This window comes from Rhinopithecus roxellana, chromosome 9 (genome assembly GCF_007565055.1).
Source record: "Rhinopithecus roxellana isolate Shanxi Qingling chromosome 9, ASM756505v1, whole genome shotgun sequence".
Taxonomy (NCBI): domain Eukaryota; kingdom Metazoa; phylum Chordata; class Mammalia; order Primates; family Cercopithecidae; genus Rhinopithecus; species Rhinopithecus roxellana.
In genome coordinates this window covers 96621918-96694006 of record NC_044557.1, presented here as the reverse complement: position 1 = coordinate 96694006, position 72089 = coordinate 96621918, and the positions used below count along the sequence as shown (strand labels likewise).

The 72089-nt window shown below is 42.1% G+C and overlaps 1 pseudogene; it reads left to right on the top strand.

Moving 5' to 3' along the window:
* The first annotated feature begins 26996 nt into the window (after positions 1 to 26996).
* On the top strand, positions 26997 to 71800 carry LOC104669225 (annotated as a pseudogene).
* The last annotated feature ends 289 nt before the right edge of the window (positions 71801 to 72089 follow it).

The window sequence follows — 72089 nt, the reverse complement described above, 5'->3', positions numbered from 1 at the left end:
TAGCTTAAAACACAAATACATTGTACAGCTGTACAAAAAATTCTTTCTTTATGTCCATATTCTATTTCTTCTATTTGAAAAATTGTTTTTTATCCTTTAAACTTTTTGTTAAAAACTAAGACACAAATGCACACATTAGCCTAGACCTACACAGGATCAGTATTAGGAGCATCAATATCACTGTTCCACCTCCACATCCTGTTCCACTGGAAGGTCCTCAGAGGCAATAACACACATAGAGCTGTCATCTTCTAGGATGATAATGCCTTCTTCTGGATACCTCGTGAAGGACTTACTTAAGGATGTTTTACCATTAACTTTTTTATGCATAAGTAGAAGGAATACACTCTAAAATAGTGACTAAAAATATAGTTTGATAAATACATAAGCCTGTAACATAGTCATTTATTATCAAGTACTATATACTGTACATAATTGTATGTGTTATACTTTTATATGAGTGTCAGCACAGTAGGTTTGTTTATAGCAGCATCACAATGAACACGAGTAATGCATTGTGCTATGACACTACATTGGCTGTGATGTTACCAGGTGATAAGAATTTTTCAGCTCCACTACAATCTTATGGGACCACTGTTGTATATGTTGTCTGTCATTGACCAAAACATCATCATGCAGCACATGACTGTACTTCTTTATACTTTTACATTTTATTCTCTAAATTCCCTAGAGTGAATATGCATTAATTTTGTAATCAGATAATAAATTTATTACATAATCAGAAGTTACTTAGGAACTTCTCTTCCACATTTCAAAGTGCTATGTGAATGCCAGGAGGAGTTTATCAGATAATTATAAAAGCAAGTCAATGCAATCATTTTACCAATAGGACATTAACTGCAGATGACCCAAATGGGCCAATCAGAGCCCTTCCCTGGTTTTTTACAACTAGCGACCTAACAGACCAAGTCTCAGTTGCTCCCCGGTGATGGAAAGTGGGACTCTAACACTATGTTCCTTTACCAGGTGGAGAATTCAGACTAAGGTAGGAGGTGATAAGACTGGTACACAGACAGGAGAAAGAACACAGTAGGAAAAGCAAACCTTGGTGATGTTTCCCTTACCTTTGGCCTGAATACGTGCTTCACTCCCCTCAGTCACATAAGCTATCCCCAAAACTCCCCTTTTAGCCTAAAACTGCTGAAGTTGGGTTTCTGTCACTTGCAACCCAGAGTCTGGCCTTGGCTTTTACACAGAGAAACTCCCTGACCCGATTCAAGCCTGTGGGAAGTCAGTGGCACATTTACCTGGTTTCTAGCTAGTCATTCTCAAAGTGGATCAGATTAGGTGATCAGTAAATGATAAGTTGAATTCTTGAAATGACAAAATAAGAGATGAATGATTAGTGGTTGCCAGGGGTTGGGGGAGGTGGGGAGTGCGATCCTTACAGGGATGGGACAGTTCTTTATCTTGATTGCAGGGGTAGTTACACAAATATACATGTGACAAATGATGCAGGACTATCCACCCACATTGCACCACTGTCAAAGTCTTGGTTGGAATACTGTATTATAATCATGTAAGATGTAACCACTGAGAGAAACTGGATGAAGGGTACATGGAACCACTATCTTTACAACTTCCTATGAATCTGTAATTATTTCAAAATATAAAGTTAGGAAAAAAAGAAAGCAACAGCTGTAAGTCCAGCATGGCATCCTAGATTGGATCTTGAAGCAGAAAAAAGATGTTATTGGGAAAAATGGTAAAATCCAAATATACTCTGTAGTTAATAGTAAAAAAAAAAAAAAAAAGATATCTAGAACTGGACTGAAATAAAATGAATCAGATTTAATTGAATTGAAAAATTACAAGTAAGGTAAACATAGAAGGTATTAAATTAATATCATTTCATTTATTTTGTCTCCCCAAACAATAAGCACTAGACATCTCTTTGTATTACTGTGAGGGTAGGAGATGAGATGTGAAATGTCCCAATTACTACATTATCCTCAGTGTCTACTATAGGGCCTAGCACATACTTGCAACCCAATGACGAGAAAATAAATGAATATATGTTATCTTCTCTATCCATAGGTTGCTAGAAATATATTGTACCCAGTTATATGGGATGTGAACATCACCATGTCCTCCCATGGCTTAATAAATTATGATCAAAGCTAATATAATAACTAACTGCTGACTGCGTAACTTTACTGATACTCCCTATCGGCTGAATATGCAAAGTGAATGTAGTATGTTACCTGCAACTTCCTCCTTAAATGAAGGAATATTAAAATCTCAAATGACTCTGTTAATGGAAATTGAATAGTACAATGGCTATTTAATTTTCTAAATAGCTGCTATTTCAGTGCCATGGATGCCTGCTATTAGGTAAAATCAGAAATACATTAGACTCATTGCACTCACTGAGAAATCCAGTGAGGGAAAAAAAAAAAACAAAAGGAGTGTGAGTGACTAGATGTCACAGAGGATCAATTTAATACACAAGAGGGAAACATCATTCTTATATCACAATAGAAAGTTTTAGGCAAGGTTCTTTCTGAAAAGTGGGAAACTCTATGTTTGAACACCCTGCCCTCTACATTATATTCCATTAGGTCCATGTGATTCCTTCAGTAGCATTTATTGATTACCTAATATGTGTCAAGTACTGTTTTCTCAAGGAAACCCTTCAATGACATTGTAAGTGAGAGACTATTATTATCTTTGTGTTACAGATGAAGAAACTGAGGTACTGAGAAGCTCAATGACTTGCCTATGATCAAACAGATTGTCAGGAGTACACCTGAGATTTGAACCCAGGAACTACAATATATTGCCTCTTAATCATAAAACTTAAAACATCTTTCAGTAACTGTTTACCTATCAATGTCCTTCACAAAACTATAAGCTCTTAAAGAGCAGAGACTGTGCTCAGTTGATTATCCAGCACCTAGTGTCTCATGCAGAGTTTGTGCTCAGTGAATGACTGGAAATGTGAACTTCTTAATTTAAAGATTTTTCTTGATTTTTTTATTCATAAGAAATCAATACAGTATTGAATGAGCTTAGAATTCAGAATTTTAAAATACAGACTGTTCATCTCTGTATCTTCAAGTTCTGGCACTGTATCTTCAAGTTTTTTGATGTGTTCTCAAACAAAAGAGACTGAATGAAGAGGTTTTTTGAGTAGCCTTCATGTCCATGATCATAAGAGCACTTCAGTTAATACATAAAATCTGCAGTGAAAGACACAGATGGAAATGAGTCTGTCTAATTGAGCCATGAGTGGCTAACCACACTAACACCCAAAGCCATCCCTCAAATTTCTTTCTACATAAGAAAAAACAAATTGAGGCCAGGCATGGTGGTTCACACCTGTAATCTCAACAGTTTGGGAGGATGAGAAGGGAGGATCACATAAGGCCATGAGTTCAAGATGAGCCTGGTCAACATAGCAAGATCCCATCTCTACAAAAAAATATATTTTTAAAAAATATATTTTTAAATGTATTTTTTTAAAATGTGTATTTTTTTTAATGTATATTTTAACTGGGACATGTCTATAGTACTAGCTACTTGGGAGGTCAAGGTGGGAGGATCGCTTGAGCCCAGGCTGCAGTGGCTAAGATCCCACCACTACACTCCAGCCTGGGTGACAGAGAAAGACCCTGTTGCTAAAACATATATACGTTTTTTTAAGTAGTGTACTTCTAATCATCAGAAATTTGCTTATCTTTCCCTCAAGTTACAATAAAATTCGACCTTTGTGTTACTAGTTTTTGAAATTTACTATATATTGCTCACTTACTTTGGAAAAAATAATTAAAGTTTGAGTTATCAGAATAGGTGATATATAAACAAAGCGCGTTTAAAAATAAAATCATAGGGGACTGGAGGTTATATAAAGAAAAAAGGCTGACAATACTGTAGGCTTCTCCATTCAAACCTAAAAATAAACCTAACATGGTCATATCCCCTTCTTTAGATCTTCTTTGACGTTTGCATATCTTTTATGGTTCTTCTAACCTTCAACTGTTAGGTGTAGGAGGTGAATTCCTCAGAACTCTCCTGTAAGATCAGAAGTCTGCATGGGTGGGACTCTGTCTTGTTTGTCTCTGCATTCTCAAGCATGAAGCACTTGGCCTTGGGCATAACTAGCTAGTCAAGAATTTGAGGGCTGTTAAGCTCTTCTTGGATAGTTTCTATATTCCTGTAACATAGCACAATGCCTGCCACACAAGAGGTGCCTAATCAGTATCTGTTGGGTTAGTTGATTGAGTTGAACTGAATTGTCAAAATGTTGGTATCTATACTTTGACTTCATTGCACTCTGTTCCTTCAAGCTCCTTCATGAAAACTAAATGTAGTCTTCCTCACATTCCACATCTTGACTAGTCATCCAAAGTCAGTCAATGTTATCCCTAAAATGTTCACTGGAACCATGAAAGGTGGGTCCCAGTTTCTTCTTTTTCAAGATGAAAAGACAGAGGCAAAAGAGGTTGACTGTGTTTTCCAAGCCCATACAGACACTAAGTGACACATACAGGTTTGGAACAATAATCCGTATGGAAGTAGAACCTCATATTGTCCATTTTGCCTCACTATTTTCTCATTCCAGAACACACAAATGTACATATGCATGTGAACATACATATAGCACCCAATTCATTTTTGCCTGCAAGAAATAAGGGTCAAAAGACCTATGCTCCTAGAGTCAAAACCAGTCACAATGTCCTGTGTTCCTTCATTGACTAAGTTCAGTTGACAAATATTTATTCAGAACCACCATGTGCGCAGAACTTTATTAGGTGCTGGGGAATTGGCAGTGAACAAGACAGGTAAGTAGTGGAGGGAGACAGAACAGGTGTCAGTACATTTTTCTGTAAAGGGCCAGATACTAAATAATTTAGGCTTTGCAGTCCAGATGGTCTCTGTCACCATTATTCAGTAATGCCCTTATAGATCCAAAGCAGCCATTGACAATGCATAAACAAACAGGCCAGGCCATGTTCCACTATAACTATTTACAAAACCAGTCAGGCTTGATTTGACCCACAGTAGTTTGCAAACCCCTGAAATAGAAAATAAACAGGGAAATAAATGGAAATAGACAAAAGCATAGAGATATGCTTAGTTAGCAAACCCCTGAAATAGAAAATAAACAGGGAAATAAATGGAAATAGACAAAAGCATAGAGATATGCTTAGTTATGCATATGCTTATATGCATAGGTCAGTTCTATGAAAAAAAAATACAGCAGTGTAACAGGATAGAGACAGAATGAGAGGCAACTTTAGATGGGGTAGCAAGGCCGGAGATGATATTTGAGATGAGATCAGAAAACTGATGAACTGGCCAGGCCAGAATCCTGAGAAAGAGCTTTCCAAGTAGCAAGAAGACCTAGAACAAAGAGCCTAAGGCAAAGTGTGTTTGAGGAACAGAAGGAAGGCCAGCATGTCAGGAATAGGAGTGATAGGAGATCAAGTCAAAAGGTTGACAGAACCAGATCGCATCAGGTCTTGAAGACACAGGGAGGAGATGGGATCCTCTAAGTGCAGCAGAAAGCATTTAAAGGTTTTTAGCAGCACAGTGGTATGCTTTAATTTGTAAGTTTGAAAGTGTTAATTCTAGCTCCTGTATGGTGAATGGGCACTAGAGACAGAAGAGTAAATTAAGAAAAACTGGAAGGGGACTTGCATGGAAAGGTAGCAGAGCAGAGAGGAAGAAGTGGTTGTATTCCAGAGAGGTTTTGGAGGTGCTGGTACCACCAAAAATTTCTGGGGACTGCATGCAGAGTAAAGACAATGGAGGATTCCAGCATGGGTTCATTTGGTTTCACATACTGACACAGAACAATTGCTGGGCATTGGAGACTTAGGTCAAAGGGAAGTGGTGAAAGTGAAAAACACTATTGGGTTGGGTGCTCTGAAGGTTGACCCTAACTGACCTCAAGGTGGCTTTACTCAGCACAATCTGATAAGAGACCAGTGCAGAGCCTACCAGGTAATGCCTATTGTATCATATAGGTTTCTGCAACATGCTAACCAGACAAGGAAGAACTATTTTAAAAGTATTCCCATTTCTTATCACCAAAACACCAAACTGGGGAAGCAAAAATACATGGCCCAGCTCAGCAGGGACCGATCTGACGAAAGGACAAAACCTCAAATATTCTAGTGCCTTCTCCACCAGACATTCCTCTTTGGGCTCTGAAGGACCACATATTTAGATGTTAAAAGTGTTTCTGAGGAATGTGAACATCAACCATTCCCTAGGGGAGGGGTTGCAAAGAACCATGACTGGGGATACAGTCTGAGGCTGTCTGAGGAAATCAGTCAGTACTCTAACGCTCTAAACGGCTGAAGACCAGACTCATTCTCCTGCAAGAAGCTTAAAGCCTTTCTCTCAAAGACAGGCATACTTTCTGTTCTCCTCATTATCAGAAATGCTGTCAGGCACATAGTAAGAGTTATGTAATAGGAAGCAATACTTTCCGGCCATTTCTCCATCCTCCTGTTATATAATAGTCATGCCAAGATGAAGTGGCCAACGTCTAAGCCACAGAGATGCAACCCTGTCAAGTAAATTTATAGTTTATACTTCCTTTTCTTTTTTTTTAGCAAGTACCCCCCACCCCCAACTACTCCTCTTGGTTCCCCTTCCCTCATGCCTCCCCAAGATGCCAGTTCCCAAGCTGACTTTTTTTCTCATTAGGTAGACCTCTTCCATTCATGAAAAAAGAGAGAAAGGCTACTTTAATATATTCACTCACTTATTCATGCAACCAATCAGTTGACAACTATTTAATAGCCTACCATGTAAAAGATTCTGCAACAAGGTGGAAAGATAATACACTTTAAATAATGGATTTGGACCTATCGGTGAGGTGACCTGGGACAAAAGACTCGACCTTTCTGAACTTCGTCTGTAACAGTCTAAGAAGGCCAACCTAATGGGGTTTGGGGGAGCATTCGAGATAATGGAAGCAAAGCACCTCTCTTATAGCTATTATTGTTCTTCTTAATATTATCAAGCATTTGGCACCAGGCTTACCACAAACAAAGTCTCAGCTCTTAGAAAGCTCAAATCCAGTTAGGCAGATGCTAAGATAAAAAAAAGGAAAGCAACAGTTGTCATTTGGTGTAAAGGGTACATTGCTAAAAGAAGAGGGTGTCATGGAAGAAGTGAGAAGCAGTACCCAACTCAACCAGGTCACTCTTATATCACATGGCAGCATCTCATGTCTGGTATGCCATTGTAGGGTCCAAGAAATAATCAGCCTTATAGCTGAATCAAAAAGAAGCCAGGGCCGGGCATGGTGGCTCACACTCGTAATCCCAGCACTTTGGGAGGCTGAGGCAGGTGGATCAGTTGAGGTCAGGACTTTGAGACCAGCCTGGCTAACATGGTAAAACCTCATCTCTACTAAAAATACAAAAATTATCTGGGTGTGGTGGCACACACTTGTTTTCCCAGCTACTGAAGAGGCTCAGGCAGAAGAATTGCTTGAACTCGGGAGGCAGAGGTTGCAGTGAGCCAAGATTATGCCACTACACTCCAGCCTGGGTGACAGACCAAGACTCTGTCTCAAAAAAAAAAAAAAAAAAAGGGAAGTCAGGAACCCAGCTCAGCTTGGGAGGAATTTAATACAGGATGTACAAACTGTGACTCCCAGGAATTCAACTCCTTTGAAGTTCAAAATTAATTAATACAATTCACCATATCAACAGAATAAAGAGAAAAAACATGACCAATTCTACTGAGACAGAAAAAGCATTTGACAAATGTCAAAACCTCCTCATCATAAAAAAAAAGTCAACAAACTAGAAATAGAAGGAAATTCATCAAGCAGATAAAGAACATCTATGAAAAACCTACTCTAACATCATATATAATAAGACTAAGTGTTCACCTCTGAGTTTTTGGAACAAGACAAAGATATATTCTTTTCAACAAATGGTACAAGCTAGATATTTATGTGGAAAAATAAAAATCCCTTAACATCTACCTAACACTATCCACAAAAATTAACTTGAAATGAATTATATTCCTAACCATAACCACTAAAATTATAAAGAACATAGGAGAGAGAATCTGTGGCATTGATTGGGTTAGGCAAAGATAGCTTATGCCCAAGAAAATGAAGCATAAAGAAAAAACTAATATGTTAGATTCCATTAACATTTTAAAACTTCTATCTTTCAAAGACATCATTGAGAAAATACCTGGAAAATCCTCAAAAATTCACAACACATATATCTGATGATGAATTTGCATTCAGAATATAGAAAGAACTTGCAATTCAGTAATAAGCAAAATAGCTAAACCAAAAAAAGAACAAAATATTTGAATAAGCATTTCACAAAGTCTACAAATGACCAATAAGTATTTTTTAATGCCCCAAAGTATTAGTTATCATGGAAAAGCAAACTATGGTCACAATAAGATACTACTACACATCTTACATGGTTTGGCTGTGTCCCCACCCAAATCTTATCCTGAATTGGAGCTCCCATAATTCCCACATGTTGAGGGAAGGACCTGGTGGGAGATAATTCAGTCATGGGGGTGGCTCCCCCATACTGTTCTCATGTTAGTGAGTAAGTCTCATGAGATCTGATGGTTTTATAAGGGATTTCCCCTTTCACTTGGCTCTTACTCTCTCTCTTGCCTGCTGCCATGTAAGACATGCCTTCTGCTTTCCACCATGATTGTGAGGCCTTCCCAGCCACATGGAACTGTGAGTCCATTAAGCCTCTTTTTCTTTATAAATTGCCCAGATTCAGGTATGTCTTTATTAGCAGCATGAGAACAGACTAATACAGTAAATTGGTATCAGGTAGTGGGGCACTGTCATAAAGGTACCCAAAAATATGGAAGCAACTTTGGAACTGGGTAACAGGCAGAGGGGTTAGAACAGTCTTGAGGGCTCAGAAGACAGGAAGATGTGGAAAAGTTTGGAACTTCCTAGAGACTTGTATGGTTTTGACCAAAATGCTGATAATGATATGGACAATTAAATCCAGGCTGAGTTGGTCTTACATGCAGATGAGGAACTTGTTGGGAACTGGAATAAAGGTGACTCTTGCTATGTTTTAGCAGAGAGACTAGTGGACTTTTATCCCTGCCCTAGAGATTTGTGAAACTTTGAACTTGAGGGAGATGATTTAGAGTATCTGGTAGAAGAAATTTCTAAGCAGCAAAGCATTCAAGAGGTGACTTGGGTGCTGTTAAAAGCAACCAGTTTTACAAGGGAAACAGAGCAGAAAGGTTTGGAAAATTCGCAGCCTGATGATGCAATAGAAAAGAAAAAACTATTTTCTGAGGAGAAATTCAAGCCAGCTGCAGAAATTTGCATACATAACAAGGAGCCAAATGTTAATCACCAAGACAATGGAGAAAATATCTCCACAGCATGTGAGAGACCTTTGTGGAAGTCCCTCCCATTACAGGCCCGGCTAGGAGGAAAAAATGGTTTCATGGGTCAGGCCCAGGGTCCCCCTGCTGTGTGCAGCCCAGGAACTTGGTGCCCTGCATCCCAGCCACTCTAGCCATGGCTAAAAGGAGCCATGATACAGCTCAGGCCATGGTTTCAGATGGTGCAAGCCCTAAGCCTTGGCAGTTTCCATGTGGTGTTGAGACTGCAGGTGCACAGAAGTCAAGAATTGGGGTTTGGGAACCTCCACCTAGACTTCAGAGGATGTATGGAATTGCCTGGATGTCCAAGCAGAAGTTTGCTGCAAGGGCAGAGCCTTCATGGAGAACCTCTGCTAGGGCAATGTGGAAGGGTAATGTGGAGTTGAAGCCCCCACACAGAGTGCCCAGTGGAGCTCTGAGAAGAGGGCCACAATCCTCCAGACCCCAGAATGGTAGATCCACTGAGAGCTTGCCGCATGTACTACTCAACACCAGCCCATGACGGAAGCTGGGAGAGAGGCTGTATCCTGCAAAGCCACGGGCATGGAGCTGCCCAATGATGTGAACACCCACCTCTTGCATCAGTGTGCCCTGGATGTGAGACATGGAGTCAAAGGAGATCATTTTGGAACTTTAAGATTTGACTGCCCCGCAGGATTTCAGACTTGCATGAGGGCTTTAGCCCTTTCATTTTGGCCCATTTCTCCCATTTGGAATGGATGTATTTATCCAATGCCTGTACCCTCCATTGTACTTGGGAAGTAACTAACTTGCTCTTCATTTTACAGGCTTATAGGTAGGAAAGGACTTGTCTTGTCTTAGATGAGACTTTGGACTGTGGACTTCTGAGTTAATGCTGAAATGAGTTAAGACTTTGGGGGACTGATGGGAAGGCATGATTGGTTTTGAAATGTGAAGACATGAGATTTAGGAGGAGCCAGGGTAGAATGACATGGTTTGGCTCTGTGTCCCCACCCAAATCTCATCTTGAATTGTAACTCCCATATTTCCCACATGTTGTGGGAGGGACCAGTTGGGAGATAACTGAATCATGGGGACAGTTCCTCCCTACTGTTCTTGTGGTGGTGAATACGTCTCATGAGATCTGATGGTTTTATAAGAGATTTCCCTTTTCAGTTGGCTCTCATTCTTTCTTGCCTGCTGCCATGTAAGACATGCCTTTTGCCTTCCACCAAGATTATGAGGTCTCCCCAGCCACATGGAACTATGAGTCCATTAAACCCCTTTTTCTTTATAGATTACCCAGTCTCGGGTATGTCTTTATCAGCAGCATGAAAACGGACTAATACAACATCCATTAGAATGTTTAAAATTGAGCTAAGCATGGTGCTGCAAGCCTGTAGTCCCAGCTTCTTGGGAGGCTGCAGTAGGAGTTCAAGGCTGCAGTGAGCTATGATTACTTCACTATACTCCAGCCTGGGTGACAGAGCAAGAATTCATCTCTTTAAAAAAAATTTGTCTAAAATTAACAAGACTGACAATATGAGTGCTGGCAAGGAAGTAACTGATATTCTTGCACATTGTTGGTGAGAATGTAAAATGATACAAACAGTTTGGAGAACTGCTTGGCACATTCTTGTAAAGCTAAACACACACTTATCATATAATCTAGCAGTTTCATTCTTAGATATTTACCTAAGAAAAATGAAAACATGTCCACACGACGACTTTTGCCTGAGTGTTAATATCACCTCTATTTATAATAGGCAAAAAACTGAAAAGAACCCTAAATGTCCATCAATACATGAATGAATCAACACATAGCAATAACAAGGAATAAACTATTGCAACAAAATGGAATAATCTCCAAAACAATATTCTAAGCAAGAAAAGCCAAACATGAAAGAATTTGTACTGTATGATTTTATTAATATGAATTGCCAACAAAGATAGATCTAATCTGCGGTGACAGAAAACAGATCAGCCATTGCCTAGGGCTGGAATTGAGTAGGAAGGGGAATAAGGAAATATTTTACAGTAATGGAAATGTTCTATATCTCAGTTGTCACAATGGTTTCATGGGCATATATATTTTTCAAAACTCATTGAACTGTACCTTTTAAAATAGATGTGTTTTCTTGCCTTAAAACTTTCCCTCAATAAAGTCAATTTAAAATAAAGACAAGGGAAAGAAAGCTAGGTTTGGTTAAGGACTGAGCACAGGGGCTACAAATTTCCAGTCCCTTAGAGTTAGGGAGAATTGTAATATCAGCACTGAAGACCAAAACTGGTTGAAAGTTCAGCTACAAAAGAGGTCCTATAAACACTTCCATGAATCTAAAATGAGATGTAATACCAAGTCATATGATGTCTGCACAATCCAGTCTATTGGATGGCATACTCAAAAGATAAATGGAAGAGAGTTTCATGGAGGAAGTGTTTGTAAAGGTGTAACCAAAGTTAGGAGAACCAGAAAAGGATGGTGTAGAATCCAAGGACAAGCAGCAGTGGGGAGCCATTGCCACACTGAGGCCTGAGCAGGGACAGTTACCAAACCTAGTGAAAGTAAAAGCCTGGGGGAGAACTCCAATAGCAGCTACAGACTTAGGTGATGAAAAGAGCTCTGGCCAACCTGGCCCAGCAAGGATTAGGCAAGTGGTACCAGGTACCCTGACTTCTCTCTCTTTCTCTCATCCTCTGATCCACATGTTCCTTCCATTGGCCAAACTGAACTAGAAACCAGAGAACAAAAAAGCCCAGGCAATACAGGTGCTAGAGGTCAGTTTCATGGGGCAGAGGAGGTGGAGAAGGGTAGGAAATGGATCTGGAGGGCAAACCATGATTATCCAACACAAGATCCAAGTTGTGCTTCAGAATTCAGTGAATCAAGCACATGTTTATCATATTCTTGTTTTATGCCTATCTTGGTACTTGGCTCTGCAGAAGATATTTTAATGGAATAAAAGGATAATACTTTGTTATATAAAAATGCTTTTTGATCCCACATTTATTGGATTTTCACAAAAGCCTCATGAGAAAGGAAGAGCAGGGATTATTACAGATCAAGAAAGGAACTCTCACGGGGAGAAATGTTTTGCCCAAGGTAACAGTGCCAACAACTGATGGAGCTACGTGTCCTGATGCCCACAATGCTATCCAATCTTATCTACTGACTGAGCAGACCACAAGTGAAGAACTGAGTGTCCCTCTAGTCACTTTGCTGGTCCATCTGCTTGGAAAATGGACAGAACAGTCAAACATTTAAATATACTAATTCCACCCTCTGCGCTGTGATGGCCAAAATGCTTATTCTAAAATGTAGATCTGACTCCTTCACTCCCCTAACATCCTTCAATGTTCCCTTACCATTTCAGGCCTTCCATGACGTGACCTCTGCTATCATCTCCAGATTTATCTCCCATGCTCCCTGGAAGCCTAGCTGAAGCCATAACTCACTCTTCAGATTGCTTATATCTCACAGCCCCTTTCTTGTCTTCAATCCCTTGCTGTTGTCTCTGCTTTCTCAGGCTCCAAAGACTCCAGACCCACAGAACACTTCTGCTTTGCCTCTTGACAGCAGCTACCTTTTCAGACAGGAGTACAAGGAATACTTCATTAGTCTAATTTTATCAAGAAAGAGATATTTCTGATGAATGATTTATTTCAAACTAAAATAAAAACTTTTAAGTATAATTAAATATCTTGGTTATTTTGGAAGGAAACATGTCTTATCTCCCTTATCTTTGTAAATTGAGATAATAAGACATAATTTTAGTCCTGTTCAGTGACCAACGGTCATTATTACTTATACTGCAAAAGCCATGGGAATTACTGAGCTATCATACACTATTGTCCTTGCACAGAATGCCAGAAGGTTGGCACCTACTGAGTCTTCTCTACTTCTTGCTATTTGTTCTCTGCCAGGCTCTCTGGATTTTATGCAGCTTGCCTGAGCAGAACCTTGCGGCCCCTTCCTCTTCACACTTTTTAAATTTTCTGTATCTAATCTGCTATGTCTTAGGAAACCAGATTGCCAAGTGAGGACTGTTTCTAAGAATAAATAAGTTCTGTTTCAAAGCCAGAAGCATGTTGCTTTATTCCATGGGATTTTTTTTCCTTAGAGAAAGAGTCTCCCTGTGTTGTTCAGGCTGGGCTTGAACTCCTGGGTTCAAGCTATCCTCCCACTTCAGCCTCCTGAGTAGCTGGAATTACAGGCTTAAGCCACCGCATACCTGGCCCTCCACTGACTTTTTGATACTGACACCGTCATCTCTAAGTCTTTTTTGCCCATTTCCTGGTTCTCCATGTTTGTCACAATAAGTGGCCTTTGAATAAGGAATGTCTTATCAACATCCCAGTACATTGTTGGGAGTGATCTCCAGTGCTGGCTCATTAAACCGTTCAGACTAATGTTCACATCTGGTCTCATACCTCAGGGGCACTTTCCAGAAGGTTACTCTCTCTCTTTCTGCCTTCTTAGCAAAACTGAATTATTTCAGGACAGAAATATGTTGAGGTAGGCACAATCTTGTCATTCTGCACAAAGGAACCATTCTTAATCAGGGTCATCCCAGCTTCTGCAAGTTTCCAGGGTTTACTCTCATGGACAACTCAAAAGGGGGACATCCATTGGTCTGCATCTCCCCAAAGACCAGGGTGTGTATATGCTGAAGAACATAAAGGTATCCTCCCTGGAAAAAGCATAATTGACCCTTCAGTAAAAATTATAAGGGGAATGTGTTTGGGACTAGTAATGATGAAGGGAGGGAGGAAATCAAATTTTTTCAGCATTCACTGTGTGTTAGACTCTCCAATCTCAGTTTCAGCTTCACTCTGAATCTTTCCTGAATGCAATCTACAATTCTCCCATTTTCAATTAACTCTTTCTCTCATTTGCCCTCCCTGTCATCTGTACACCCAAACCACTGGGATGCCTTCTTAAATTTATGTATTCAACACTCTGACTCTCCCACTAGTTTCTGAATGCCTTTGAAGGATAAGAATCGGATCTTGGTCATCATTGCATTCCCAGAACCAGCACAGTGCCAACATACATAGATGTTTAATTTATGTTTAAATTCTGGAATGAAGCATGCTTTCATAAAACTTAAGCTGCCTCTTTGTTTTGTTTACTTGGTCTAAGCAGCCTGGATGAGTTAGTAACTTGGGGCTCAGATCTTCTGGTTACTATTGTCTTCAAGCCCTTCTTCTATCTTCTGATTTTTAAGAAAATCTTTGCTGGAATGATTATCATGAGCTACTATATTTCAATGTCAATGAATTAGGTTTGAATGCCTGAAAGACTCTTGAAATTTTATGGGGGATAGAAAACAGAAGAACCTAACTTTTATTTCATCTCCTCTGTTTACAAGCCTTTTGACCTCAGACAAATAGCTTGAATTCTCAGAATCCTAGGGGTTTGTTTCACTGTAAAATAGAGATAATTCTGTCTTCCTTAACCTTACAGAATTGAGAGGATCATATTAGCTAACAAGTGCTAAAGCCATTTATGATAACTAAAATTTTATATAGCTACAAGGGATTATCACTTTATAAATCATAGGTAAAGCTAAAGAAATCAATAATTTGCCCAAGGGTATGGAAAAATGGCAAAATGAGATTCTTGAACCAAGTCTTTATCTCTGTCTATAATACTGCTCTCTCACCTACAGCCCCTGTCGGGGCAGAAGGGATTGAAAAGATGGTACACAGCAGAGAGGTTCTGAATCTGTTTTGCCTTGTCTCGTAACTTTGCCCCCATCTGCCCCACTCTCCAGTTAACTTCTCAAAGAATCATGCCATGCAACCAAATGGACACACAGTTACCATGCACAAGTACCATTTCTTCTTCCAGGATAATGGCCACCAGGCCAGGACGGAGAAACCAAAGCCAATGCATATTTGCATGGTCCATTCACCCTTCCTTAAGACGAACTCTTCTCTCAAGAGTCAAGATGTGAACATTCATCTTTTTGGTTTCTTCAACTATTAGTGCCTAGGACTGTTCACAGGTCATATATCACGGCACTGAAGACAGGAGGTACAGACTAAAGTTGTCACTTGTATTGATATGGTGTGAAGAGGATGATTAATGGAAGTCACACATGACCACCCAGCTTCTGACTTACCCAAGCTCACTGGAAGTGCTGACTTCGTTATTCTTCATGAGCCATCTTTCCCATCCCGTTCCCCACTGCTGCTTTCAATAATAACATCAGCTTTTGGAGTCTTATTTTGATGGAAGGGAGGGAAAAAGTCGTCACCCAAACCATGCCAGTGTGTCTGAGAAGCCTGCATGTGTGACTTTCTATTCTCTGATTTCCACGCCTTTTGTTGAATTTGAAATTCATTCACTCATTCAACAAATATTTAGGAGTTCTTACTCTCGGTGCTTGGGGATACAGCAGTGAGTAAAACAGACAAAAATCCATGCCCTGGTGAACCTTACATTCTTGTAATAGAAGACAGGTGTGTCTAAGTAAATTGTAAAATGTGCGACAGGGTGTCAAGTGTGATGGAGAACACAGAGCAGAGAATGGGGGAAGTACCAGGGTAAGGGATTTGTTACAATTTTAATTAGAGTAGTCAAAGGAAGCCTCATTGATCAGGTGATTTTGATCAGATTTTGAGCAAAGCTTGAAAGAGGTGAAAGGATTAGCTGAGCAGCTATCTGAAGGAAGAAGAGAACTCGAAAGACTGGAAACGACCATTGCAAAAGCCTGAAGGTAGAAACAAGTCCAAATTGCTTGAAGAATAGCAACAAAGCAAGTGTGGCAGGAGAAGCAAGCCTGGGGGATGTAAAAGGGTGGATGAGGTCATAGAGGAAAAGAGGGGCTGGATCACAAAGGACCTTGTACATCATTATCATGTCATCAGCTTTTTTTCTTTATAAGATGGGAAGTCATTGGAAGGTTTTGATCTAGTTTGTGCTTTAAAAGATCCACCCTGGCTGTCATTTGAGAATAGATGACAGATTGTAAGGGAGAGGCAGGGAGACCATGGCAGTCTTCCAGGTGAGCAATCGGGGTGACTTTGATCAGGTGTTAATGTGGAGGGCTGAGAAATGGCCAAATACTGGATGTGTCATATCTCACTAAAGCCAACATGCCTCTGTTTGTGGGCCACATCCCTAATTTGGAGATATTGTTATAAAAGGTGACATAATCTCTATCTTGGTATTGAGGAACTACGGTATTTCAAAGTTGAACTAAAGGGTTTGCTGGCAGAACAGAAGTGAGGGTGAGAGATAGGACGACTCACAGATGCCTCTAGAGTTTGAGATCTGAGCAACCGAGGATGGAGTTGCCCTCAGTTGGGATGGGGAAGTGCTGGGAGGAACCGATCAGAAAGGGTGGGCGAGGCTTAGGCCAGAGTGCAGTTTAAGACAAGTTTCCATGTCTATTAAAAATATAAGTGAACAGGCCGGGAGCGGTGGCTCACGCCTGTAATCCCAACACTTTGGAAGGCCAAGGCAGGAGGATCACGAGGTCAGGAGATGGAGACCATCTCTACTAAAAACACAAAAAATTAGCTGGGTGTGGTGGAGAGCACCTGTAGTCCCAGCTACTCAGGAGGCTGAGGCAGGAGAATGGTGTGAACCTAGGAGGCGGAGCTTGCAGTGGGCCAAGATCACACCACTGCACTCCAGCCTGGGTGACAGAGCAAGACTCCAATTAAAAAAAATATATATATATATGTGTGTGTGTGTGTGTGTGTGTGTGTGTGTGTGTGTGTGTGTATATATGTGTATATATATATGAGTGAATAAGCCCTACAGGTACTTGAATATGGGAGTTCAAGAGAGAAGTTTGGGACAGAGATATAAATTTGAGGGTCATAAAATGTAAATAATATTTGAGCTCAAAGACCGAATGAGATCACCAAGGGAAGGAATTTAGACTAAAGAAAAGAGAACGCAGTGTGGAGCCCTGTGTCTTCCCATATAAGAGGTCTGAGGGGAAAAAAGAAACCAGCAAAGGAGACAGAGCAGAAGCAACCAGTGAGATAAGATAAAATAACACAAATAAATGAAAATGGCCAAGAGTTCTGGACTGGTTTGGAGAGAAGTAAAAAACAACCTACTTATAAGCTTGTGAAATAAATATCATAAAAATGGCTCATATCTATGCTCAGTAAATGACTGAGCAGCCAGAATGGGGTTAATGTGGAAATGACCGTAACAAAGAGATGGTAAAGAGTAGAAAGAATTTAAGATAAAAAGATAAGGGGGACAGGGTGCAGTGGCTCATGCCTGTAATTCCAAAGCTTTAAGAGGCTGAGGTAGAAGGATTGCTTGAGGCCAGGAGTTTGAGGCCAGCTTGGGCAACATAGCAAGATCCCGTCTCTACAAAAAACATACAAAATATTAGCCAGGTCTGCTGGTGTGTGCCTGTAGTCCCAGATACTCAGGCAGCTGATGCTGGAGTATCACTTGAGCCCAGGAGTTAGAGCCTTCAATGAGCTATGATTGCCACTGCACTCTATCCAGCCTGGGCGACAGAGTAAGACCCTGTTGCAAAAAAAAAAATTAAAGATAAAGGAATCATATAAATGATTATACTGTTTATTTCTTTATGTAATGTGTTTCTTTACAAGCTGCCTTGTTCTAGGAAATAGTTGAAGTGGTTTGTGAGAAATTGGCTTGCTTGCATCAGGTATTTTCAACTTTCCAAGGCAATTTTACCTTCCATTATAATGTACTCCCTATCACCCATTCGGCACTTTCTGTGCCACATTCATTCATTCATTCATTTGTGCCACCAATACTTACTCACAGCACAGTAAGCCAGTGTTCCTGGCCAGGTGTCCTGGGCCAACTTGAAGACACATGGCTCCAACCCGCTTTTCAAGCTTGAAGCCAACTCAGGATACAAGACTAAGTATTTCACAACTAATTTGTCAGGTACTCATGAACCCTATTTTTAAATCTGAAAAAAGCAGACACACAACGGATAGGTAGCCAGGCTAGCAGACTCCAAAACCTCCCATGCTAAATCAGGGTCCACACTGCCACTAACTCACTTCTCCTTTCAGAAGTAGGCAGGGAAAGTAGGAAGTCACCCAACAGTAGTGACAACCAACGTGTGCAATGCCTTTCAGGTTGAACTCCATGTTCTCATCTTGCCTTTACGTTACACAATACAGCGGTGTTGGTGGGTGAGCATAGCCAGTCTTGGATGAGGAAGCAGAGGCTCTAGGGAGGTGAGGTGGCTTCCCCAGGGAATAGCCAGAAGGCAGCTCAGCTGGAACTTGAGCCCAGGTCTCCAAATCTTTACAGCCAGCAGTGGGTTGCATGCTTGGGGGAAGCTCCAAACGGATAAACGGTAAAAGGCCTGACACGAAAATAAGAGCAACTATCACAGGAGAAAGCAGGCAATCAATGGGGCCAGGAAACAGCTGGAAGGAGACAAGGCTCAGAGCAGTTCCAGAGAGCAGGCACTTGGAGACAGATAGGGAGGAGCATAGCAAGTCCCTAAGGGGGTTCGGCGGGGAGCCCAAACCACGTACGGCTGCCAAGAGAGGCATCGAGGGAGCTTCTCTGTTTGCAGGGCACAGCAGAAAGAACCCAACAGACGTGGATACTAGGCTGGCCAAACTTCTCGGCTTACCTAGGACTGAAGTGGTTGCTGGGATAAGGTACTTTCCATCTTAAAACCAGCAAAGCCCCAGCCACGCCAGGATGAGTTGATCACCCTAGTTAGAATTCCAGCCCTGTCACTTCCTAGCTATGTAAACCTTGGGCAAACTACCTCCCCTCTTCTGATCCTAACCACCACTAAAGTAGGGGTAACAATGTGACTCTGGCAGGTTGATCATGAGATTTAAGTGAAATAAGTGAAAAAAAAACTCTAACATACCATCCTGCACTTGGAAGGCAATCAGTACATGGCAGACATTATTATTACTACAAAGTTATTAAAATGAGATTTTCAACTGTACTTTTCTCACCATTCTTGAAGTTGAAATGCAGCCTTCGGCATTCTCCCAGAAACAATTCTCAGGAGTTGGGTTTGCAGCCAGCTGTTACGGATCTTCATAAACACCACAAACTTTGAGAAGTCGAGGCAACGCTGTACAAGGATTAAGTGAAAACCCCAGCTGTGAGCTCCTGGGTCCTGTTGCTACTTCTTGGAAGTTTCTGTAACTTGTGAGATTGACATACCCCAGATAAACTTGGCTGCTAAGTTGGTGCGTGCATCACACCAGGTTGACCCTGAGAGTAACAGTGAAGCCTTTCCTCATGACCTCCCAGACACCAGGTACTAGGTGCTCTTAACCTTCCCTGTTATCCCAGACTATGCCCACGCCCACTGTCCACCCAGCCCTCCCCATCACATTCCCCAAGGGGGCTGAAAGGAGTCATTGGCTAATCTGGTAACATCACAATAACTGACCCCAGCATACAAAATCTCAGTATCCCCTCTATGAACATCATTTTAATTTCCAGGAGTACTTGATGCATTAATCACAGCTCTATTATAAGCAGAAATTTCAGGCTCATGCTGTCTCTTGCTTGCGCTCTCTCTCTCTCTCTCTCTCCCTCTCTCTCCCTCTGTAAAAGTCCTTACTTTGAGACTCTGCATTATATTGTAAGCTATTTGATCTTTGAGTATCAACTGTCATTGTACTTACTGCACTGTAGTGTCATAATCTGTCTATGTGTCCTGAACTCAACAGAACTCTTGAAAGACAAAAACCATGTGTCATCCATGGAAACAATATAGTATAGCTGTTAAGAATACCACGTCCCAACTGTTCATGGGTACAGGTTTATTTTGGGGGGATAAGGCATGTTATGAGACATGTTCTAAAATTGACTGTGATGTTTGCTCACCTCTGTCAAATATACTAAAAACCATTGAATTATACACTATAAATAGGCAAATTATGGAGTACATGACTTATAACTCAGTAAAGCTGTTTTGAAAAAGAAAAAGGATGCTACTGCCTCCCTTTAAATTCTGGCTTCACTACTTACTGTAGCAAGTTACATAATTTCTCTGTGCCTCAGTTTCTTCACCTGTAAACTGGGTTAAAGCAATACCTACCTCAAAGGGCTATTAAGAGGAATTAAATCAGCAATTATTTTTAAAGTCATTACAACAGTTTCTGGAACATATAGAGCAGTATGCAAGGATAGTTATTTATTTTTCACCTCTGTATTCTCAGAACATGGTTTAGTGCCTGACATATAGTGAGTAAATGATAAAGATTTTTGAAATGTATAACCCAGTAAGTACCTACAGAAACTCAAATATGGGGCATGTTAGTTGCTATGCCTTACTCAATAGAAAGGACAGAACTGAGTTGCCAAATGACTTGGGTTTGAGGCTGGGCACAGTGGCTCACACCTGTAATCCCAGCACTTTGGCAGGCCAAGGCAGGCAGATTACTTGAGGTCAGGAGTTCGAGATCAGCCCGGCCAACATAGTAAAACTCCGTTTCTACTAAAAATACAAAAATTAGCCAGGCATAGTGCCTGTAATCCCAGCTACTCAGGAGGCTAAGGCAGGAGAATTACTTGAACCCAGAAGACAGAGGCTGCAAGAACATACCACTGCACTCCAATCTGGGTGGCAGAGCAAGACTTAGTAAATAAATAAATAAATAAATAAATAAATAAATAAATAACTTGGGTTTGAGTTCTGATCACCACGTTAGAGCAAGCTGACTTTAAAAAATCACTTTCCCATTTACCCTGAGACTCTGCATCCTCATCTACTGAAATTGACAATTTTGCTTCTACCGAACTCAAAGGGTAATTTCAAAGATGAAATGAATCAATGTATATGAAAGCTCTTTTAAAACCATCATGTGCCAATATAAGTTCCTCCGAGAAATTGGTGTTGTCCTAAAGATGGCCCGGGTTGCTCTCTTACCCTAAAAGTCCTCTTATTCACTCCCAGCCCGCCTCACTCATTCATCATTGCAGGAAAATGTGCCAAAGATCAAAAACAGGTGAGATCTGACCCCAGGGATAGAGCAAAGAAGTAACTGGACTATAAGCACCAGCTGCTCCTGTTCTGCCCTGCCCTCGTAGAACTGTGAACAGCTAAGAAGTGCTGTTCCTTTAAACTTTGCCCCTTTGTGGCTCACAGATGAGTAGATTCAGGCAGCAGCTGTCAGCTCTGCAGGCAGCAGAGAATCTTTCCAGAGCAGCATTCCCAGCAGTGTCAGGGTGGGAGGATGAAATGAAGTGAGCCAAGCGACCTGAAAGTCCTCATTCAAAAGCCTCTACTGCCATCTACTGGCTCGCTGAAGAACTCATTGGCAAAAAGCCAAGAAAAGACTGCAATGGAGGCGGAGTAGAGAGACGCTTTAGCAATAGACTGAATTGTCTGCATCAATTAGCCCACCCCTCATTCTCCAGCTGGGGAAAATGAGACCCAAAGAGGTAAAGGGGCTTATCTGAAGTCACTCTTCTAACCCATGGCAGCCCATCATCTCTTGGATACATGTATTAGCTCTGTCCCACCCCACACTGTTTCTGTCTGAATGTATAAACTATCAGTAAAGCTGGCCTAGAGCAAAGAGGTTGGTGTGGTGGTTGTTATTGAGACATAGTCTCACTATGTTGACCAGGCTGGTCTTGAACTCCTGGCCTCAAGTGCTCCTCCAGCATCAGCCTCCCAAAGTGTTGGAATGACAGGCACAAGACATCACGCCCAGCCAGAGGAAAGAGCTTCTGCCAGGTACCCTTTTCCTCTCCGTTTTTGGTTCCACCTTCTCCGCTTTGCACCAGAAGCCTCAGACTGGACCTGTTTTATCCATCTAGAACCCAGTGTCTCATACTGTCCAGCAGTCCCTTTCAGGGAGAAAACATTGAGCCGTTCACTTGAAAGCATTTGCTTTCTTTTTTTTTTTTTTTCAAGAACATGAAGAGTAGAACAAATCCTGTTTAGTAGACACTCAACACCTCCATACTACAGAAAAGAAACTAAGGCTCAGGTACCTCAAAGAACTGGCTCCTAATGTGCGTGACATTAGGATCACCTGGGTATCTTTTCCAAACTCCAAAGCTCAAGCCACACGCAGACCTATTGAATCAGAATCTCTGGGGTAGAAAACAGGCATCAGTAGTTTTTGAAGTTCCCCCACACCCAGGTGATTCCAACGTGTAGGTGGGTTTGGGAACCACTGACTTATGTTCTCCTAATTAGTAGGTTAAATGGCAGGGACCCAAGTCTTTCAACTTCCAGGCCAGTGAAGAAAAGTGATGTCCATAGTTTAGTTGTTTGCATCACCCTTTGACGATTTTTGCCACTTCCACACACTAACTATATTAATATATTAAGTGACCCCATATTTTTTTACTTAAAGCAATGTATTTTTAAAACAACACCGTTAGTCTCAAGAATAGAAAAACAATCTCCTGTCACAAAACAAAAATCAGCCTTTAAAGACATACACTAAAACCCAAAAGTTAAAGTGAAAATGTACATCCATGTATGAAACAAAGTTATCTCACTTTCTAATTTGGGGGAACCATTGCAAAGAAAGGTACCCTCTTTGCTCCTGATTAGACTGAAAGAAATGCGGCAAAAACACACTTTGGGGCAGAGAGTTTCTGTGTTCATTCACTCCACACTCCTCCATGTGTACGCACCATTTTCTCTGTCATTGTCTCTCTAGCCTCGCTACTAAGCTCGGGAGGAACTCCCACCAGCATCCCCTGTGTTGTAAGACCTGAGCCCAGGACTGCGGGTTCTGGCCAAATTGTAATTGTGACAGCATCCTGCCCAGGGCTTACCCGACAGCTGGAGAACTGTCACTCATTACTAAGAGCAACAGACGTTCTTTCGGCATTGTCCTGGCCCTCTCCTGATAGGCTGGCCCGCGTGTTGGGGTGGAACCGTGGCACCACCAGCTCTTTGTGACCCCACCTGTGACTGCAGCCCAACTCCATGACCCCATTTCCGCTTCCTGCAGGTGAGTGTCATCACGCTGCTTGCTCAGAACACAGCTGTTTGGCAAGGGCAAGCAGTAGATGTGGAGTCCGGGCCCCAACTGTGCCGGGCAATGTCCTTTTCAGTGCCACAGACCCACTGGTGGCTGACTGGGGTTGTCTCCACTGACAAAAAGAAAAAAAACATTAGTTAACAGTGACTCCTGAAAACATCATTTGTGCCTGTTTTTAAATTATATGGGAATGCGTCTTTTGAACAACCATTTGAAAGAAAGCTGATTATTCCATTTTTTTCCCAATCACTTAGAATCATCACCTTTACTCCTTTAAGAGAAAGAACTTTTTAAAACTCATTACCACATTAATATATGGTCAATTTAGATATTTAAGTAAAAGAAGAAAAGCAACAAGAAAAAACTTGAAAGGACTTGTAGTCCCACCACCTACAGAAGACCACTATTAACCATATGTGATCATTCTTCTCTATTGTGTACTCTGCATTTTTTTACAAATTGAGTTCATACAAAACATACTACTTGTATCATTTGTCTAACATAGCAATATATTACTATCATCTTTCTATCATTCAATGTTCCTATATGACATCATTTATGAGGAATGTAGAATATTGTTTACAAATGACTAAGATGAAGAGAGTGAAACAATTAATGTATTAAGGACCCTAAATGTTAGATATTATAATGCCCCTTTTAAAGATGTGAAAATGAAGGTAAGTGAGCAGCCAGTTAACCGTAGAACAGAGATGCCCACCAGGTCTACGTGGTTTCAGGCCTAAACTCCTTCTCCCATACTCATGTTTCCTCCGAATGCCTTGTCATAAGACTCACCTTGGAAATCTGCATTATCAACATGTAATACATTTTATTAAAAACTGAATTCCAATTGAGAACCTACGAAGAGCTACCTGAGGTCAGATCATGATTCAGAAGGAACAAGTTAACAAGATTGTGCCTCTGATGGAGACCAGACATGGTCAGATATGGTTTCTCACAACCTTACATGTCAAGAGGAAAGAACTCTAGATGTCAGGAGATCCAGGTTGTATTCTCACCTCCTCCAGTCACCAGCCACATCATTGAATGGCCACATCATTCAATTTATCTGAGCCTCAGTTTTCTAATCTATACATTGGGATAACACAACCTTCCCTGTCAAACTGAATAGATTCTAAATAGCAAAGGAAATAATGAAGCAATATACAAACATAAGAGACCTTTATGAATCCTACTATGGATCCATCAGTGGTGAATTTTCCGGCCCTCTAAAACACATCAAAGAATTGTAAACAGAGAAGGAAACTCTGGGCCCAACTAATTTTGGAGACAGAGAGACTGACTTCCTGGGAAGGAAGTCAGCTTGCCTACAGATCAGAGTGAGTTAGGAACCCAGCTAACACTAGAAGCCCGTGTCTAGATTCACACAGGAATATTCCTTTTATAAGACCACCTTTACGGTGATAAATGTCCCAGACGCGTTCACATAAACACGTTGACAGCAATTCAGTTTAGTTCCGTTTATTTCAGTTAAGTAAAGATAAGCTGAGGGTTTGTTTGCCACGTACAATGACCTCTTCAGTCAAGGAATTCCAGCTCTTGTTTTTGTCTTAACTTCTTTCAACTTTGAGGGTTTCTTTGCATGTTCCTTACCTAACAAGACCAGCCTGAAAAGAGTAGAAAAAAAAAAAAACATAAACTTGGGGTCTGAATTTTCCACACGCTGGGAGCTCTCACACCCAATTCCAGATACAGCACTCTCCTGAATGTGACCTGATGTGGTTTCGCCAATTGATCACATCCCAGGAATTTGGAGAGCTTCCAGGGCAGGGAAAATTAGTTACAGAGTCACAGAGCGGTGCGGCCTGTCACATGAAAGTCACTTCCAGCTTGGAACGGATTGCACATTCCTGCCTTCTGAGTGGTGTTTCAGATGACTAGGATCTGGCCTGTCTGTGGACAGTCCCCAAAGCAGCAGAAGGAAGCCAGGGGGCAGGGGCATTCCAACACTGTGCCCGAGACCCACAGTCACAGGAAAGGAGAACTTCCTGAGGCTCCTCCAAGCCTTGCCTCAACTTAATGGTATTTGAGCAAAAACATCAAGTTTCAATTTACCTCCATTTTGAAACACTGAAAGCATTTGTTATTAAATAACGTGATGACTCTCCTGCCTCAACTCAGAGCTTTGCCAAACTGTTCACATGGCATAAACAAGGATGACAGGGTTTCCTACACATATATCAGAACTTCTAAATGCTTCTTATATGCCAAGTACCATTATATACCATGCCTTGACTCATCTAATCCTTACAGACAACCTCGGGAGAGAGGTGCTCTGTATCACTATCACAGCCAAGGAACCTGTGGCTCAGGATGGTTAACTAACTTGTACAAGGTCAAAAACTGGCAAACGACAATGCGCGAACTTAACACAGATCTGTCTGACTCCAAATCCCAGGTCTACACTGGCTGGATAAATATGAGGCAGAGGCCACATGTAGTAGCTCATGCCTGTAATTAATCCCAGCACCTTGGAAGGCCGAGGTGGGTGGCTAACCTGAGGTCAGAAGTTCAAGACTAGCTTGGCCAACGTAGTGAAACCTCATCTTTACTAAAAATACAAAAATTAGCCTAAACATGGTGGTGCATGCCTGTAATCCCAGCTACTTGGGAGACTGAGACAGGAGAATCACTTGAACCCGGGAGGCGGAGGTTGCAGTGAGCCAGGATAGCGCCATTGCACTCTAGCCTGGGTGACAAGACTAAAACTCCATCTCAGTAAAAAAAAATGTATATATGAGGCAGAATGACCTTCAAATAATACACAAGGGTTTAAGAGTCTGGCCATTGTTTTGTTGATTGCAAGGCCCTGTCATATTTCCAAGTCACTTATTGCCAGATTTCACAGCTTTAATGGTTTGAAAAGTCTTTCTTACGTCAAAATGTTTCATCAGGCTTCGTTCCCGTCCTCTGCACCCCACAGTCCTCTTCCTTCCCAAACTCTCCTCTGAGAAGTCTGTCTCAGCCCCCATTCCCATGAAATACATCTGCTGACATCACAAAGGGATTCTTGTCTAACTTCCATCTCTCTAATTGAAGTTTAAGCAAAATGTTTCTTGCCCTAATCCAAGTAAAAGAGCATGATTGTCCTCTATTTCATGTTTTTCTCAGTTACAATATGTGCTTACATCTGCTGGTGCAAAATATGATTAACTTTTTTTTCTAAAACCCTAGGACTAGGAGGAGCTTAGAAATTCTATCTTTTACTTCCCCTTGCCTTCAGACAGGACCCCTGTATGTCAACAAAGCATGAAAACACCCTGTGAAATCTATTAGTAGCCGCACTTTATATACTAGGAAATTGAGGCAGGGTGATGGATCTGAATTCCCTCAAGCAAATTGTGACTACAGCAAGAAGGGAGACATGGACCTGAATCTCTCAGAGGAATCCCTGTCTTCCCATACAGCCTTTTCCCATAGCATCTATGCACTAACTATAAGCTACCGACCCTATAAAGGTCCACGGACATATGAGAACATTATCTTCTTCTAGGCATTCAGTTTCACTTATCTGACATTTCCTGCACTGTCCTAAAGATATAGAGGCAGGTAGATTAATTCACTACGCCCTAGAAGTCCTGGTCAAGGTCTCAGAATCAAGAACCACCTCTATAACAGACAGACATTGAGCACCCTCTGTAGGCAAGGCAGAGTCTTGCAAGCTGGCCCCAATGACTGTCCTGCATCTGCCTGGTCCACATACTCCCTGGACCCTGGACGTCTGTGTGACAGGCTCTGTAGAAGACAAGCATAAAGCAGGCCTGAAGGTGAGTCCCAGCCCAGCTCTGCCACTCACCAGCGGTGTGGCCATGAGCAAGTTACCTCCATGGACTGGACCTGGGCTTTCTTATCTTTAAGTTGGTGTTAATAACAAGTTGGGGTTAAATACTGTCCCCCACCCCAATATATAGGTTCACATCTTAATCCTTAGGACCTCTGAATGTGACCATATTTGATAAAAAAGGGTCTTGGCAGATGTAATTATGTAAAGGTTCTTGAGATGAGATCATCCTATATTATCCAAGTGGTCTCTAAATCCAGTGACAAATGTCCTTATGACACCAGAAAGAGAGGCACCGGGAGAAGAAAAGTCCACGCAAAGAAAGATGAAGGTGGAGGTAGGAGTTATCCAGCCACAAGCCACAGAATGCCTGGAACCTCCCTGAGCTGAAGAGGTTAAGACAAAGTCCCCTCGAGAGCCATCAGAGTGAGTGTGGCCCTGCCAGCACCTTGAGTTTGTACTCTGGCCTCCAGGACTCGAAGCAAATAAATTTCTGGGGGATTTTTTTTTTTTTTTTTTTTGAGATGGAGTCTCGCTCTGTCGCCCAGGCTGGAGTGCAATGGCATAATCTCGGCTCACTGCAAGCTCCACCTCCTGGGTTCACACCATTCTCCTGCCTCAGCCTCCCGAGTAGCTGGGACTACAGGCACCCGCCAACACGCCCGGCTAATTTTTTATATTTTTAGTAGAGATGGGGTTTCACCATGTTAGCCAGGATGGTTTCGATCTCCTGACCTTGTGATCCACCTGCCTCGGGATTTTTTAAGCCATGAATCTTGTGATCATTTGTTAAAACAGCCCTAGGAAACTAGTATCCGCCTATTTCATGGCATGTTAAGCATGGAACCTATTCCAGAGTAAGTACTTCATCATATCATTGGTGTTATTCTTGCCCTTGCCATGCTCCAAGTTAACTTAAGACCCTTTTCATTCTGCCAGTACTTCCTGGAGACCACCCAGCCATCCAAAGCTCCAGAATCAAGGTTTCAGTATTTTGATTCAGTATTTTGGGGCTGCCTATTTGTTAGGAGGAGGGGATGCACATACCTATTTCCTATTTTTCAAAATAATAGCCCTAAATTTTGATCCAAGTGAAGCTGGATAGACCCTGAAGGATGTATTTGTTAAAAATTTCACAGCTCATTCTGATATGAAACTGGTACTGATATTCAACCAATGCACGCTGACCAGCATCCTCTCTGATTTGTCTGGGATTGGGTCCTCTGGTGAAATATTTGGCCTCTCTCCGCACACCAGCACTGCTCTCCCGTCACCAATGACATGGGGAAAATCAGCCAAGCTGACTGGTAGGCCCAGAACACAAAACTGCAGACAAAGCTAGTCCAGCGGGCTTAAAATGTGTTGGGGAAGGGCTGGGCGCGGTGGCTCACATCTGTAATCCCAGCACTTTGGGAGGCCAAAGCGGGCGAATCACAAGGTCAGGAGATCGAGAACATCCTGGCTAACACGGTGAAACCCCGCCTCTACTATAAATACAAAAAAATTAGCTGGGCATGGTGGCAGGTGCCTGTAGTCCCAGCTACTAGGGAGGCTGAGGCAGGAGAATGGTGTGAATCCAGGAGGAGGAGCTTACAGTGAGCCGAGATCATGCCACTGCACTCCAGCCTGGGCAACAGAGTGAGATTCCGTGTCAGAAAAAAAATGTGCTGGGGAAGCCAGGTTTGCATGGACATGTCCCGGGGAACAGAACAGGCATGGCAGCAGGGAATGACAGGAAGGACCTGGGCATAGGCCCCTGGTGGCCCAAACTCCTCCATACAGGACTGTTCTTTTTGTCTGTTTTATCAACTGGGAATATGCATATAATTCTTTTTGGAAAAAAAGTTTTAAAGCATACTGATGATTTTTTTAAAAAATTAAAAACCACTGATAGGACATACTTATTTTCTAGGCAAGAAACTGAGTTCCAACGAGATTAAGTGACATGCCCAGGATCACACAGTGAGGAACTGATGGCCAAGATCAGAATCTTGAACTCTGGGTCTTGTCCAGGGCCCATCAGCTTCACCAGCAGCAGCCTTGCCCACCAGCCCCAGCACTGAGGCCCCGAAGCACTGACTTCTCAGGCTGCAGTGCCTCTCTCTAGGTGCAGTAGCCCCCACATCCCTCAGAAGGTCCATGCCTGGCAGGGAAGAGGATGCCTGGGTAATGCTGTCAGCCTCTCCTTTGGGAATGGCCTTGATCTCAGTCTGCACCAAGGCAGCCCAGTTTCTAGGCCATTGCTGCCAGAGGTGGTGTCATTGCTTGTGAAATCTTCATGCTGATCAGAACTTCCTCTCCACTGTACCTTTTCCCCTCCTTAGAGCCAACATCCAGGCCTTATCTCAGATGAGGAAATGTTTAGGGCACAGGACCGTTGAGATATTTCTCAGAACACAAATTACGAGGCACATGTTTTCACAGAGAAGAAAATAAAGAGAAGACACACAGTGATCACCATGCTGGTTCTGAGAATAAGCCCTTATCTGCTCTGACCCAGCTCTGGACTCACAGGCTGATGTCGGCCTCACAACTGGTCAATGAGGCAGCCAGGAAAAGTCCAAAGCTTTAGGTGGGGGAGTTCATCAACCAAAGGCAAAGGTACAAAAAAAAAAAACACTTAAGAGAGAGCTGTAGCCTCAAAGCCCTGGGCTGCACCAGGCCGACGTACCACAGCAAAAAGTCAGTGAAGTCCTACAAAATGTAAGCACCTCACCAAGCTGCTGGCATGGTAGGATTGCACATTAAAACTCTGGTCATGTTACAAATATCTGTGCAGGGTCTTCTTGCCAGGAAACCCCAATGCGGTGGGGAGGATACCACGCATGTTTAAAAAGCTAAGCAGCCATGAGATTACGGTAATCATTCCAAGCAGGACAAAAAGAAAGAAAATATGAGGTGATGCAAAGTACTACATGGTCAGTGAATGACCAGATAAATGATGGAATCAATAATTACTAAAAGAGTTCAGAGGGAAAAGTTCAGGTAGAAAGGAGTACCAAGACTTAGCTTAATAATATCTATCATTCATTAAATACCTACTGTCTGCCAGAATTTGAGAATTTTTCTTTCAACGACTTCACAAGGTCTGTGTAAGTATCTCCACTTCACCAAGGGGAAGGCTGAAATGTGGAGAAGCCAAATGACCTCCCACAGTAACTCAGCTGTAGGAACCAGGGTGAGTTCTGTTCATTCTCCTGAGCAATTGCGTGAGTTTCCTTAGCAATAGAGGACAAGGAGAGCTTCAATAAAGCCACATGGAAGGAGAGGGATCATTGCAGGCAGGTGAAAGGAGCAGCTGAAATCACAGAGGCAGGAAAGTCAAAAGCACATGTGCGGCTGTTAACAGAGATGAATTTAGCTAGGATGGAGGTTTCTGGAATGGATAGAACTTATTGAGTACTTACTGTGCTAAGCAAAGTTCTAAGAACTTTACATAGATAATCTGATTTAACCCTCACAACAACCCTGTGAGGTATGGAGCATTATTATTCCCAAAGTATGGATAAGGAAGTCAAGGCATAGAGAGGTTAAGTAACTTGCCCAAGATCACACAGCTTGAGGTAAGACAGCAGCAGAGGTAAGACTTGAACATAGTCAGGATTGAAAGTCCATGCCCTTAATCACTACAATGTACTTGAAGGAGTGTGTCATAGAATGCTGGAAAAGCTGGATTCCCTGGGGGGTTGCCTTGACTGCCAAGTGTTTGTACTTAATCTTTCTGCAGAAAAAAAAAAAAAGGAATTATAACAAAATAAGTGTTTCTATACAAACAAAACAAAGCAAGCGCAGAGAAGCTCTCAAGACAAAGTCCAGCCAAATAAAAGGCTGCAGCCTCCTCACCCCTTGGGGTTCTCTGTATGTTTCACTTCCACAGCAATCATGTGATCAAAGCAGGAAGGTTCTTTTAGCTGTGGTGAGAAAGGTGGACTGGGAGGAGGAAAGAACAGTCAGATGCTAGCGCCAGAGGCAAAGCAGGAAGCAATGAAGGCATGCAGTATGCAGGAGCTACAGGAAGGCTGGAACAGTGGAGGTGGATGGGAGAGCAATGGAGAAGGAAGGATCAAAAGGCTTTGATGAACCATTAGAGAAAAGTAGTCGTTACTGGTTGTGGCTTATGTTAACCTACCATGAACCCATTTTCTGACCCAAGAACCAGGCTGACAGGTCCCTATAAGAATGAAGCAGAATGTCTGAAGCTATCTCTGCTCCAGAAAGCCAAGGACAGTCTGTCTTTGTGTTTGTGCCTGTCACTTTCTGCATACTTCTGGCAAAGGAGTTCCTTTCCCAAGGAGCCCTCCAGGGGAAGGCCAGTCCAGAGACTTAGAACCAGGAGAAAGACAGGACACTGGGAGAGGCTCAGATCCTCCCAGAGATCAGCCTTAAGAGCCCCCAGACTCTCCTATGTAGAAACCTACATGGGATTCCCCTGGCATTTATGGAGGGCATTACCTATTATAAGGAGATTTCATATATATTACCATCCTTGATTCCATTCACCCCTTCCAAGAAAAAACAGAGCCATGGAGTGTGGGGCAAAGAATGAGCATTTGCTAGAGGCTGACTCTGTTCCAGGTAGCATGCTCTGTACTCTCCCGCAGCTGTTTTAGACCATCCTCACACTCTGTGGGACATGCTTTTACTTCCCCCACATTAAAAATGAGGATGAAATGACTTCTCACGATCATACAACTGAGAAGGAATAGGCTCAAGATGGAGCCTATTGCCTTTGCCTTTTCCCTGCGACAGGAAGGCAGAACTAACCTCAGCATCTCACGGGTAAGGAAATAATCAAGGCCCCAAAAGACCATGCAGATCAATGCCAGAGCGAGACTAAAATCCAGAGCTCACAATTTCCAGTCCTGTGTTCGTTTTGCATTTCGTTATGTTATTTGAGCACATTTGTGTTTTGGCAAGTTCAGCTCCTTAAGGAAAGGGTCCAGGTCTTTACATCTTGACATCCCTGCAGTGGCCAACACCATGGATGGCCTCTGAAGACATGAAGCGTGTATCACTGATTTGTGGAATGAATCAACTGCTATAATCATCTCTTTGGTGCCAGCGTCTCACTTCTTCAATGCATTCTTCATGCTACTTCTAGAAGTACGGAGCTAAAGCATTTCTCCTCTTCTTCAACAAATGTAATCCTTTTCCACCTTAAGACCCAGCTCCAATGCCATCCTCCCCATGAAGCCTTCTTCAATCTCACCATGATAATGCCCTGTCTCTGCCTCTCCCACACTACTTGGCTAGTCCCTCTGCTATGCACTCATGGGCAGCTCCTCCATGATGTCATCCATTCCTTGAGGAACTGTCAGTCATCTCTGCACTCTGAACAAACGTTGATGAGCAAACACATAAAGGAATGCATGAATGGATGGATGGACTCATTAATAAATAAAGACATAGAGAAATAACAGGGTGGAGAGGTGAAATATTGGGACTCACTAGTTAAAAGCAGTGAACTTTATGTCAGAGCATCCAACCCTACACAGAGCTTTACTCCTGACTTGCTGTGGAATCTAGGTAAAGTCGCCTCCCCTCTCTTAGCCTCTTTTTGCTTGTGTTTTAAAAGAAAGAGTTAGACTAGAATTGCTGCAATTCCCCATTCTCTAACTCTGTGAATGAAAAGTTCATCCTTGGACAAACCCCATTAACGGATGTTTTGTATCTCCTCCCTTGAAAACAACAATTATGCCTCTACCAGCATCTTATCTGAAGCAAACCTTCTCTGCTTCATCCCCACCAGGAGCTTTGCTATCTCTTAAGGGACCTCCTCAGGGTGTTTGTGAACAAAAGCGAGTGTCTTATCTGGTCACTCTCTCCTGCACTATCCTGCCCTTGGAAAATGTGAATGGATTTGCAGAAAACATAGCCTCTGATAGTCTTTCCACCCCAGGAATGGCTAGAAAGGCAGCCTCGGCTTTCTTGAAAAGACTGTGTAATTTCATGCTACTATCAGAGCTGACAAGGAGGCAACCCCTAGCCCTGGACCCTTCAGCTAAGTTCAACTCCAGGTCAAGTCAGGGGCCCCCAGCAGCTCAGGGGCACAGGATCCACGAGGAAGAAATTCCAGGATGTTGCCAGAAGCTAACAACAGTTCCCAGCTGTTCCCAGTCGCCTCTTGCCATTGAAGTAGTTTGGAGTGGGGGTCTTCACACAGACACAGCAGAAGGAGGGTCAAATGAATGACTGTGCCTCTGGGCCAGGGTGGAAGACTGGCCAGTGAGAACAGAAGGCTCTTTGTTATTGGCAGCTCCTGCACATGGCCCCTAGACCCTTGATGGAGACCTCCCTCTCCCTCAAACCTTGGGGACCTTGACATCGGTGGTATTGATGCAGCTCTCCTCATGTAATGACGGTAAACTGCTGCTTGCAGCTTGCCTAGGGCCTGGAGCCTCGCTCTGCAATTCCTTTTGGACCACAGGCTGTGAAACTCTCTTATTAAAAGGTAGTTCCAGAACCGATCTCCCTTGAGTGGAACAAAAACAACATCTACCTTAGAACTGATTTTGTGTGGAATGCCTGCTCCCGCCTCTCCACACCTCCCCACCCACCCATATTCCCCCAGCCTCACTCTTTGTCTGGCAACCCCCTGCTCATCATTCAGGTCTCAGTTTTGATGTCCCTGCTCAGAAATGCCTCCCCTGCCCACCTTTCACAGACCAAATTTTGCCCCTCCTCTTAACACATTCATCCATTTTGCCTGTTTTTTTTTTTCCTTCCTAGAACTCCCTACAGCTTGCACTTGTGCATGTGTGTGTCTGTGCAATGATTATGTCCGCAACTAGTACTTCAGTCTCCTGATGATAGAGGCTGTGTTTGTTTTTTCATCACCAAGAACTCACATACCTGCCTGGTACACTGTAAGTGATCAACAAATAGTTGTTTTTTAAAAAAATGAATAGATATATGAATGAATGAATGAATGAATGAATGAATGAATGATTTAATATAGAAGAGTATCATCTTCAGAATCCTAGAAGAGATGCTTTACATTTATTAAGAGTTACGAAGCCCTTAATACATGGTATCTTAACTGTTTTTTTATTTTTATGTAAAAAAACATATATAAATGAAGATGAGGAAGACACTTGGTCCCCAAGGAGTTCACAGGCTACTAGGGGGGCTGGACATGTAATTTGTCAATTCCAAATGCTACGTTCTCATTAAATCCCTACCTGTGGGGTAAGCATTATGATTTGCATTTGACAAGGAAACATTAAGATGCTCAGAATCATTAAGTTCTTTGCTCAAACCACAGAGCTAGTGAGTGCCAGACCTAGAAGCCAGGTCTCCCGAATCCTGGGACAACAGGTGTTCCACCAGCTGTCCTCCTGCCTTCTGGACTTGGCCTGTTTTTCAATTCTTGCATTTGAAAGCAGATAGGTCCAGAATTCTGGGAAAACACACTATTCACCAGGAGTGACTCTGGCAGGACCAGGAGGTGGTCTTGCTTCAGCAGCCTGACACCCTGCTCCCTGTTCCAAGCTAGGTACTAACTCATTCTGAGAAGCTTGGGCGACAGCTGTGAATGCCCATTCTCACCCCCACTGAGCTGGTTTTCATGTCTTTCCTGGCTCAAGGGATTTCAGAGGGCTTGTGCTGAAGAGGTTTCCCTTTGAATGTCAGCAACCATCTGAGGGGAGAATGTCGGCCATTAGCCAATGACTCCAGGTCTACTCTACTTGGTTATGTCAACACTCCAAAGAGAAGATATGTACTGGATGGCGCAGTGGCTCACACTTATAATTCCAGCACTTTGGGAGGCTGAGGTGGCTGTGGGTGTTCAAGACCAGCCTGGGCAACATGACAAAACCCTGTCTCTACAAAACACATACAAAAAAAGTTAGCTGGGCACAGTGGTACATGCCTGTAGTCCCAGCTACTGGGGAGGCTGAGATGGGAGGATCACTTGAGCCTGGGAGGCAGAGGTTGCAATGAACAGAGATCACACTACTGCACTCCAGCCTGGGTGATAGAGTAAGATCCTGTCTCACATGCAAAATATGTTCTGACTTAGAAACTGCTCTTGCAAGAGCCAACTTGATGAGCACCTGTGAGCAAGTTTTCTATACTGCAAAGCACAAACCTTTGGACTCACAAAATTGTGTTATTTGGGGAAAGTTACTCAAATTCTTTGAACCTTACTTTCATAATCTGAAAAATAAATTCTTATGATATTTGTGAAGACTGAATTCGATGAATCATATGCTCATATCATGTGATAGCTCTCACCATCATCCTCCGGTTTTTTAATCTTCATTTTCCTCCTCTATTTCTTACTCCATCTTTCTCTTGGTCCTTATTTCGTTCTGTTATTTTCTGGACATTTCTCATATTGTGAAGGTCCTTTAAGTTCTGATCATGTCCTCTGCAGAGTGACTTCCTACCTCCCAGTGGTCAACATGCGGGAGAGTCCAAAGTAAAGCACAACTAGAATTTCCTGGAAGAGTTGATAACAGGGAATTTTTAACTCATTCTTGACAATAGAGTGGAAGGTTTCTGGTTTGAGGAACATGCAAGGGCTCTCTGAGCATAGTGTTTGGGGTGTCCCATCCACGTAGTGGATCTTGAGAGCTAGGCAGAGGAAGATGAGACTCACAAAGTTTCACAGGGCCATCGTGGAAGCTCTAGATAGCACCTGGAATGCCCTCCCATAGCTATGGAAAGAGTTTAAGCACAAGAGTGAAATATCACATCTGTGTTTGATGAAGGTGAATCCCATGCTGGCCACGGGAAGGATGGATAGGAGACAAGAGAAGCTAGAGACAAAGATACCAATTAGGAGGTGTTTAAAGTGAACCCTCACAACCATGGCAAGGCAGAGGGCCCAGACTAAGGCAAAAGACAATGAGGATAGAGATAAGGCAATGGATCAAGAGATACACCTAAAACGCCAACACCACACATGGGACTTGGCAATTGATTTATGCAGGAGGCAATAGAACGAACATAAAAATGCTCCTGCGTTTCCAGCTCGGGAAGTGAGGTTTCCAGTGTTCCCTTTAAGAGAGATTTGGAATGCAAGAGAGACACGCACAACAGGAAGAAACAATGAATTTAGTTGGTGACATGTAGTGTGAGTTATTTATGGGACATCCAGGTGATGTCCAAAAGGTGTGCAGCAAGTGGATCTGGAATGGAACTGAGACATCTGGATTGGAGATATAGTTTGGGGGCCATTTGGCATGAAGGTAATAACAGAATTTATGAGTGAATAAGAACACCATCAGGATAGAGTCCCTATTTTAAAAAATAAGAGTAAAAAAGCTGAAACACTGGCATTTAGAGAAAGACAAGCCAGCCAAGGAAAGCAGGAAGGAATGGACAGAGAGATGGGAGAAGAAGTGGGAAGGACTGAGAGGGCTGGGTGAGGGTAAAAGGAGGAAAGAAAGCAGCCATATGGCAGTTATGTAAATTCATATGTTGAAATTCATAGAACTGTACACCAAAATAAGTCAAATTTTTGTACAATAATTTTTTTAAATTAATAAAATACCAAAAGAAGTTCTTTATAAACCTATTTACCAGTGGAGGAAAACACTGTTAACACTTTGGCAGATTTCCTTCTAGTCTTTTCTATTATACACTTTTTGAAATGAAAGTATATGTGCAATTAACAAGTACAAATGTTACCTTTCCCAATTTATATTAAATTGTTTTAAAATTCCATGTGTTACATAAATAAAGTGACAGCAATACAGGGAAGGAAGGAAGGAAGGAAGGAAGGAAGGAAGGAAGGAAGGAAGGAAGGAAGGAAGGAAGGAAGGAAGGAAGGAAGGAAGGAAGGAAGGAAAGAAGGAAGGAAAGAAGGAAGGAAAGAAGGAAGGAAAGATTGGAGGGAGATGGAGATGGGAGAGAGGGAGGGAGAGAAGGAAGGAGGGAGGGAGGGAAGGAAAGAAGGACGAAGGGAGGGAAGGAAGGATGAAGGGTGGGAAGGAAGGAGGGAGGGGGGAAGGAAGGAAGGAGAAAAGGATCATAGATATTGCTGAACCCAGCAGAGGGGAAAGGTATGAGAAGAAGATATGGTTTTTTTCAAATTCATTTTAAATCTTACCTAAAGCTTGGATGTATACATCCATTTAGAAAGCTCTTGCCCCATTTTTCAAAGAAGGAACAAGAAAAAAACTTGCTTTTTTTTTTTTTTTTTTTTTTTTTTGGAATGGGAGGTGTGGCACTTCAGGTCACTGTTTAAAACTCTCTTACGTGTAGTAACATCTCCATCTGCAGGACACGAACGATATCACCATAGAACTTAAGGAGGTTGTTCAACTTGGCAAACCTACAGACCCAATAAACATGGAGGTTTGAGGAGCCTCTCAGTCCAGACCCATGTAGCAACCTAACTTAGCAGTACCTTCATCCCATCCCCTCCCCTATTAAATACTCCACTATCCCTGTAGCTACAAAGAATTAAATATCGAACCTATTACCAGGGAATATTGGGTTCTGAACCCCATGAAACCAAGGGGAGCTGGATGTGATTTAAGCCATCTTATGGAAAAAGGGCAAGTTGGTATGTAATAAGCATTAATAGGAAATTAAGGACTCGCAAGTTCCAGGCCCAGCCCTGACGCTAGCATGGTGAGGCCCAGAGATCCTCCTAACCAGATCATGGGCTTTGCCACCATTTAGATGAGGATGTGGGGCTCATAGCATGGCAGTGCTCCCCTCTGTAGCCTTCATAGTAATTATGTTGATTTGTTTTTCATGTCCAACTGCCTGTCTCATCTCCCCGTTTGTCAATCACAGAGTAATAAAAGAGGTGTGATTAATTAGCATCTTCAAAGTTTGCATCTTCCCAAAGAGTGTCTGCTCAATAAAGAAGGCATGGCCAGGCAAAGCTAATTAGGGAAGAGGAGGAGACCTCTCAGACCTCGCTGGAAGAAGCTGCTTGGAGTGACCCCGTTTTCCCTTACCCCCTCCTGTGACCCCCACATATGTGACCACAAACCTGCTTACACAAAGATGAAGCCCCATAGCATTTCCACTTTTGGGCCTTTGACTGTGGCTCTGATAGAGGACCTGTTTCATTCTCTCTCATCACATGAATTACCCACTGACAGCCCCAGGAACAGATGAGGTTGTGAGATTCTCAAAGAGAAAAATGAGCTTAGAGCCCCAAATTCCTGGGGTTGGTCTCATGTAAGCATGACACTAATATGGTTCCTGGGCCCAAACTGCAGCTAAGTAAACAGATGTGGGCCTAACAGCCTCCAGTAGTGGAGGAGGCAAGGGGAGAAGGGACAAGCAGTTGTCAAAGGCAAGGATGAGAGACAGAAGAGAGACAAGGGACCCTTGCTATCCACTGATTTAAAGGGCCAGGTTCCAAACCCTAAGCGCCCATCATGAGTCATTATCATAATCTCACACTATCCTTAGAAATGGACAGTAGCACCTGAACCACCATTGATGAAAGCCCAGAAAAGCTGGATCCTTTAAATAATCTGCTCTTTGGTGGAAGAAATGGAGGTTGCCATGTATTTTTCATGGATAGAGTATACAACTGTTGAGTACCTACTGTGTACTTTTGCTGCCAACACTTGAAATGAATATTTTTATCTTATATCTTAGACCTACATGAAGGGAGAACTTCACACTAGATGCTCTATTCACCAAAATACTCCATAGAAATTTTTAGTAAAAGAGAAAAAGGTTAATCTCCTGCTTACTAGAGAGGTAAGCAAAATGCCAGTTAGTTTAACTCTTGGGATTGATCATCTTTCTAACATACCTAATTCCTTTTCTCTCAATAAATTACTACACTCAGATAAACTATCAAGTTGTTGATTTTTGATGTTCTACGCTTTCATTAACATAGTGTGTTTATTTAGGTCCTAGAAGTGCTTGGACACTATATAGACACACACAGCAAGTACAACAGTCAGTAAAACATTCCAGCTCTGTCCTTCTGGAGCTCAGAGCCACGGAAGGTGGCTTCATGGTAAAGGCCACAGGCTCTGGGACCAGACCGCCAGGGTTCCCATCTGCTACTTCCTAAGTAAGTGATCTAGGGCATGATGCTTAATCTCTCTATGCCATCTTTTTCTCAAGTGGAAAGCAAATAATAACAGTAGTGAGCTCATGCAGTATGGTGTGTATTAACTGAGGTTGTGGTAAAGAGCCTAAAACTGCACCCGATACATGGTGAGCATTTAATAAGTGTAAACGATCGTCATCAGGTAGCAAGCTCTGAGGGTCATTCTAAATTAATAACTGTACTGAACAGTGCAGAATATACAGTTTAAAAGGGGAGGAGATTACCCTGAAGAGTGCACTGACTTGAAATTGTCCTTGCATGTTGGGGTAGGCTGAACAACGCCCCTCCAAAAGATGATCATGTCTTAATCCTTGGAATCTGTGAATATGACTTTATATATAGACAAAAGAACTCTGCAGATATGGTTATGGATCATGAGGAGAGTGTCCTGGGTTAGCCAGGTGGATCTAGTATAACCACAAGGACCCTTATAAGAGGCAAACAGATCAGAGTCAGAAATAGAAGAAGGGATATGACAGTGGAAGCAGACGGAGAAAAGGTCATGTGATGTGGGGCTATGAGTCAAGGGATGTGGGTGGCCCCTAGAAGCTGGAAAAGGCAAGGAAGCCTACAGATGGAATTCAGTCCTGTAGATACCTTGATTTTAGCCCCTTAAGATTCATTTCAAGCTTCTGACCTACAGAACTATCAGAGAAGATATTCATGTTGTTATAAGCCACAAAGTTTGTGGCAGCAAATCAAATGTAAATGTGAATAAGAAACTAATCTTATTTCCTTTTACTATATCTCTTTTGAAATGCAGGATGATAGAGTTGAAAAAGCACTGGGCCTGGTGTTTGAAATCTGTTTCTACAAATTACTTTGTGTCTTCAGATAGGTTAGTTAACCTCTCTGAGCCTCTTTGTTCCATCTTGAAAAGGAAGATAAACATACTCATTTCAAGTGTTGGCTGCAAAAGTAGGTGCTCAATAGTTGTATCACTCTTACCATTAAAAATACGTGGCGCTTTCCACTCCTTCCCCCAAAGAGCTGACTATTTAAGAATCCAGCCTTTCTGAGCTTTGATTAATGGTGGTCACAGGCCACTGTCCGTTTATAAGGATTTGATTTCTCATTGCTATTTGAGTTTGGGACTGAAAATCTAGATCCTATATTATCATTTGCCAGAGATAATATTTTAGTTTGTTACTATGTCCTGCTGATACCTTAGCTCTACCCAACCATGCTTCCCACCCCCGACTCATGAGAACCAAAGACCCCCTGGATGACCACCTGTTCTTTGTTTTAAGCCACCTTGTCATCAGCACACCAGTTCACCATCTCCTCATTGGTAAATTAGAGAAATAAGTTCAGAATCTTTCTTTCTTTGGAGACAGGGTCTTGCTCTGTTGCCCAGGCTGGAGTGCAGTGGCATGGCCACCACTCACTGCAGCCTCGAACTCCCTGGCTTAAGGGATCCTCCCATCTCAGCCTCCTGAGTAACTGGGACCACAGGCATCTGCCACCAAGCCCAGCTAATTTTCTCACTTTTTGTAGAGACAGGGTCTCACTACATTGCCAGGGCTTGTCTCAAACTCCTAGGCTCAAGTAATCCACCTGCCTCAGCCTCTCAAAGTGCTAAGATTATAGGCATGAGCCACCATGCCCAGCCAAGTTCAGAATCTTAACCTGCCCTTGGAAATACTATAATGATGACCATTGTGATGGCTACTGGGCACGGCACTACAGCCGGTATAAGAGGATGGAGTCTTTTTATCCCTCTTTTCTTTTCCTGGGAGAGTGTTTCCAGGCATAATATAATAACATACTAGAATTGAGTAACAGGAGGTAATCAATATTAGAAAGAAAAAAAAACATAAAATTTGTCATGTAGATGTTCCACTTAGTCAAGAGAAAGTCTTCTCCTACTATGCCCTTACTCCTACTCCCTCTTTGCCCCCAACTCTAGCTGCAAAAGGGCCTTACATGAGCTAAGGCTCTCATCCTAGCCTAAGTGTCAAGGTAGAACAAGATGGAACCAATGGACTCAGAGGATGAACTCTTAGTGGAGAGTGGGCAGAGGCAGAGAGGTGCATCATGGGGCTGCTGGGGGAGAAAGAATAAAGGAAAGAGCTCATGGCAGAGGGCCCCAGGGATGTCCATACCCACATGAGAAGGAGAGCTCCCTCTCACCCTTCCTCTGAACTCTGTCTCCGCGCATGGTCATGAAATAGTATGGTTTTCATCCTGGTAATGAAGTGCACTTTTCCATCTTTGCAAAGGTTACCAACAAAGCAAAGACACTGCCAGCATGCACATCATTTCATTTAATCCTCACAAGAACCTGTGGAGAGGGTTATGTCATTCTCATAACGTAGATGAGGATTGATGTCCAAGGACCAGTGTGTCCAAGGTAACCAGCTAGTCAGAGCCAGGATCCACACCAGGTCAGCCCAGCTCCAAAGCTCATGCTCTTTCCAGGCCCGGCCCCACCACTGCTACTGAACCTTGCAGCCCTCCCCACGCCATCCCTCTCCCACCCAATAACATGGCCTCCAGAGTCAAAAGCATTTCCAGGGCCTCTTCCAACAAGGCCTGAGAAACCCTGGGTGGTCTAGAAACCTTGAAGTGAACATTGAGTTTTATCCTGGAACAAATGAAGAGCTGGAAATAAAAGGTCCTTCCCAAACTAGAAACAGCTGGGCCCAGCTGAGGAGCAGGATCAAAATCACCTCTCCACGCTGCACCATGCTTCAGGAAGAGGCGTATCCATCACAGAGTCCTGGAAGTAGGCCAGGAGTGTCTGCTGAGAGAGGGTGCCGCTCGTCTGCACAAGTGTGGGGAAGCGGGGGCTCAAGGATGCTGGGCAGCTGTTCAGGGGAAGCTATGTTTAATGGCAAGGACTGCAGAAATGCCCCTGCAGCTCTGTGGACAGCTGGAAACAAGGCCAATTTGCAAGCATCCAGGGTCATCCCTGCACACACATGGAGGCAGAAGGGAAAGAAAGGAACGGCTGTTCCTGGAGCACCTACAATGTGTTGTAGGCGCTAAGCCATGTGCTTTCACAGATGCTGTCTGAGACAGTCCCAGAGCTCTTCAGGGTCAAAAGCCCCTTCTTTCCCAGCCTCTGCCAAGACTGAAACACCCTCCACGACAGCCTGTGCTTGAGCCAAAGTTCAGTTCTATCCTGTATTTTTTCTTTAAACCGAGCTGAACTACACTACCTAGAAGAGGCCTATTTTATCCTGAACCTCCTAGGTTCATATCTTTATGATCTTTTGTACACATAGGAATCCCGCCTTCCTAGGTCTAGGCAGGGGGCCGATGATCTTTAGTACACATAGGAATCTTTAGTTCAAATCTTTAGTACACATAGGAATTTTTAGTACACATAGGAATCTTTAGTACACATAGGAATCTTTAGTACACATAGGAATCCCGCCTTCCTAGGTCTAGGCAGGGGGCCTGATGATTGGCATGATTAACAAGTATCCCCAGGTGATATGTTTAGGTAGGTTGTCCCCAGAGCACACTTTGAAAGCATTGCTTCTTTTCTAGGTGATTGTCCTAAAGCCCCTTTTTTGGGACCAACACTAGCATGTAGCCCTACTGCCCTCTGCTCTCAGAACTCCCTGCTTCTGCCCTGATATCCAGGCCAGCTTCCAGCATCTTCATTTCAATAGCCCCTCGGTACAGCCTCCATGCACAGAAATTTGGGTTTTGTGCCTACCAGGTCACCTGACTATATTCCATCAGCCGAGCCATACACACTGACAGATCTGCCTGCAGGAGGACCCTTTATGAATTTGTCTTGCCCCTGTGAATTTTTCGTTTTGGCCTTCTGGATCCCAGCTCTCCTCTCATCCCTCGGTACTTTTCCCCTAGCCCACCCCATGCCCTCCTACTCCACCCTTGGCCCCAAAGAACTCCATCATCTGAGCTGACTCCTTGTCCCCTAAGACTACATGGCAGGGGAGAGAGTCTTAGGGTCTCCAGAAGTTCTCAGGTGTCATACACATATGCAGTCTAGCAGGAAGGAGACATTGAGCAAGTAAGCGCTTTTCAGAGTTTACAAAGGAAGTAGGCCAAATGGCAACGATGATGGAAATCTGACATGGAAGCCGAAATTAGCCTTCTGGAAAAAGGATGCTCCTTTAAGTTTCCAGTCTTAGCTTAAAGTTTTCTATGGATCATGCATACGACTCCACGCTAGAGCTGTGTTAGCTTGAATGCGAAATGAATGTCTTAAATAGGTTATGGCTAAAGGGGAAAAATGAAGAAAACCTGTGCCTTTCTCTATGATATGCTTAATTCTAGAGGTTAGGTTTTCATACTCTGAGATGGAATAAAAGATCTCTAATCCATTTCTCAGAGCTGCCTAGGAAGAAGGAGGCAAGGTGAATTTGGTTGTAAAGAATAGAGAGGCAAGAGCCCAGTGCATGAAATGAGCCAGTGTTTCAGAAGCTCCGTGATGAACGTGGGCTTCAAAAGAAAAGGACATGAGAGGAAGCAAGGTGATATGGACAGCACGATCTGCCATCGCTGGTCCTGCTAAGGGAGCACAGATGCAGTAGAAGATCAGAGTGGTGTGTTGTTCACTAATGATAATTAGCACAGAATAATATTAGTGCAGAAAAAAATGATACCCCCCCAAAAGAAAATCATCTTACTCAGCCCCTCATTTTACAGATTGGAAAACTGAGGCCTAAAAAGAAGGAATCTGCCCAAAAACGTTGGCCTGGCCAGTCATCTACAGCAAAGATGAGAACAGCTGCCCAGTGATCCCTGCTGCCCCCCAGCCCTGAGTATCTCCCTTAACAGTATCTGGCTTCTAATTCATCACGAGGCTTCAAGGGCTTCTGTGTTTGGCACAAAAGTGCAGCACTTTGACCTGCAATAAATCACTGCAGCTAATGATCTCCTTGCACCTTGTGACTGTCTGTGGACAGCCTGTTCTCACTCACTCATGCAGTAAGACAGCTGAGGCCACTGCTTACCTTGAGGGAACCAGGAGAAAGGGGGCATCGAAAGGAGGAAGCTAGATTTATATTCTTTTCCCCTCTCCCTCACCTCCTGTTACTTCCTTCCTTCCCTCCTTCCTGCCTTATTCCCTCCTCCCTTCCCTCTGTCCCTTTTTCCTTCTGCCCCTTCCTTCTGCCCTCCTTTTTTCCTGTGTCACACAAATATGACACTATAAACAAGCAATTTCTATGTTAAACCCCAATGCCGCAACCTTGGTCATTTGGAATAGCACCCTAATACGGTCACTTCAAGGTTGGAGTCTTATGCAGTGTGGAAGCACTTGGAGGCAAGCTTGGCCATTATCTCCTGCCACACAGGGGACTGCAAAGATGCCCATGTCCTGGTCCCCAGGCCCTCCAGGTTGGACAGTTTCTGCTGCTTCAGGGCCAAGCTTTGGTCACAGGAATCCTTTGCCAGGCTGCCTCAGATCCCATCTGTATTGATGACCACCAGCACCCCTTCCTATGGCTCTTGGCTGGTATTCAGCTCCCTGAATCTTCACTGCTATGGAACCTGCAGATTCTGCTTGACTCCCACAACCTGAGGGAATCTCATCCTGGCTTTAGGGTCTAAGTCAAGCACTTTCATTGCTTACCATAGACTTTTTGTCTATTTGTGAGACATAGCTTCTTCTAAGGACTCAGGCCTAAACCATTTGCCTCTCTGTGCCTCAGTTTCCTCTTCTATAAAAATACCCACTCATAAGATTATTGAAAGGATTAAATAACTTAGTACATGTAATTTATTTTGAACATTGGCTACCATATAGAAAGTACCATATAATCAACTACTATTATAATTAATGATGTGTTACAGCTGCCAAAAAAAAAATTGTTCTTTAGGCTGCATTAATGGAAATATATAAGTATAATAGTAGAGGTGATAGTCCTTGTATAATCGCCACTAATGAGACCACACACAGTATATCTCAATTTCAGAGGAACTATTTTAAGAGAAATTTAAATAAACTAAAGGGTATTCAAAGGAGATGGACCCAAATGGTGTAGAAGAGTAACACCTTCTTATATGAAAGGGGGCTGTATTAGTTCGTTCTCATGCTGCTAATAAAGACATACCTGAGACTGGGTAATTTATAACGGAAAGAGGTTTAATTGACTCACAGTTCAGCATGGCTGGGGAGGCCTCAGGAAACTTACAATCATGGCTGAAGGGGAAGCAAACATGTCTTCTTCACATGGCAGCAGCAAGGAGAAGTACCAAGCAAAAGAGGGAAAAGCTCCTTATAAAACCATCAGATCTCATGAGAATTCACTCACTATCACGAGAACAGCATGAGGGTAACCACCTCCATGACTAAATTGCCTCCCACTGGGTCCCTCCCATGACATGTGAGGATTATGGGAGCTACAATTCAAGATGAGATTTGGGTGGGGACACAGCTAAACCATATCAAGGGCTGAAGATCAGAGATGGTTAATTGGATGCAGAGAAATGTGGAGTGAAGGGGAGGAATAGAAGAGAGGGGGCATAGAATTTGTCTTCAAATATAGGAAGGGCTATTTTGCCATCTTCATCTTTGTCCCCCCAGGTCCTGGTAGGATGTTTGGCACTAAGGTCATGCTTAATAAATTTTATTGGTTCTACTTGGTTGAAAAGTCAATCAGGTAATCAATCAGTCAGTATATTCATATGGATGAACAGTGACCTGATATTGGAAATTATAGGGAAATAATAGTAATTGGCATGAATAAATTTTAAAAATAATTTTTACAGATAGGAAGGGAATTCCCTTGCCCTTGGAAGGATGACTCCTAGTGTCTGTTCAGGAAGGTGATGCTGCTGGAGGAGGGGCTCAGGTGCAGAGGAATTGAAACTGGATGATGGGGATGCTTTCCAGATTTTCTATTTCTCAGACCAATACAAATTTTCTCCACCAAAAAAAAAATCAGAGGGATTACAGAGGGTTGCCAACTTTTTGCCAACAATGGATATTACAACTAATTCAATTATCATCCACTATTGCAGTCATTCTGTAAAAACAAAAACCCAAAAAAAAACATGTTTTAACAGAAGGGAAGAAAAGGAAAAACATGATCTCAGAAGAAAGGAAATGCTTTAAAGTCATAACCTTAGCTTTCTAAACATCACTCTCTTTTCCACACTCTTCTATAAAGCAGTGAAAACATCACTGAGCAGCACCAGTTTGAGGGCCTGTGAGAACTACTGAACTCAATGACTTCAAAGTCCTTTCCTGGCCCAGATACTTGCCGTTCCCAGTCCAAAAATGGAGCCAGGCACTTAGCATGCACTCAGTGTATATCTGTGGAAGAAATGATGGAATCACTTGCAGGCATTTGATTTTAGGCAACATTCCTCATCCTCAAGATGCAAACCCCTTGCTACAAGTACAGAAGCAACTCCCCAAAAAGTTCATAGAGGAAAAAGATCAGTTAAAACTCGTGAGGACAGGCCAGGCACAGTGGCTCACGCCCGTAATCCCAGCACTTTGGGAGGCCAAGACGGGCGGATCACGAGGTCAGGAGATCGAGACCATCCTGGCTAACATGGTGAAACCCCGTCTCTACTAAAAACACAAAAAATTAGCCGGGTGTGGTGGCAGACGCCTGTAGTCTCAGCTACTCAAGAGACTGAGGTAGGAGAACGGCGGGAACCCGGGAGGCGGAGCTTGCAGTGAGCCGAGATCCCACCACTGCACTCCAGCCTGGGCGACAGAGTGAGAATCCGTCTCAAAAAAAAAAAAAATCACGAGGACAGAAGAGAGGCTACATTGCTCTGTTCCAGCTGACCTTTGGAAAGCCATCTTCTCTCTACCACATGTATTTCCCCCACCATTAATGAACACCCTACAATTTCCATAGTATTCAGCTGTTAACAGGGCACTTGTGTTCATCACACCATTTGTTCATTTATTAAACGTTTATGGAGCATTCACTGTGTACCAGGCACTGTGCTAGGTTCTGGAAAATAGAAGATATTAATAATAAAGTGTTCTCTCTCCTCCAGACATGGTGGTACCCCCGTTCTGTGCTCCCCAGGCATCATTACCTGTCATTTCCCCTCAAGGTGCTGTAAACTCCTCCAGAGCAGGGGTTGCATCTATTTCTCTCTGGATGCCCAGTGGCTAGAAGGATGCAGTGATTAAATAGAAAGAACCAAGACAAGCTCTGCCATATTCTCAGCCTGGATAGAAAAAAAAAAAAAAAATGCCCAGATGAGTAATGTGGCTGGTGCTGATCGGGCAGCTAAAAACTGTTTGATTGGATAAGCCCTGAATGCAAGGATGGCTGCACAATCTGCAGGGCCCAATAGGAAATGAAAATATAGAGCCTCTTGTTCAAAAAATGCAGGGAAAACATGCCCTTACAGGAACTAAAATATAAAGCTTTTTTTCTTCCTTTCATGGTTCCTTTTTCAGTTAGGCATGGTGAGAGTTTTGTATTTGTTACTCAATATCATTCTAAGGAAAAAATCTAAGTACCATTAATTTTACTGTTCATCTTTATATTATGCCATGCCAGTTTTAAATGCAAATATAAGAGCATTTAACTCAAATGCAGAATCACCAAAATTATATAATTCAAAATTGGTAGTCTGTATTTCATTCTTACCAGAACAATGGAAACAGCACAAAGCTATTCTTACCCGAACAATGGAAACAGCACAAATGTTTTTATTACATTTCTTGGCACACATATATTCTACCAATGCTTTCTACCTTTGGTTTACTGATGAGTAAGGAAGGACTTCAAGGAAAGGAAACTATGGCTTAACTTATCTTCGCTTTTCATCAACCATCATTCTTGGCATAAGTGGTTGACTAATACAAGGAAGTAGCACAAATAAAAATTCATGCTTTTTTGAATGCCATTACCTTCCTTTTGCACTCAAGGTAAGCTCTAGTTCAAATGGCCTGTCTTGTATGCACTTTAAATCATGCTGATCTCCCAGACATCCTGGGTCCACCAGAGTACTGTGCTCATGGGCATCATGAATGCCCCAATGTGAATGGCATGGTGAAGTACTGGGGACACTCACACTGTGCATCTCTCCTCTGTTCAAGTGTGTGCTTCATTGTCCCATTGGACTCCACTTACAAAACATAAGTTCAAAGATAAAAAGACTAAGAATTTAAGCCTGTGGCAGCAGAGCATTAAGCTCAGAATGAGTCATGGACAAACTCATAAAGCCATCTCTGCTTAGAGGGGCCCCAGAGTTCACAGCCAAGGGAACAGTTCCTGAAGGCTGACTGAAATGCTGAGTCCAGAGCCCTAAAACCTCAGGTTAGTGAGGCCAGGTAAAGAGGGGAGATTGGTTGCTTATGGGAGCTGCACCCCAGGCTCTGCAGATAAAATGGCAAATGAGGGTCTGTCTCCCTGCAGGACTCAGAGAGGAGTTTGGGATGAGAAGCAAAAGAAAGAAGTTACAGTCCTCTTACACTCAGCCTCAAGGAACCTCCTAGAACCCAGAAAGAGAAAAATAGCCAATACAACACTCTCATATTCACCAGGACTCTGAGGTCTGAGCAATTTCACTGCTAGCCACAGAAGGGCTATCTTTCACAGTGCTGAAAGTTGTCATGGGAACAGAAGTCAGGGGCAATGGATTCGGCACTGACCACGCAGCCAAGTGGGTTTTCTCCTAGGACAGGACCTAGGACAGGGCCCACTCCTGGCCTTTATTCAAGCCTTGCCAGATGGAAGTTGGGAATGCCATCCTTAACTAACAGCAAACAAAACAGCTGAAATGCCTCTTCTAGTACCAAGTCTTCTTCAGCTGTAGGTGAACTCTCTGGTTTTCTCTCTGGTTCACCAGCCAGATGTTAAAAACCTTTCCAACTCTAGACAATGGTCCATGCCACCGTGCCAAGGTGTCCTTGGCTAGGTAACTTTATGGGCCTCTGTTTCCTCATCTGAAAATAGGGGAAATAATACCTGCCTCAAAGAGATGTTGTGTAGGTTAAACGAGGTAACACATGAAGAAAGGAGTATTCTCTTTTGTTTTCCTGACACATCCCCCTTCATTTTGTATATTCTACCTCCCTGTTCAGAAGCATTCCTGCTCTCTGTGTCCAAGAAGGTCCTGAACAAATCTTATCCCATCTATGGCGTTTCTATTTCCAGCTGTCACTGAATTCCCCCTTCTTTTTTTTTTAATTTTTATCTATCCCATACATTAATTGGTTACATTCAGATGGCTGACTGCTACCGTGAAAAAGCGATGAATGGCATTGGATGAATTTCTAAACTCGGTGAGTCTCAGTATTGTTTGTTTACTTTATCATCAGAGTCCTCAGCACAATTCCTGACACACCAGAAGCACACAGTAGATTGGATTATGACAGTGTTCAGCTTCAAACTCTTTTAAAAAGTTTCCCTTTGACTTCAAAAGGTAGATGATAGATAGATAGATAGATAGATAGATAGATAGATAGATAGATAGATAATAAATGATAGACAGATGATATAGATAGATGATAGTTGATAGAGATATAGATAGAAAGATAATAGATAGATAGATAGATGATAGATAGATAGATAGATAGATAGATAGATAGATAGATAGATAGATAGATAGATGATAGATAGATAGATAGATAGATAGATAGATAGATAGATGATAGATAGATAGATAGGGAGATAGCTATATATCTCCACACTTCCATCATGGCCTGCCAAGGCTCTCTGCATTATGTGGCCCTTCCCCATTCTGTCCTCATCTCTTGTCATCCTTCCCCTTCATCATTACTTTCCAACCCCACTGGTCTGTTTTCAAAATGTCTTCTCAAAAATGTCAATCTCTTTCCTATAATAAGGCTTCATGTAAGTTCTTCCCTCTGTCTGAAATGACCTTTCACCACTGGTGGCAAAGCTAGTTCTTTCTCACCATACAGGTTTCAGCTTTTTTTTTTTTTTTTTTTTTTGAGACGGAGTCTCGCTCTGTCGCCCGGGCTGGAGTGCAGTGGCCGGATCTCAGCTCACTGCAAGCTCCGCCTCCCGGGTTTACGCCATTCTCCTGCCTCAGCCTCCCGAGTAGCTGGGACTACAGGCGCCCACCACCTCGCCCGGCTAGTTTTTTGTATTTTTTTAGTAGAGACGGGGTTTCACCGTGTTAGCCAGGATGGTCTTGATCTCCTGACCTCGTGATCCGCCCGCCTCGGCCTCCCAAAGTGCTGGGATTACAGGCTTGAGCCACCGCGCCCGGCCAGGTTTCAGCTTTATTGTGGTGTTCTTTGATCATCTCATCTAAGGTGGTCTTCCAAGTTTCTGTGATGGCAGAAATTATGTCTTTGTTGTTCATCTCTGGGGACCAGCATTTAGCATTGTGCATGACACACAGTTGGTAATTAACAAATTGAATGAATGAATGAAGGCAAGCATACATGATAAATGAAGTAAATATTATTTTTTTCTTCTCCTCATGCATGTATTTTTTTCTGGGTGCTTTGCGAATGCAAACAGTATCTTCCACTAGAATGCCAGCAGGGTGAGCATTATAGATTTCTTTTGTTTCCAATCTAGCATGCAGCACAGTACAGTGTTTATATACGACACTCAAATTTTGATGAATGAATGAATTATTGAATGAATGAGCAAATGGGCACGTACCCAAAACTTGCTGGACTGAACTGAATTAAGTAGACCTGCCGGCATAAAGGAAATGCCACATCCTTGCACCGGCCAACATGTGTTCTGCATTTGTCAGTGATACTTTCTTGTGTTTGGTGTGTTCACATGGTCGTCACCATCAGCCTGCTAATGGGATCATAAAGGAAGGGGAATCAGGGTCCTGGGCTTTTTCAGAGTCATCAACTCAAAGCCCTTTTAATGTGAGTTCCTGATTCGACTGGGTGTGGAGAGAAGAGTAAAGGTGATGAATGGACCAAATACAAGGAAAATTCAAATACCTGACTTTGTTCTTATCTTGGGAAGAATGTGACAGCCTGAAAGAGTCAGCGGCAGGCACACTGAGTCATGATGAACTAAGAAACTCAAGAATGTCCCTTGATAAATGTTTGCTGGATGAATGAATGCTTCTGTTGCTTATTACCTTTTAAGTGAATAGGGTCAAAGGTTGCTATTAACCCAAGGCTCATGGGGGAAAGATATTCTTTGTGACCTGGCAGGAATTATTACCAAGGGCAGACGAGGCCAGCAAGTTCACATGGCTAACGAAGACAGGGTCACAGGTTTGAAGTCCCCTAGAGACTAGTTATCTGCAGGCAGACAGAAAATCTGCTTCACAGCCATATTACATGCCCTAATGCTGGGCAACCGTCTTGCAGATTCATGCATTCCTCCTGGACCATCTTGTCCAGGAGGGGAAGGTGTAGGATGGATGCATTTGCTGAAACCCCTCATCAAAGGAAAACAACCAAATATTTGTTTACATTTGATTAGGACATCTTACTGGTGTTGCTGATGTTGATGACAGTAGCATTTATTGAGTAGTTACTCTGTGACAGGTGGTATGCTAAGCTCTTCACATGAACTTTTCACTTGATCTTTACATGCATGTACAATCATGCCACCTTACAAATGAGAAAACTGATATTAACAAAATTACTTCACATCCACTCTCTTATCCATATCATCTAATTGAATTCACGGCAGGCTTGCAAGGTAGAGTTTATTCTCTTTCTTTTACAGATGGGAAAACTGAAGATGGAAGAGATTTGTTGATTTACCAAAAATCACTCATCTGGAAAGTGGCAGATCCTCCTACCAGATCCCGGTATTCCAAAAGTCAGTTCCATTCTCTTAGCTAGGACAACACAGAGACTGTTTTTTCTTGATAAGCAGATTAATAACATGGTCTTTACACATGAAGTGTGACTAGTTGAAGACCAAGGAAAGCAAAGCTGACTGTTGTGAAGAATTACCATCTAAGGGGTGACCCAGCCCAAACCCAGGGGTTTCAAGGCTGATGAGGGGGCACAATGAGATATAAAGGGAGAGACCAAAGGGTCCTTCCAGCAAGTCCCAGCTGTGCCACTTACTGTGTGTGCTGGGCAACTTACTTGACATCTCTGGGCCACTAGGCCCTGTTCTAAATATTTTAAATGCATCAACTGATTCAGTCCTCATACTACCATTTGAAGTGATCATTAGTTAACCTCATTTTATGAATGAGATAACTAAAAACCAAAGAGACCAAGCAGCTTATCCGAGGTACCCAACTAAAAAGAGGCACAATTGGAATTTCGATCCAGGTAGTCCAGTTATAGTGCCTGTGCTCTGAAGAGTCACTGCATGCTACTAGAAATAATAATAAAAGGGCAAAGGGCCTGGCATGATGGCACACATCCATAGTACCAGCTACTTGGGAGGCTGAGGCACAAGGATCACTTGAGCCCAGGAGTGTGAGGCCTGCCTGGGCACCATAGCAAGATCCTGTCTCAAAAAATAAACAACTTAATTAATTAAGAATAATAACACCTAGTTCATAGGCTTTGGGGATATAATGCACACAAAAATGCATAGCAAAGTGTCTAACATGTAGTAGTACTTATTCAATACATGGCATATTTTATCATTGAATACATTTCTACCTTAGGAGGTTTATTTTTCAATAGGCATACAGGAGTATCATGATTAGCTGCAGTTAGATGATACAGACTGATGGATGGTCCAGGATGGTCTGGGACTTGAAATTAAACATTTCGTGCATGGGCCAAGCTACAATTCCTGGAAAAGCATCTAACTCAGCAGTCCAGTTCTGGTGCTAGGCCTATTTCCTAATGATGGATTCTAGTTCAGGGTTACCAGCAGTCACAGGAATACAAAGCAGCAAGAAAACAGGGGCAAGTGGTACTCTACACAAGTCTATATCTAGGAGTTCCATCATCAGCCAGCAAGACCCGAATCATTGGGCTGCAACTCCAGGACAAGGCTATAAATCCTGGGGAGGAAGATCCCATGAGGGCAATGTAGGGCTGAGACGTAGATATGTTATGAAAACAAGGGCTTGGGCACAGAGACTAAGGGAGAGATAGGTGGCTGGGATCAAGATAAAGTTTATCCCAGTTACCAGATAACTGGACAGATGATAAATATTAGACAGGCAACCCAAGTGGGATCTGAAATTAAGTTTCATTTGACCCATCTAGAGTTTCTTAAAACTCTCCTGCCTTGGGACAGCAGGAAGGCTCAGAGCTTGGCATGAGGGGAGACAAAGATGAGGCTGAGAGGTTCCACCTTAAGTGAAGAGCTCACCAAGGCTGGGATCCAGGCAGGGTACAGCACATTCAGACTAAAGCTGGATGTGCACCTGTCAGGGATGTTGGGGTGAGGATGCTGGCCTCTGGTAAATGATGGGACCAGTGATCTTTGCTATTCCTTTAACTCTGCAATCCCTTGAATGCAACAGACTCACGCACTTTTGCTCCTCACTCCTCCCTGGATCCTCATGAGCTCACTATGGACTAAACAGAAACATGCTAGAACTGCTTTACACGATAGCATTTCGTTCCAAATATGGAGACAGCACAATGCTCCAAGAGCTGAAGCTGACAGAGATGTCTCTGAGAACAATCTCCCTACAACAGCAAAGCCATCCTGAAACCTACAACTTCACAGCCATTCGTCTGTTTTCAAAGGTGATGCGACAGGCCATGGGGAAGCAGGAGCCCCAAGAGTGCTGCTGAGGCTCTCAAGGAGCAAGGAGGGGACAGTCCCAGCCATCAATGGAGCCTTGTGGCCTCAGTGGAAAGGCAGGAACGCCCTGTCTCCGGAATGCAACCTCCAGAGTGCAGAAGACAGCCACGCTTTGCCATTATGAAACCCCAAACACTCTGGGTGTGGTGAGACTTTTAAAAGCCTATTCTGCTGTCACTGAGGAGCCTTGGAAATGTGGAGAGCATACCACCCAAGGCCATTAAATGCCCAGACAGCTCCGGACAGAGACAAGAACAAGGATCCAATGAGCTTGAGGCAGAGTGTCTCAAAGAAATAAACATGCGGTGAAGGTATTTCCATAGCCAGTAAATACTGTCTTTCAGGGGGTTCAGAAGGAGACCAAACAGCCTCCCCCCAACATCCCCCAATAAAAGAGTGACACTGTGTATCTAAGGAGTGAGCGGCCAGGCACAGAAGCCAGATTTCCCAACCACCCTTTAATTTATAGGCCATAAATGATGGAGCCCATGATCTATTGCCCCTGACTCAGGGGGGATTTATTCCGACTAAGAGCACACACAGAGCCCACTGATATAACTAATGGCCTTGGGTGGAAAAAGGTCGGGCTCTCACTAAACGCTAAGTAAAGATGTTTGGAGCAGACAGTTATGATACTAAGAGATGATTCCAAACATCACAGGAAGCAGCAAACACTACCCATCTCAGCTGAGGTCAAGCTGCAGGGGAGAAAAACCCAGGATGCTGCAGACAGGGAGTGACAGCCTGAAGCAATTGGCAACAGAGCTTCATTTCTCACAACCTTTCCATCTTACATCTTTTCAAGTGTGCCGCTTACCCGAGCTTGCACCCATCAAAGCCCACTCTCAGGTAAAGGTTGGATCCACTCCTTCACACTGAGTTGCCAGTGCTGGGAGAGCCTAAACCTCGTCTGTCCCATGATTATTGCAGCTCCAGAGATAGTTCAGTGCCCATCACAGAATGCGGGCTTAGTAAATCTTTATTCAATGAATAAAAAGACAGAAATAGTCTGTTTTTAATTATTCATTCATTCATTCCTCCATCCATCCATTCATCCAACCAGTGTTTCTTAAAGGGAACTTGTTACAAAGAGAGCTTCTTTAATGACCAGTGCCTGGGAGGCAAAAGAGACTTTAATAATGTTTTATTTTCACTGTGTATCTTATTGTTGTCATCTATCTATAGCAAGTGATATTGATTTTCCATTTATGGTAGTGATTTCAATTTTCATTTTGTCTAAATTTCTTCCTCCAAAATAAGAAGTCAATTTAAATTAAAAAATCTTCAGTAAATAAACACACAGATTTTATAATTATATGGCCAAAATCTTCTGAAATAAAGACATTCTCAGATGAAAGATGGCTGAGAGGATTTGTCACCAGCAGATCTGCTTGAAAAAAAGGGAAGTTCTTCAGGCTGAAGAAGAATTATATCAAAAGGAAGAAAACTTCAGAATTAAAAGAAGAGTGGCATTAATGTAAATAACTCCATAAATAGATTATTTTTCTTCTCTTAAATTCTTAAAAATATGTGCGACTATTGAAAGCAAAAATTCTAACATTGTCTGGGAGGTCTCCAATGTAGTAGACATAATATACATGTCAATTATAACACCAAGGATAAGGATAAAACGACCTGGATGATGGTAAGGCATCTATGCTTTACCTGAAGTGTTAAAATATTAACTCTAAATAGAATGTGAACATTTAGGTATGTATATTGTAATTCTCAGAGAAACCACTAAATTAATATAAATATTATGACACAGGGTCATAAACAGTGTCTCTTCCCCAAGCTAGATGTGAAAGCCTTATGATTTTCTGGGCAGTAGATAGAATACTCAGAGGGTCTTCTTAACTCAGTAGTGGAAAATGATCAGTCCTAGACTAAACACTGTTCTGACCCAGCCTATAAAAAAGACATAAAAGCAACACTTCAAAAAATCTGTTTCCAAGTAACTTAACTGTGTCCCAGAACAAGGCTCTATAATATAGGAACACAAAAATATCCAGCATCAAACAGGGTAATTAGAGTCCTTAAAGGAGGTGATAGGAGACAGAAAAAAAATTGGGGGAAATATTTCTCTAAAATGTCCAAATTTGATGAAATCTGTAAACCCACAGAATAAGAATCTCAAAACCCTGAGTACAAGTATTGAAAGAAAAACTATCAACCTAGAATTCTATGCCCAGCTTAAATGAGTTTCAAAATCAAACTAAAACAAAGTCAAAACAAAAAACTTTTACAGATATATGAAAACTAAACAAATGTATTCCTGGGTATCAGCAGCAGAGGTTGCCCAGGAATACATTTGTTTAGTTTTCATATATCTGTAAAAGTTTTTTGTTTTGACTTTGTTTTAGTTTGATTTTGAAACTCATTTAAGCTGGGGGAGGGGGGAGGAGGGAGGGATTGCATTGGGGAGTTATACATGATATAAATGATGAATTGATGGGTGCTGACGAGTTGATGGGTGCAGCACACCAACATGGCATAAGTATACATATGTAACAAACCTGCACGTTATGCACATGTACCCTAGAACTTAAAGAATAAAAAAAAAAAAATAGATATAAGTATAAAAAAAAAAAAAGAAAGAAATGTCTAAAAAAAAAAAAAATAAAGTAATCATTCCCAATGGAAAAAAAAAAAAAAATGTATTCACCAGCAAAGCTGCATTACAAGAAATACAAAAAGACATCATCATTTAGGCAGATGGAATACGATATCAGATGGAAATGTGGCTCTACACAATTGAATTAATAGCCCTGGAAGTTGTAACTGCATGAGTAAATATATAAGATTTTTTATTATTTAAATGTCTTTAGGCAAACTAATCTGTTTAAGCAAAAATAATAACAATGTAGTACAGGTTTTATAGCACAGGTACAAGGAGAACATATGTCAAAAATATCATAAGGTTGTAAGGAGAAAAATAGATTATGCTATTATAAGTTTTTTATACTGCACATGAAGTAGTATAATATTACTTGAACCTAAAGCAACTTCTAAAATAACAATACAGAGTTACAGCAAATAAGCCAACAAAGAAGATAAAAAGGAATTTTTTTAAAAATACTCATTCCAAAAGTAGGCAAGATAAAGGAAACAACATATGGCCAACTTCTTTAAAAAGTGGCAAGATGATAGACTTAAACATGCCATATCAAGAATCCCATTAAATGTAAGTGGTCTAAATATCCCAATTAAAAGGCAGAGATTTTCAGAATGTGGGAAAAAGCAAGACACAACTATATGCTTTCTATAAGAAATGTACTTTAAATATGAAGAAACAGATTAAAAATAAAAAGGTAAGAAAAGATATAACATATTAATACCAATCAAAAGACAGATGCATTTGGTATTTCATTCTCTTTGTAGCAATTGTGAATGGGAGTTCATGCATGATTTGGCTCTCTGTTTGTTTGTTATTGGTGTATAGGAATGCTTGTGATTTTTGCACATTGATTTTGTATCCTGAGACTTTGCTGAAGTTGCCTATCAACTTAAGGAGATTTTGGGCTGAGATGATGGGGTTTTCTAAATATACAATCATGTCATCTGCAAACAGACACAACTTGACTTCCTCTCCTCCTATTTGAACACACTGTATTTCTTTCTCTTGCCTGATTGCCCTGGCCAGAACTTCCAACACTATGTTGAAGAGGAGTGGTGAGAGAGGGCATCCCTGTCTTGTGCCAGTATTCAAGGGAATGCTTCCAGCTTTTGCCTATTCGGTTTGAGATTGGCTGTGGGTTGGTCATAAACAACTCTTACTATTTTGAGATGCATTCCATCAATACCAAATTTATTGAGAGTTTTTAGCATAAAAGGGTGTTGAATTTTATTGAAGGCCTTTTCTGCATCTGTTGACATAATCATGTGGTTTTTGTCATTGGTTCTGTTTATGCGATGGATTACATTTATTGATTTGCATATGTTGAACCAGCCTTGCATCCCAGGGATGAAGCTGACTTGATTATGGTGGATAAGCTCTTTGATGTGCTGCTAGATTTGGTTTGCCAGTATTTTATTAAGGATTTTTGCATTGATGTTCAGGAATATTGGCCTGAAATTTTTTGCTGTTGTTGTGTCTCTGACAGGTTTTAGTATCAGAATAATGCTGGTCTCATAACATGAGTTAGGGAGGAACCCCTCTTTTTCTATTCTTTGGAATAGTTTCAGAAGGAATGGCACCTGCTCCTCTTTTACATCTCATAGAATTTGGCTGTGAATCCTTCTAGTCCTGGGCTTTTTTTTTTTTTTTTTTTTTTTTTTTTTTTTTGGTTGGTAGGCTATTAATTACTGCCTCAATTTCAGAACTTGTTATTGGTCTATTCAGGGATTGGACTTCTTCCTGGTTTAGCCTTGGGAGGGTGTATGTGTCCAGGAATTTATTTATTTCTTCTAGATTTTCTAGTTTATTTGTGCAGAGATGTTCCTAGTATTTTCTGATGGTCATTTGTATTTCTGTGGGATCAGTGGTGATATCAACTTACAAGGGATGTGAAGGACCTCTTCAAGGAGAACTACAAACCACTGCTCAAGGAAATAAGACAGAACACAAACAAATGGAAAAACATTCCATGCTCATGATAGGAAGAATTAATATTGTGAAAATGGCCATACTGCCCAAAGTAATTTAGAGATTCAATGCTATCTCCATCAAGCTGCCATTGACTTTCCTCACAGAATTAGAAAAAAACTACTTTAAATTTCATATGGAACCAAAAAAGAGCCCATATAGACAAGACAATCCTAAGAAAAAAAAAAAAGAACAAAGCTGGAGGCATCACACTACCTGACTTCAAACTATACTACAAGGCTACAGTAACCCAAACAGTATAGTACTGGTACCAAAATATATAGAGAGAGAGACCAGTGGAACAGAAGAGAGGCCTCAGAAATAATGGCACACATCTGCAACAATCTGATCATTGACAAACCTGACAAAAACAAGCAATAGGGAAAGAATTCCCTATTTAATAAATGGTGTTGGGAAAACTGGCTAGCCATATGCAGAAAACTGAAACTGGACTCCTTCCTTACACCTTATACAAAAATTCATTCAAGATGGATTAAAGACTTAGATGTTAGACCTAAAACTATAAAAATCCTAGAAGAAAACATAGTCAGTACCATTCAGGACATATGCATGGACAAAGACTTCATGACTAAAACACCAAAAGCAAGGGCAAAAAAAAGCCAAAATTGACAAATAGGATCTAATTAAACTAAAGAGTTTAGGCACAGCAAAAGAAACTATCAGTATAGTAAACAGGCAACCTACCAAATGGGAGAAAATTTTTGCAATCTATCCATCTGACAAAGAGCTAATATACAGAATCTACAAGGAATTTAAACAAATTTACAAAAAAAAAATCGAACAACCACATCAAAAAGTGGGCAAAGGATATGAACAGACACTTCTCAAAATAAGACATTTATGTGGCCAACAAACATATGAAAAGAAGCTCATCATCTCATCACTGGTCATTAGAGAAATACAAATCAAAACCACAATTAGATACTACCATCTCACGCCAGGTAGAATGGCGATTATTAAAAAGTCAGGAAACAACAGATGCCGGACAGGATGTGGAGAAATAGTAATGCTTTTACACTGTTGGTGGGAGTGAAATTAGTTCAACCATTGTGGAAGACAGTGTGGAGATTCCTCAAGGATCTAGAACCAGAAATACCATTTGACCCAGCAATCCCATTACTGGGTATATGCCCAAAAGATTATAAATCATTCTACTATAAAGACACATGCACACCTATGTTTATTGCAGCACTATTCACAATAGCAAAGACTTGGAACCAACCCAAATGCCCATCAACAATAGACTGGATAAAGAAAATGTGGCACTTGCATACCATGGAATAATATGTAAGTTCATGTCCTTTGCAGGGATATGAATGAAGCTGGAAACCATCACTCTCAGCAAACTAACACAGCAACAGAAAACAAAACACCACATGTTCTCACTCATAAATGGGAGTTGAACAATGAGAACTCATGGACACAGGGACGGGAACATCACACACCAGGGCCTGTCAGGAGGTAGGGGGCGAGGGGAGGGATAGCATTAGTAGAAATACCTAATGTAGATGACGGGTTGATGCGTGCAGCAAACCACCGTGGCACATGTATACCTATGTAACAAACCTGCATGTTCTGCATATGTATCCCAGAGCTTAAAGTATAATTTTAAAAAAAAACTAAAAAAAAAAAAAAAAAAAAAAAAAAAAAAAAAAAAAAAAAAAACTAAAAAAGAAAGATGCATTTGGCTATATTAAATTCAAACAAAATAGACTTCAGAAGACATAATATTACCACAGATAATAATGTTCATTTCATAATAAGAGATAAATTCAAGAAAACATAACAATTCTGAATGTTTATACACCTAATAATAGAATTTCAAAATACATGAAGTAAAAGCTGATAAAACCAAAAAGAGATGTGAAAAACTGACAATTTTGGTCTGAGATTTCAATATCACTAACTCAGTAATTAATCAAACAAATTGACAGAAGATTGGTAAGGAAACTGAAGACTTGATCAATACTGTCAACTAACTTGACCAAATTAACGTTTATAGAATCCACCACTCTGTATAAGCATAATACACATTTTTTTCCAAGAGTACATGGAATACTTACTAAGGTAGATTATATTTTAGTCCATAAAATAACTCAATACATTTTTAAAAGATTCAAGTGGCCAGGCACGGTGGCTCACACCTGTAATCCCAAAACTTTGGGAGGCTGAGGCAGGCAGATCACTTGAGGCCAGGAATTTGAGACAAGCCTGGCCAACATGGTGAAACCCTGTCTCTACTAAAAATACAAAGATTAGCTGGACGTAGTGGTGTGCATCTGTAATCCCATCTACTCAGGAGGCTGAGGCACAAGAATCGCTTGAAATCAGGAGGCAGAGGTTGCAGTGAGCCAATATCACTTCACTTCACTCCACCCTGGGCAACAGAGCAAGACTCCATCTCTAAATAAATAAATAAATAAATATCAGCCAGGCGCGGTGGCTCATGCCTGTAATCCCAGCACTTTGGGAGGCCAAGGCGGGCAGATCATGAAGTCAGGAGATGGAGACCATCCTGGCTAACACAGTGAAATCCCATCTCTACTAAAAATACAAAAAATTAGCCGGGCGTGGTGATGGGCGCCTGTAGTCCCAGCTACTCGGGAGGCTGAGGCAGGAGAATGGTGTGAACTTGGGAGGCAGAGCTTGCAGTGAGCCGAGATCACGCCACTGCAGTCCGGCCTGGGCGACAGAGCGAGACTCTAGCTCAAAAATATAAATAAATAAATAAATATCCAAGTCACATAACTACTCCAATAACAAGTATTCTCATCCATAAATGGGAACAATATCTACCCTTTAGGAGTCCCTATGAAAAATTAGAAACAATATGTAAAAGAATATGAACAGAAAACACACTCAATCATGTAACTATTATAATGTGCTCAAAAGAACCAAGCTAGAAAGTAAACAGGATCCAGAGTAGAAGCCCTAGTCTGCCAAACATCAAAGCCAATACTTCCCAATATACAAATCAGATACCCTCACAGTGTTTTGGTGAGAACAGATAGAATAGTGCTTGTGATCATCCTTTGTAGGCTAAAGACCACAAATTCATGTGTAGCAAATAATTACTATTATTATCAACATTCAAGATTATGAATTTGAGTATTTACAGTACTGGTATCAGGACATATCAGAAAAATTCTTTTTTTGTCTAAATTCTCATTTAATAGAGTACATTTTAAAAGCCAACAACTTGATTGTCTCCTGAGTACTGTAATAAATATACACACATTCACACCCACATAAATATAACATGTAAGAATAATTCCACAGACATAAAATATTAATGTTATTCTATCTGTATATATACACATACTTTATTACATATTACATGTTAATGCACATGTGTACATATACTATCTACATTTGCAATAATGTCACCTTAAACGCACACAAATATATAGTCAGTAACAGATTTGCAATAGTAATGTCAGCTTATGCTTACATGTTAATTTATAGTTTCCAAAGCAATTTCATATACATCATCTCATTGGTGTTTTCAATTGTCCTACTGTAGGTAGGCTAAAAATCATCACAGCAAAGCATAGTGGGAAAAGCATGCCTTCTAGAATCAGGAAGATTTGGTTTCAAATTCTAGCCAAGTCTGTTGCAGAAGCAGACTCAGAGATATAGTGACAATAAAATGGGATAAGTGCAGTGGGAAACTGAAATAGACACTGGGAAGCCCAACCTCAGGTGCACAAGATGGACAGGCAGAGAAGATAGGCTAGAAGAAGTTCTATCTGAACTCTCTTAAAGAAGTGACTGACATAAGAGTAGTGGATTCCAGGGGATCAAGGTCCCACATGCAAAGGCACTGGGACAAGAAACCATTTTTGTTGGTTTCACATTTTCTTCTTGAATCCTAAACCTGGGTCTTCCAATGGCCCATTCTTCTTCCGTATTCATCATGTTCTCCCTTCATGATTTAACTGGCACATTATTTTTAATTATTGCCTCCCACTGTAGAAATGGTCTCTCCACATTGACTCAGTCCCAAATTTTCAACTACTAGGTTAGATGCCCAGCTATCAGTAGCAACTCAACATGTCTACAGTAGATTTCACTCCTACCCCTTTGCCTTACTCCAAATCATTTTCCTGACTTCTTTGTTTCTATTAAGAACAGATAGCACTATCTTCTTAATCATCTGGCTAAAGCTGGCAAATCCTACTGCCTTACTCTTCTCTCCTTCATCTACCACATCTTTTTGTAATCCTTCTCAAAGGCATCCCCAATTTTAATTACTTTACAACTGCTAGTGTTAAAGCCTTGATGTTGCTCAATATTCTAGTGTATTACCCCAGGATCTTCTTGTGGAAATCGTAGAAATTCCAACTCAAATCACCTCTAATAAAGATAATAGGCCAGGCGCGGTGGCTCAAGCCTGTAATCCCAGCACTTTGGGAGGCCGAGATGGGCGGATCACGAGGTCAGGAGATCGAGACCATCCTGGCTAACACGGTGAAACCCCGTCTCTACTAAAAAATACAAAAAAGTTAGCCGGGCGAGGTGATGGGCGCCTGTAGTCCCAGCTACTCAGGAGGCTGAGGCAGGAGAATGGCGTGAACCTGGGAGGCAGAGCTTGCAGTGAGCTGAGATCCGGCCACTGCACTCCAGCCTGGGCGGCAGAGCGAGACTCCGTCTCAAAAAAAAAAAGATAATAATTTGTGGGAAAATGTAACTGAAAATTAGACTTCAGACAGGGCTGGATCCAGGTCCTCATTATTACCAAATATCACTCTCCATATCACTGCTCTAGTTCTGTCTGACTTGACAGCACTTTCAGTCAGTAGTTTTTCTTATGTAATAGCAAACAGAGTTTTGGGTTTGCATCCTACCAACTGGCAACCCCATTGGTAAGAGGAGGCCTCACTCATGGTTCCAGCAAACATTCTATGAATGATTGTTGTGGTTTCGGAACAATTGTTGTGATTTTGGAACAATGTGCTGTATGTTTTCTCCTCGGCCAGAGCTAGTTCACTAACCCCACCCCCAGAGTGGGGGTTAGATTAGCCCCACCCAAATCACAATGACTAAGAATGGGAAAGATGGTCCCCCAAAGCAGAATTGAAGAGCTAAACTGAGAAAGGAGAGCTAGTTGGCCAAAAAACAATAAAAACACATAAAAATCCTTCCAGTATGCTTCTTTATGGTATTTCTTAATTCCGATTTCATTCCACTTTACGTCACTCTATTCCCTGTTTGCAAATTAATCTTAAAGATACATTTGATTATTTCTTCCCACTGTTCATGAGTCTTCAATGACACCTCACTAGAAGCCCCACAGTGCTCTAGGGAATAGCAATTTGCAAGCATGTGTGAAAAAATTTCAGAGCCCTCCTTGAATGAGAGGGAGAGATTTTGAAAGAGGTGAAGCTTTAACGAATAATCAATGTGGGTGAGTGAAGGAGTTACAGTTTTATTTCTGGTAGCCCAGTTGGACATCTTGAGTTGGTGTAGCTTATAAACAAGTCTGTTACGTAAGAATTCACCTGTCATGGATGGGATTCACAGAAAAGCATCCAAAAAGGCAGAATTTGGCAGCTCTGAGTTTCCTGTGTAGCTGTCAAAATCCTTATTTCACCTGCTGGAGTCCTTTGGCCCTTCTACTGCCCCAGGAGAGCTATGTGAGTTTTTCTCTCTTTCTCATATGTCATGAGTCCCACTAGAATGTAATACTATAAGGACAGCGAATGTGTCTATTTTATTGATGTCTATATTCCAATGCCTAACAGAGTGCCTGGAAAATTGTACCTTTAATATTTGTTGAATAAAGGAATGAATGAATGGTAAATACCAAACAATGTCTTTCTCACTTCAACAGCACTTAACCCAGGGTCCAAGACCACATATAGCATAGTCTTGCATACAGATGGATTTAACTTTTTTCAAACCCCATTTTTAAAAAGGATTCTAGTCATATGTTTTTGTTTGGGGCCAGTGCAAATTTTGAGAAATAAGTTGATTTGAATGATCTATGTGCCAGAGCTCTAAAATTGAAAGCTGCTAATCACAAAACTGTAGAATGTTCACAAACAAGAGGGACATACTCACCACATTCTATTTTTCTGTGTCATTCCCATTTCAGTGTAAGCATCGCTGAAAGCAAACACCAAGAACATTTTCAAACAAATGTTATCTATTCTTAGATGTGAATCATGCCACTGTTAGCCAACCATGCATAAAACTACCATCGTGCATGCACATCCTTCCTCCCAACCTAGAAAAATTCTACCCCTCCCAGGGTCTTCCGACCTTGACACTCACTCTCTGCACTGCTAGGTGGCCATACAGGCTCAGCATCTAGCAGTTTTCTTCTTTTCTTTTTTTTTTCTTTTTTTTTTTTTTTTTTTTTTTTTTTTTTTGAGATGGAGTCTCTGTCACCCAAGCTGGAGTGCAGTGGCGCAATCTCGGCTCACTGCAACCTCCGCCTCCTGGGTTCAAGTAATTGTCCTGCCTCAGCGTCCTGAGTAGCTGGGATTACAGGCATGCACCACCACGCCCAGCTAATTCTTTTTTTTTTTTCTGTATTTTTAGTAGACACAGGGTTTCACCATCCTGGTCAAGCTGGTCTTGAACTCCTGACCTTGTGATCTGCCCGCCTTGGCCTCCCAAAATGCTGGGATTACAGGCATGAGCCACCACACTCAGCTGCGTCTAGCAGTTTTTCTACTGCTTGGGAAACCCAGTGAATTTTAATGCCATTGAACAACTCTGCTCAAACACTCCTGGTGTGAACTGAGCAAAGCCCTGGTTGCTAGGCAGCCATTCCAAAAGCACAATGATTTCCAAAATAAAAAGAGACCCAGAGCACACTTGAATCAAATACAATTGCACTGTTTATTTGCAACTGGTTGGATTGCACCCCTACCTTGGTTAGATGGTTTATTTCTCTATGAATGACTCTAGAAAATACTACTACTCTAGTCCTTCCAATCTTTAACTAAGCTGAAAGTATTTTTACTTTTTCCAAACTCTCAGTGAGGAAAGAATGAGGGATGTTTCAATGCTGGAACTTCTAGCAAACAGTCGGTGTTCAATAAAAACTTGTTGAATTAACTAATTAATTAACATGTGGGTACAAAAGCTTGCTTTTGCATCCTGAGGCAATCATGGCCTCTGGGGAAAGGTAGGCTTGCTGTATCCTGAGGCATTCACTCACTCTGAAGAAAGCCAACCTCCATGTTGTGAGGGTACTCAAGCCATCTATGGAGAGGCCACATGGTTAGGAACTAAGGCCTCCTGCTTATAGCGGTGTGAGACAGCCATCTTCAAAACAGATTCTCCAGCCTCATTTAAGCTTTCAGATGACTCCAGCCTTTGCCAACATCCAACTGCAGTCACATGTAAGACCCTAAGTCAGAACCAGCCAGGTAGGCCATTCCCAAATTCTTAACCAGCAGAAAGAGGAAAATACAAGTTAAATGTTTATTATTTTAAGCCATTATGTTTTGGAGGTGATTTGTTATGCAATAGATAATACAATCTCTTTATTTATCAATAGATTGTATTGATAATACAATAAATAATACAATAACAATTTGTTATGCAATAGATAATACAATCTTTCACCTTGTGTGAGATGACAGCTTATTAAAATACAAACTCCTGGAGGGCGGGTTTTCTGTCTTATTCACTCCCGTATTCCTGGTATCTGTATGCATCCAATAAACAATGAGTTACAACTCACTTAATGACAAGCTGGTTTCTGATTTTTTTTTTTTTTAAATTGAGACGGACTCTCGCTCTGTTGCCCAGCTGGAGTGCAGTGGCGCAATCTTGGCTCACTGCAAGCTCCGCCTCCTGGATTCACGCCATTCTCCTGCCTCAGCCTCCCAAGTAGCTGGGACTACAGGCACCCGCCATGACGCCCGTCTAATCTTTTGTATTTTTAGTAGAGACAGGATTTCACCGTGTTAGTCAGGATGGTCTTGATCTCTTGACCTCATGATCCACCCACCTCAGCCTCCCAAAGTGCTGGGATTACAGGCGTGAGCCACTGCACCCAGCCGATTCCTGAATTTTTATAGAAATCTATATATGTTCACGCACAGAAACAGAAGTATAATTCTTCAATAAAATGATACTTTTAACGAAAAAGTATTAGACAGCATAATTTTCCAAAAAGGAGCTATTGGAAATTATGGAAAAAAAATGTTATTAGAATTCACATAATCCTCCTCCATTACTGGGGTGGGAGGGAGCCACATGTAGAACGAATGCAGGGCCTTGAAGTATTCAAAGAAAGAACAATTAACAAAGGGCATAGTTTGAGAAGCCCAGCTTCTCCTGAGAAGAAAAAGGCATTGCAAGGTGGCACAGGGTACCGAGATCTCAAGCTCTACTTGCAGATTTTCTTGAAGTGTTCCTGAAGCAATATCAAAAAAGGAATTTGAGAATACAAGGCCAGTTGAACAAGTCAACCCTTCAGCCCCTTTCTAACTTGAGCTGTTGTGATTGCTCCTGTCCTCGGCTAGCCTGAGAAAGCTCAAGAGGAAGACCTTGGGGCCACCATTTTCCACGTTCACGTTCACACACACCCTCTCTCCATCAAGCATCTTATTAGACTATCTGTTTGAGCACAGGCTAAGTAAGTGTCCTCAAATAAGAGATGGTGAATAATGGAGGCAAGTCCCTGTCTTTTTCCCTGACAATAAAGCCAGTAGAGATTAAAGGGAAGATTTGCCCTCCCTCGAACCTCAGGTAATGAGATGATTACCTGTATTCAAATCAAAGACACACTCATGCGTTCCTTTCTTTCTAATGGCTCAATTTCTAGAGTTGATATTGTGTACTCTACTGCATGCTGTGAGGTATGTAAGAAAAGTGGCATGTGGCCTGGCATCTCATTTACTTATCACCCCCCTCCAGAGCCAGGGGGCAGTTTCAAATGTGTTCAATTGCCCAAGATCTAAAAATTAAAAATAGTAATTTAAATGTCCCAGATCAGAGAATCATATTCTTTTCTTCTTTCCATTTGTTGCTTTTGAGTCTCGCCACGACCACAATATCAGGTACACAGCAGGCCTCTAAAACTCAATATTGCTCTGGCTGTTAGTTCCATTCATTCAAGAAAAGCTTGTTGAGCATCAGCTATGTGCTAGCACTATACTAGGTTCTTCATATACACTATTTAATTTATGTCAATAGCAATCCAATGCAATGAGAAAAATGAAGCTCAAAGATTTTGAATTATTTACTGGAGGTTGCAGAGTTAGGGATCGGCCCAACTCCAAACCCAGGTTTTTTTGGTTAGCCCTGCCACCCTAATCAAAACAGTCTTTTAAATGAAGACGACCTTTGTATCCACCAAGATAATGAAGCCCAAGATTCTCACCACCCCTGCTTTCTTATGTGTTAATCAAGATTCCAATGTTTTGAAAGAGTTTAATTGCCTGGCTGAATTTATTTAGAGATAATATTTCTCTGCTTCTGGAAAAATATTTGAAACTCCCAACCCAGGTCTTTGCTCAGCCTGAGACAATCAGATTTATCGCAGAATCCATAACGATCCTAGCATAAGCAGCTGACATTTTACCAAGGCATGGCTTTTCTGAAATATGGGAAATTGTTCTAAGTTCCTCATCATTCTGGTCTTACCTCCCAGAGATTTTTAAGGGAGACATTTAATACAATCAAAGTAGTGTTTTAAGGAGGTTCTATTCTGAGGATATTAGTATAAAAGGAGACGTAGTGTTTTAAGGAGGTTCTATTCTGAGGATATTAATAAAAAAGGAGACGTAGTGTTTTAAGGAGGTTCTATTCTGAGGATATTAATATAAAAGGAGACCAGTGTTGATGCCCCACTTCTCCCAGCCCACGCCATGTTAACCCCGCAAGGAGAAAGACATGGAAGAGGGGATGCAGAAGGGCGGGGGTGAGAGAGAGGAGATGGCCTTAAATTCAGTGGGTCCCAAGGCATATAAAGGAGAGTGGCAGGCAGCACCAAGCATCCTCCTGTTTGACAATGCTGCCACCTTCTGGCATATATTGGAAATTTACTAGAAAATATTATTAGTCACTGTCATTTTACAAATAACCCACAAAGATGTGATCTGATATACGAATAAAGTTTTTTTTAATTACCTCCAAGGTGTTCTTGGCATCTACTTAAACTGGAATTAAATACACTTACTTTCCAAGCTCCTGTCTTTTAAAGTATTCCATACTATGCCTGGACAATTAGAGAAACTTCCTTGATGTTGTACTTACCTCCATGCAGGCTCCCTTCCAATCCAGTCCCTCCTCCCGTCTACCCCATACCTCTAGCAGCCAGAGTCTCCGTGACTTAATTTCACTTGGAATAAATTCAAATGTGTTTCTCTGGCCCAGGAAGGATCCCAAACTGGTAACCTACAAGCCCAGTTACAGCAGCTCAGCTTTTATATATATATCCAGAATAGTGTTTTAAATGGCTGTAGTGGGATACCCCCATGTCTCAGTCTTCCAACAACTTCCCACCCACACCCAATACACAAACACACACACACACCCCTATTCACATACTTATTTACGCACGTGGCCCCTGAAGTCAAGAAAGTTTACTTGGAAGTTTACATTCATCCAGATCCTCAGAATGTGACCTTATTTACCTTATTTAGAAATACAGCCCTTGCAGATGTATTTAGCTAAAAAGAAGTCATACTGGATTAGAGTGAGCCCTAAATCCATGACTTACAATGGACATATAAGGACATATGACTTAACGTCCTTGTAAGAAAAGACCATCTTTTTCTCAAGATGGTGGATTAAAGGCTTTTAGTGTGTGCTCAGCCACTTGGAAACAGCAAGGCAGTGCATAAGGATCAACTCTGTGAGCTTAATTCAAGAAGGAAAATGGGAATCTACCAGAATTGTGAAGGACATTCCAAATCCCAGGGAGGAGAACACCGGCCAACAGCCCCCATGACAGTGTATGGCTGATCAAAGTGAGTGAAGCCTCAGTATGTGAGAGAGGCAGAGAACCCCACTCTGTAAGTCACCTTTCCATGGGGATCTGAGAAAGACAGACCAAGGGAGAGCACTTTGCTTCTCTCAAGCCGTGGAACTAACTTGGGGAGAGGTTTGAAGCCACCGTGAAGGAATGTGAACAGGAAAAGCCACAGACATATTCCCAGACTCAGGACTGAGATCAGGATGCCATTTTTAATCTAGGCGCATGCAAAGTCACCCATCCTTTGCTGACCAGTAGCATGACTACACAGGCATTTTAGTCTTGGGTAAGAGATTGGAGCACCTGCTCTGGAGTGGGGTAGGAGTCTCCACAGTCAGAACTGTGGAAATTGCCTCAGCAGTAGGTGCTAGAATTGTGTTCTCCCCATCACAGGTCTGGGGCAGGAGGAAAGCTGCTACAGCTGCAGTTTTATGTGGGCAGCAAGGCTTCAGCCAGGGCCATCTTGGCAACCTGGAACCCGCCTGCATGTGTCATTGCTGGGTGCCCAGACTGCTCCTCTGAGATCATGGTGTAGCAGGGCCCTCTCCACTCCACCCCAGACAGAAATCCAGGCATTCAGAGCACACTTGGCCTGGACCAGCAGCCTAAGCTGCCCCATCCCTCCTGGACATAGACTATGGTGCAACAGGGTCCTCACTGCTCTATGCCCAGGCAGATCTCCAGACGTTCAGAGCATCTGCTTGCCCAGATCAGCAGCCTGAGTCTCCTCACCCCTCTTGTGCAGAGATCTTGGTGCAGGGGGCCCTCTCTCCTCCACACTCAGGCAGATCTCCAGCCATTTGGAACACTCACTCAACTTGATAAGCAGCCTGACCTGCCCCCACTGTTTCTGTGCAGAGACCCTGGTGCAGAGGAGTCCTCTCCGCTACACACCAGGCAGATCTCCAGGCATCTGGAACATCCACTCTCCTGGATGAGAGTTCAGGCTGCCCCCCATCACCATACAGAGAATGGAACTGAGGGAGTTTTCCAGCTCCACACCTAGGCACATCTCTGGGTGCTTGGTGGTCACCCACTGGATTCTCCCTCAGCACAGGTGCTTGTGCCTGCCATCACGGGACCTGTAGGTGCACCCCCAATGAGCACCACCTCCCCCCAGGGGCTGAGCAGAGAGCTGAGACCACTATGCATTCCACGAATCAGTTCATTGCCCAGGGCAACAGAGCTTCTGCCTGTAAACAAGGCTCAAGTATATACCCAGCCACACTAGCTGCACCAGCTCTTACCTATAAGCACCATCTACTGGCTTGTAGATCAAACTGCACAGTGTGATATAAAACTTGCTGAGGGCACTGCCTGGTGGCTCTGGCCCCACAGGGGCCATTGGCCCAGCCCACCAGGCCCCTGAGCTGAGGTAGCCTGCCGCTGGAGAGGCTGTTCGCCTGGGGCGGGCCCTTGCAGACCTTTCTCAGGCGCCAGGCGGGGTCTGAAGCCCATTTGAAGGTCAGTAGGCATGAGTTGTTGGCGGTGGTCAAGCTGCTGAACAAGAAGGAACAGGAGCTGCAGGAGACCGAGTACTTGCTGCACAAAGAGGATGAAGATTTAAGGAAACTTGCAGAGAATGAAATAACTCTGTGTTATAAAAAGAAATAACCAGTTGAAGCATCAGAAGAAACAGATGAAAATGATTTGATCCTGGAAGTAACTGCAGGAGTTGGAGGTCAGGAGGCAATGTTGTTTACTTCAGAGATATTTGATACGTATCAGCAATACGCTGCGTTTAAAAGATGGCATTTTGAAACCCTGGAATATTTTCCCAGTGAAATAGGTGGCCTCAGACATGCATCTGCCAGCATTGGGGGTTCAGAAGCCTATAGGCACATGAAATTTGAAGGACGTGTGCACAGAGTACAAAGAGTGCCAAGGACAGAAAAGCAAGGCCTCATCCATACTAGCACCATGACTGTAAGCAGTATTGCCCCAACCTACTGAGATTAATCTGGTGATTAATCCGAAAGATTAGAGAATCAACACTAAGCGAGCCAGTGGAGCTGGGGGGCGGGGGGGCAACATGTAAATACCACGGACAGTGCTGTCCAGCTAGTTCATCTTCCAACAGAAAGAAGAAAAGGGATGAGAAGGAAAAGGAGTATTCCTTGAAAATTAGTAAAGAAGATTTTTCTATTAAAACTTTTTAATTCTTGTAACACTATTCAGGTGTTTCTGAATGTCAGCAAGAGAGATCTCAACTGAAAAGTAAAGAGCTGACTATGAAAAAGTTACGTGTAAAACTATACAATATGTATCTAGAAGAAGAAATGAATAAACACAGTGCTAGAAAAATTCAGATTGGAAGTAAAGGAAGATCAGAGAAAATAAGAATCTATAATGTTCCACAGAACCAGGTCTCAGATTACAGAATAAGCAAGTCACTGCATGATCTTGAAACTTTTATGCAAGGAGATTATCTACTGGATGAACTTGGTCATTGAAGGAATATGCTGATTATGAATCTTTAGTAGAAATTATTTCCCAAAAAGTTTAAGTTGATTTTTTATTCATACACTTTTGTAGCTTAGAAAAATTCTACTGCAGCACATCCACGTAGTGTAAAAATACCATTATTCTCTTTAAAAACATGAGTTAACACAGTTGGAGGTAATATGCATATTCTGAAGTCATAGATAATTTACACAGATCTCTTTCAATGCATTAGTAAAAACTATACAAGATACAGATGGTCCTTGATTTACATTGTGGTTAATTCCCAATAAACCCATCATAAGTCAAAAATACCTTTAACATTAGCAATACAGCAGTCTCCTACTTAATGA